Source organism: Platichthys flesus, chromosome 18, assembly GCF_949316205.1.
Source record: "Platichthys flesus chromosome 18, fPlaFle2.1, whole genome shotgun sequence".
Lineage (NCBI taxonomy): Eukaryota > Metazoa > Chordata > Actinopteri > Pleuronectiformes > Pleuronectidae > Platichthys > Platichthys flesus.
Window position 1 is genome coordinate 20164014 of NC_084962.1, and position 70610 is coordinate 20234623.

Genomic DNA, 70610 nt, shown 5'->3' on the forward strand with positions numbered 1-70610 from the left:
CCTGAAGAGAAACGAGTGGCTTTGGCTGTGTGGAGAGCAGGAGGGTGAAATTCATAGTTTTCCTCTTTTGCGCAGGTCATGATGTATCCAGTGCTTCATTAGTAAATCACAAGGTGCCGGAACGCTAAGTACATATGACAGCACAGGTCCCGGAAGGCACATAAAACGACTCTTAAGACAGCGCACACATGACACTTACAATGCAGTGGGACTTATTTAGGCTCTACTGCAGTGACGGTATCAGTCTTTGTGTCAGTGATTAATAAAGTGGCATCTTGAGCAAAGGGGACTTCTGTGTCCAGCGGAGAAAACGAACGGAACACACACACACACACACACACAATTTGTTAAATTGAAGGCAAATTCAAGGGACACCACGGCTCCTGTACGCACACGCTGCGCTGTGAGGTTTTGGGAGCTTCAGACGGATTATTCTAAACTGCAGCAGTTTATAACACGTCATTGAGCTAATATCTACATTTTACAGTCTGGGCTGTTTTACATTATTATTTACACCTGATATGTGTGGATGAATTCTAATGATTTAGATTCCCTCATCCTCTGGTGGTGACATTTACGCAGCGAGCCACATACTGTACATGACGATGTGCATAATTATTTTGGTTCATCTTAGAAGTCTGCATTTGTTATTATTTTATGAAATTGTGATGCTGTTGTTAAGAAAGCTTTATATATAACTTATTAGATTATCTTGTTATTGCGTGGCCACAAATTTGTAATTTATCCACCGATCCATTTTTTTTCTATACGAGAGGTACCGGATCTGGCAGCAAGAAGTAGACAAGGTAAAACATGTTCAGAAGAACCGTTCATGTTCTTCAATATTCTATTCTTGTTCAGAAGAACCCATTGAAGTTAAATAACTGTTAATAAGGACATTTGAGAACTTTGGATTTTTTTAGCAAAGTTTTTTTTGTGGAATACCTGATGTGGCCCAGCCTCACCCAGATACTGCCTCCAGTGGCCCCCAGGTCATTTGAGTTTGAGACCCCTGCTCTAGCAGCATTGATGAGGGTAAACATCCCGAAGGACAACCCCAACATGACATGCCAAGCAGTCCCGCTGCAATCACAGTCCATGCTCAGCAACCATCCAGACCACGATCCACCATCCAGACCAGACGCCACTCCAGTCCTCAGTCACCGTCCACCCACCAGGACCCATCAGGACCCGGTGCGCGATCCACAAACCTTAATCCATGGTGCGGCCACAGAGGCCCTGGATCTGCGGGTGATTAAGCAAAGGGATTCCGGGAAAGGGGGATAGGGATGGAGAAGAGGAAGGAGAAGCTGGAAAGAGAAGCTGGAAAGAGAAGCTCCGTGTGTCATGTGTCATAAATCTCCTTTGCGTCTTAGCGTCATCAGGGGGTTTTGTCTTGTAATCAATGAAACAATGATAACGGCCGGACTTGGGGCTACACTGAGGCTCAAGGTAAATCTGACTGGCTACTGGTTTGTATGGTAGTACGATGAAAACCATGTGGTCCACTCAGTAGATCAGAGACGTGATGTTCTCCGAGATCTGGAATGCTACAAGGGAATTATGCAGTGGAGATTACAGATTAAAACATCGAGGGTGCAGATGATGTTTGAGAGTCAATGTTCCTTCTTGTGGTTTCCAACATAGCATGAGTAGCATGGAGGATGGAGTGCTGCAGGCGTAGCTGTGCCACATCTTAGGGAGTGTGGGGAACAGCATTCAGGTGTTTGGCCTCAGCTCTGGCAGGGATGGTGAAGCTTTGAGGAGATCTGCTAGAACTTGATTCCTTTGGGAAAGGGAACGTTGTCAGGAGACAGGAGCCTCGAACCCATGGCTGGAGACGGGACCACAGCTCCCAATCCTGTTGGAGTGACGAGACTGAATTGTTTCATTCATAACGTTCAGTGCAGACTTCATTCAGCAGAGGAAACAGGATGGAAGCCCCAGTGGATCCAGTGCTTCCTCTGCCTCCGAGGGACAACATCCCGAGGTGAGGGAGACGTTGGTGGAGCAGACGCCTGACGTCCGATTCACACGTAGTGAATCTCGAAGGACCGAGCCTACATGTCGTAAATAAAGTGAACTTCTTCATGGAGGACTCACTCGGACTGAGAGAGACAAACGACCCACGGAGGAACAACGGTCACTGGGTCAACAGCTGAGACGCTGAAGCAACTGGTGGCCATACTGCAGCAGCAGTGAGAGCAAGAGGGGTTGATGGGAAATGTCTCTCTGGTTAAATAGACCACCTGATGAGGTGGCTGTGTATTATAGATGATTGTGGAGATTGAGGTCACATGACGTATGTCACATGATTGGCACAGCGCAGCTCGAGTTGCCTGCCAGAACTAGCTCGCCGGCGTCGCCACTTTCATATTAAATGTTTTTCTTTCACAAATGTTTTTCATTAATGTTGCATAAGTTTATTTTAGCAACCTCTACACTGTCAAGAACTCTATATCCTTCAACTTAGCTGAATATCTATATGGTCATTTTGTTATAGTTATTAAATTAATTGTTAATCAGAGTTCCAAATTCATAGTTCGTCTTGTATGAGACTTAATGAATAAATTGGATTTTGTTGTTTCTTTGTTTGTGTGTTAACAACAGATTTCATAATACAGACTGGAGACATTTCTTTCTCTTTCTCTTTCTCAGTAGATGAGTAGGAAGTGGGAGGCAGCTTCTGGTTTCTACTGAAGAAGCCGTGATGCTCGTCACACTGAATGATGTGTGGATTTATTTTCAGACACAGTGAAGTTAAAGATGTGACCATATATGACAACGACTCTGAGACATGACGGACGGTTACTTCTTCATTTACTTTATTGGTCCACAGGCAAACTGAGTTCAATCCACAGCTGGAAACCACAGAATCACATTTGATTCACGTGAACATTTTGAAGCCCAAGTCAATAATGTTATTAAATCTTATTACAGAAAAATCCTCCATGCACATGTGACCTGAACAAATGGTTAAATAGCTCTTGGCTCCATGTGTTTGAATATGAACCTGAATAAGTTTCATTCACTCAGTTACTTCAAGATAAGTTTGTAATTTGTTATTGTTTTTTTAACACAGGAATAAACCAATAAAAATGTGACAGAAATTCAAGACAGAGGAGACATGTCACTGAGGGGAAGTGATCAACAGGAAGTACACTCCACCTTGCACTTTTTACTAAGAACCGAGAAGCAGAGGAGAGAAAGAAGAAGAATGGATGAAATCAAACGGATTCAAATGTCTTTACTGCTACTGGTGCTGATTCCATTTACAGGTGAGAATAAATACACTTACACAACTTTACCAGTGTGAACAATAAGAATAACACCAGATTGTTTGTGTTTGATTTTAAAAGTGAAGAGTTTCACTGATGTGTTGTGGCACAAGTCTGGCTCATTCAGGGGACTGATACTTATGAGTACTCTGATATTGTACTTGTGTATATTTGTGTACTGGATCATTCCTCATATTTTGATCTGCCCATTAACTCACAGTTTAACTGGTTAGATTTGGAGGTTAAAGGTCAAGGTTTCAGGTTTTTGGCCTCTCACACATCTCAAGTCTGAATTTCTTCAGATTCTGACCAGTTGTCTCCTCGAATGAAAACTTAACAGATTAGATTTCAGTGATCAAGTGTCAGAGTGACCTCATGAGTCTGGAGACAAAAGTACGTAGACTGGAACTGGACTGGTTGGCTGAGGCATTCAAATGCAGGGAGAAAACTGGAGTTGATGTTTTTCAGGTTCATCTTGTCAGTCATGCTCCATTTGGTCTTAATTTACAAAGTTATGTCTAAAAGAATCCTCACATTCAGAAGTGAATGAAAATATGAGTCTTTTTCTTGGTTTAGTTTAATTGTTGCTGTCTCTCTCTCATTTCCTCCACAGTGCTCGCTGTCCAATATTCCTTCATCATCATCAGAGCTGGAGCTAAAGTCACTTTGTCTTGTGACAAGATGAGAGATGATCATGTGAACTGTGGAGCTACTGAGTGGCTCTTCATTGATTCAGAGGGGACTAGAGCAGTAGAACTGTTTGTAAACAGGCAGCTCCACACATCTGTGATTTCCAAATCTAAAGCAGACAGACTACGTCTTGCTGCAAACTGTTCTCTGGTTATTAGGGAGGTCACAGCTGAAGATGCTGGTCAATACGTCTGCAGACAGTTTAACCTGACAACACAAACACATGAAGATCATCAGGTTTATTTCTCTGTTGTCAACGGTGAGTAAAAGAGTCTCTTCATAAAAACATTATGATAATTCTGATCATTCTGATGGACATAGTTTCACTCATGTTATCTTTCTCTCTCAATATCTCCATCATCACCAGTGACTGAGCAGAAGAGAAGTGATGAGGTGACGTTGAGCTGCTCTGTGTCCACATGTAGAAGCTGTGACCTCACAGTGAAGTGGCTGTTTATGAATAAAGATGTGACTGAAGACGACAAAGACCTAAAGACATCACAGTCTAACTGCTCGGCCAATGTGAGCTTCTCAAAATCCCATTATGTTCACGAGATGAAGAACTATAGCTCATTAACATGTGAAGTGAAGCATCGTTACAAAGAGGAAAAGTTTTCCTTCATCCCTCCGTCATCAGGTGAGAAAACACAGAACACGTTGAACTGCTCCTGATCCAATAAATTCCATTTGTTAATACATTTCTTTTTCTGAAGAAGGAAAGAACGAACCAGCTCCAGGAAACAATGAGATGACAACAGGTACTGAATATTCACTGCACCTCTCATTCATCTCTGTGCTGCTGCGTGTTGATGGAGTTCATGTTAATAACATGTGTAAATACAGGAAGTTGGACTGAACAGGAAACTGAAGCTCTTGTCATTCTGTTCACAGACTGGTGGTGGTACATTCGTCTGTTTGTGGGTTTTGCCTCGATCATGATATTGGTTTTGATTCTCATCAGATGGAGAAGAAACAAGGTGAGAACATTCACAGATGAAACTAACATGTCACTTATAGAGTTTATACCTCCTCCAAGTTTTTATCTATCTTGTAATAACACCATGAAATAATGATGTCATCATAAGTTCTAAAGTTTTAATGTGAAAGTTAAAGTTCTGGATGTTTCTTTGTGTTTTGATACATGTTGTTATGCTGTGATGGTTTTGTTTGTTTTTAAATTCATATTTATCATATTCCTTAGCAACATGTGTATTTGTTGTGATCTGTGAAGCACATTGAACTACACTAGCCTGATGAAAGGTGCTGTACAGATGATTGACTGATAGACACAAAACAAAACAAACACAAAACATACATGACAGCTCTTACATGAGGGATGAACATATGGCATGATGCAAGAGGTGGTGAATCTCACAGAACACAAATGTCGTTCAAGTCCACAGCAGTCCTTTTAATAGGGTGGAGGAAAGGTCTGGACCGATATAGTCCAAAAATGGGTGCCACACTCTCTAGAACTGATCTACACTGTGATGTTTGACGTAAGATATTCTAAAGGGATCAGTTCAGAAATATAAAAGAATATTTTTCCTAGCTGCAAACATTAAAATATTATACAATCTTTTGTTGACTGCTGTTTTCAAACAGTCACTTGGGAGACCCAGAATCAGGGATGTGGGGTCCATTCCTATATTAAAATGAAAAATTCTCTCTATTTCACTCTTAACTTTAACCCAATATCTTTGAAGTTCATGACAAGACCAGAAACAATGAGTTAAAGTCCCACATCAGTTTACACTTGAGACACAGAGGGGAGAGAGAGCGGTTGAAGAGATACCTGCTGTGAGGGGAAATATGTAATCTGTGTAAAATCTTAAGTTGTATTTCTCTTGTCCGAGTGCAAACTGAAATATTTTTTGCAAGAGACCAAATGGTATCCCACTTGTCTTCATCTATGGTCACATACAACTCCCTCTCCCACACACCTCTGACCCCCTGCGCACCAGTAGTAGAAAAACCATTAAGTTCATGGTAAAATGAGCTCAGAGACACTTTCAATTGTTGATGAAACAGAATCCTCTCAACAGCAGATATTTCAAGGTGATCAATAAGGGTTGTGCTATGAGTGATATAATGACGTATTTAAAGAAATCTTGTTTGGACAATTTGTATTTGTTAGTAAGCTGTTCAAATGACATAAGCTTATCATCTGACAATAGTTCACTGAGGGAGACTGATTGATTGATTGATTGATTGACTGATTGATTGATTGATTGATTGATTGATTTATTGATTGATTGTATATCCTACAGATCCAGGGTGGTGATGTTGCAGTGGCCTTCAGCACTGTGGAAGCTCCCTCCTCTTCTACTGGACCCTCAGCTGATCCCAGCAGCCTCTATGCCAACGTCACATTCATACAATAGCAGAGTTTCATTTGACTTTGATATTTTTACATCAGGAATCATTTGTTACAACTTTCTGCTGTGAAAACAAAGTCACTCATAATAATGTGATTCTCATTAGATAGAAAAGAAACAAAGGTGGGAACATTCCCAGATGAAACTTTGATTTAGTTTAAACCACTGCCAAGGCCCGACAGTCTGTGAAGATTTATATAAAACTCACTTTTATCATGTGGACTGGATTTAACCAGTTTTCAGCCATTTTATTGATTCTTGAAGTTTGTCGTTTGGAATATTTTATTCTGTATCTTCATGTTCTTCTGATCCAGCTGTTATTCTTATACATTACAATGGTGACGTGTTATTTGATAGAACATTGTACTTTCTTGATTCTTCCTGTTCTGGGTTTGAACCCTCATGGTTGATGCACTTATTGTAATTCGCTTTGGATAAAAGCATCAGCTAAATGAAATGTAAGGAAATGTAATGTATGATGATATGATATGAATGATTGTATATGAACCAATGTGTAATAAAAAGCGTTTTGCCCAGAGTGCCAGAAGGGGGAGCTATAGGTTAAGTTACTGCTGCAGTGTTTAAGTAATAATAATAATCATAAGATGGTTTATCTTTGTTGGGCCACAGTCCAGAGGCTGAACACCAGACACTGGAGCCGACGGTGAGGACAAAGGGTTGTAAAACTTTTGGAGGGAAAACATTCTCCAGCAGGCCTGAGAATCTCCCCCTGGTGGTTGGAAAATGTCCTGAAGCGCCTTCAGGACCCCCGCTGAGTTCCAAGCCCCGCCCACTGAGGTCCAACTCTGACACTCAATTGGCTTAAAGCCAGCATCATCCTATGACCAGCACCTCAAGGAGGCAGAACCTCTCAGGTAGAATAAAACCACTGAGACATCAATAATCGCTGCCATTTTCCCTGCTCTGAAGACGTCAACAGACCCCTCCGGGTCTTTCCAGATGATTTAGTTGCTAAAGGGGGCAACCAGAGTTATTTTCTTTCATTTCTTTCATTTTCTTTTATTTTAAGTCTGATCTTACTTTGATAGAGACTATTTTTGTTTTTAACTTGAAAAGGCCGTGCACAGGAACTCACTCTCTCGCTGGCCGAGCTCGGAGACTTTCTTTCTAAATCCACAGCTGCGTCAACCGCTGCTCATCCCTGCAGAAGAGACGAAGCCGAATTTCGTTCCAAGAGCAAGAGACTTCGCTCTTTTCGGTCCAGCGCTGACCTCCGTTGCAACCACGAGACCCACCGGAGCACCGCTTAAGAGACCAGGACACTGATTTGTTTTCCAGGAATCCGCCCGTTCGCACGCATCCTGAGGTTTAACGACAGATTCACTGGACTTCCGGGAAATCCGCGCCCCACGCGCAAGCAACACCGCGGAGGTCACAGTAAGAGGCTTTATTGTCTGGGCAGAGACTAGTTTAAATACTTAGCGTGTCATTTGTTTGATTGTATGTTTGTTTGTAGATCGCTGATCTGTTTTTAGCCGTGCTACACGGCGGGCCGAGACGACACATCCGGTTCCTTTGTTTACTGTGTTTTTGAGAAGAGCGCGGTACAGAGCCGGCGCTTCCTTTTTGCGTGTTACCGTCAGAGATATTGTGCGGAGATTTACATCTGTTAAAAGATAAATCTCATGTAACTGGACTGCCTGCTTTGCTAGTAGTTGTCTCTGACGATGTTTCCTGATCTCTCTCTCTCTCTCTCTCTCTCTCTCTCTCTCTCTCTCTCTCTCTCTCTCTCTCTCTCCTCCTAAACCTGTTTTTACACACGTCCCGACCTACATTTATACCTTTCATGTTACATGGAGAAATCTAGATTTAACGAGCATTTATACATCTCGACGCCATTCGGCGCCAAAACCACGAGATAAGAAATCTCTTTGTCTTAAAGATCCCCTTTGTTAAGGTCAGTGACCGGCAGCCATTTTGCTTTTCGCAACGTGGCTTCACTAAGGTAACCTCCATCTTGAAAGTACGTGAATGTAACATCACCTTGAACTCGGCCAGAGGACGTCACCACGTCATTACGCCATAGCCACTCCCCTTTCTCTTTCTTACACACACACACACACAGACAGGCAGACACACACGACCACACACACACATAGATACTCCGTATTACATGTGTGACAATTGTGATAAGTGCTGCTGCTGTTGTTACCATCTTTGAAATATTGGAGTTTGTTAAATGAAGAATCATTGAAATAACATTAACTTTATTTCCCCTTTTTTAATAAATACTTTTGTAATTAAAGTATTTGTATTTCTGTGATTATTTGTGCATATGTATGTGTATACAGCTGGATTACTATAGCCTGTGTTCGAACTTAAAACCCTTCATTGTTTATTATATAATCATTAATACTAAATATTGAGATTATTAATATAACCTATATCATTGAGACTGATATTTAAAGATTGAATTGTTGGTCCCTGTAACCAGGGTGGTGCCCCGCGACAATAAGCAATGATTACAGATTTGTATTATTCTTAATTGATAATTTTATTGTTTTCATTAATTATTTTAACTATTATTAATGGATAACCGTATAATTTCTAATTAAATGTGTTACTATTCTTAATTAATAGCTTTATCATTTTTGATTATTTTTAAGAAATAATTGTATTTTAATAATCATATTTCATGATTATTAATAATTAGCCAACGTCAATTCTACTCCTACTATTGCACAACACTTCATATAGATATCGTACGTTTAGCTTGATGAGCCGGCTGTTATAGACATGTTAGTGTTTCATGCTGTGATGTAGATACTGCAGGTTGATTCTTCCAGGTTTGAGTTGAGAGACTTTTTAAATGATGTTGATTTACATGCAACAAGATGAACCTTCCCCCCCTCAGTCAATATCAGTATTCATAACAATTTTCAGTGCTTTTATTAAACGGGATGTCCTGCAGGTTCCACATCTCTGAGCCTGTGTGTGTTTTATTGAGACAGATGTTTGCAGCGTCCCCCCCCCCCCATCAATGTCCCTTTGTTCTGGAGAAAACTAGAGCCTCCAGAACTCAGTCTCCCAGGATGCCTCAACTTCTCACAGAGGATTGCAAACTGACCAGAGACACAAATGTCAACTCCTATTGGTCACTTAGGCCACATGACCTGTGAGGTCATGGCAAGAGCCACACAACCAGCAAGACATTACATCACATTACTTTTCATTTAGCTGACGCTTTTATCCAAAGCGACTTACAATTATTACATTCAACCCAGAGGGTACAAACCCAGGACGACAAGAATCAAGAAAGTACAATTTCAAAACTACAAAGTGCTATAAGTAAGTGCCATTTAAGTGCTATTAAAGTGTTAGTTTCAAAAAGTTGTAGACTGGACCTGATCCATTCACAGCATAGTACACAAGTACTAGTGTTTTGAACCGGATGCGAGCAGCCACTAGTAACCAGTGAAGGGAGAGGATTAGTGTGAGGGAATTGAGGTTAAAAACCAGTTGAGCTGCTGCATTCTGGATGAGCTGCAAAGGTCGGATGGCACTAGCAGGTAGACCTGCCAGGAGGGAGTTACAGTAATCTAGGCGTGAGATGACCAGAGCCTGCAGCGCCTTCTGAGTGAGAAGGGGGCGTGTCCTCCTGATGTTGTACAGCATGAATCTACAGGACCGTGTTGTTGCAGTGATGTTGGCAGTAAGGGAGAGTTGGCTGTCGAGTGTCACACCCAGGTTCCTAGCCGTCTGAGTGGGGGTTAACACAGAGTTGTCAAAGTTAATAGTCAGGTCGTGGATGGGAGAGTCTTTCCCTGGAAGGAACAGTAGTTCAGTCTTGACAAGGTTAATCTTCAGGTGTTGGGTGTCATCAGCATAGCTATGGTAGGAAAAGCCATGTGAATGAATGACGGAGCCGAGAGAGTTGGTGTACAAAGAGAAGAGGAGAGGACCCAGGACAGAACCTTGAGGGACCCCTGTAGTGAGAGGACAAGGTTCAGACACAGATCCTCTCCAAGTTACCTTAAAAATTGTGCGTTCATTGAGGTAGGAAGAGAGCAGGGAGAGAGCAGAGCCTGACACACCCAGGACCTGAAGGGAGGAAATCAGGATCTGGTGGTTCACTGTGTCAAATGCAGCAGAGAGGTCTAGAAGGATGAGGACAGAGGAGAGAGAGGCTGCTCTAGCAGTGTGAAGCTGCTCAGAGACAACAAGGAGGGCAGTCTCAGTTGAGTGACCTGCCTTGAAACCAGACTGGTGAGGGTCAAGAAGATTATTGTGGTTAAGATGGAGGAGAGTTGATTAAAGATTGCACGCTCAAGAATTTTGGAAACAAAGGGAAGGAGAGAGTTGGGTCTGTAGTTATTTACTTCAGACGGGTCGAGGGTGGGTTTCTTCAGGAGAGGATTTATTCTTGCCTCCTTCAGAGAATTAGGGAAACAGCCAGTTGACAGGGAAGTGTTGATTAGATGGGTAAGAAAAGGAAGAAGGTCAGGGGCCATAGACTGGAGAATGTGAGAAGGGATGGGGTCAACAAGGGGGCAGGTGGTCGGGCGGGCGGAGGTTATCAAGGTCAGAACTTGATTCGGAGACGGGGGGGTGAAAGAGGAGAGCGAAGGGGATGAAGATGAAGTTGATGGAAGTGTGGTTATAGAAGGAGGATCAGAAAATGAAGAGCGTATGTCATCTATCTTTTTTGTAAAGTAGTTGACAAAGTGGCTTGGTAGAAGAGAGGAAGGCGGAGGGGGACTGGGGGGGTTGAGGAGGTTGGAAAAGATGGAGAAGAGTTTTTTGGAGTTAGAAAATGAGGATTGAATTGCAGTTTGGTAAAAAGTGCTTTTGGCTGTGGAAATAGAGGCAGAAAAAGAGGAGAGAAGAGACTGATAAGCTAGCAGGTCGTCCAGGTGTTTAGATTTCTGCCGTTTCCTTTCTGCTGCTCGCATAGTGGCTCTGTCAGCACACACCGAGTCAGACAACCACGGAGCTGGGGAGGACTTGCGGACCTGTCGTGACGTAAGAGGACAGAGAGAGTCAAGAGAGGAGGACAGAGCAGAAAGGAGAATGTCAGTGGCAGAGTTAGGATGCATGAGTGAGTAAGAGTCAGTGGAAGGGAGGGCTGATAGAACAGAGGAGGCTAGAGAGGAAGGAGAGAGGGAACGAATGTTGAGACGGACAGGTGCCGACTCTGTGGATGTGGTAGGGTTGTTGGTTTGAGATAGTGGGAGAGAGTAAGAGATGAAGAAGTGGTATGAGACATGAAGTGGGGTTACAGTGAGGTTAGATGTTGAGCAGTTTCTGGACAAAATATCGTCCAGGAGGTTATCGGCTTTGTGAGCAGGAGGGGAAGGACTGAGTGAGAGAGCAAAAGAAGACAACTTCACAGAACTTCACAGAACTTCGGACAGCACCTTCTTTTTTCCTTTCCATGGACGGTAACACAACTGGATTTAATAATTATACCAGGTTAAGAAAAGACTGTTTATTCGATTCCTTGTGATTTGTGTTGATGTGATATTGTGGTTACAAGTTATTTGAAGTTAATGTTAGTTATGCTCTTCAGTCTTTCCTTGTAGCATCTAGAAACTTTCTCTAATGTGGCACCAACACACAGACACACACATATCACAGCACCCATCTCTCTCTGACCCCCGCCACATGTTGTAAACATTCCAAATGGGAGAGTCCGTTATCTTCGGTGTGGCCAACCGCCATTTTGAAAGCACGCTGACTCACACAGACACACACACACATACTCACATACACATCTTTATTTAGTATGTACACCGTGAGTTATTTGTGTTTTTATAGTTTATTTTATCAGACAACTCACGTTTGAACATTTATTGCAGCGTTAAAACAGATTTAGTGTTTTGCTTCTAGGCTCCAACTTAATCACCCCCCCCCCCCATATGATTACACAGGAATGATGGGAGTGATGAGCAAATACTTGTAACCCCCCAAAACTGCACAAATTCAGAACCCGACGCACAGATCGGTATCTGCTATGTGTGCACCATTTACCCCCGCAGGGTGGTCATTCACCATAGGCACATTGTCCTGCAGGAGAATATACTACCTAGTGAGGTTCCCCCCAAATGTGCCCTTGCTGTATGGGAATAAATAGTGACCTTGACACATGGCAACATATGCACCAGAATTTAACACTTTAAGTCCAGCAACCCACCTGAAATGCAACAATATAATCAGGCTGCAAAGCACATACACATTATTCACTCGCTCGCTTAACGAGTGCGACATCCTGTCCTTAACCCTCAACAATAGAAATGAAAAACTACCAAAAAAGGCCGTCATGAAGTATCAGGAGCAGGCGAGTGTGTGTGTGTGTGTGTGTGTCCAGAGGCTCCGCCCCCCGCCCCACTCACTCGCTCAGAGACACAAGATCAGAGCTCGTTCACGTGCAGCAGCCTCTCACTGACTGACTGCTTCTTAACTATGGTATCAGTGAAAACACAGAGTTTCTCTGGTCTCAGCTGATCAGAGATCAGCGCAGCAGCTTCTTGATCAGAGCAGAAGCTGCAGTTGGTTTCTACTGAGCTGCAGTTTAGATGATAGATACGCCTGCTGCCTGATTTGCTCTCACTTTTTGTTTTCACATTTAAAACTAAATATATATTTTTAAGCTATTAGGCTGCAGCTATATGTTTATATTTATTTCAAAATAGGGTACTTCTTATTTCATACATTTCCCACAAAAACGGGGAGGACTCAAATAGCCCTACAAAGTTCTGTGTTTAATTTATTTCAAAGTAGTTCACACTTGCCTCTGTATTTTCTTCTCTTCATAAATGTTCGGTGTTTTCCTTTGTTATATCAGGTACAAATAGCAATAAAATGTCAAGAGTTTTCTTAATTGTTGTTCTATAATTTCATAAATGCAACAAACTATAGTTTAGAATAGTATAACTTTAAATTAAACTTTATTAGCTTTGTTATCAATATGTTTAACGGCTCCAGACACATTTTATTTGGGTGAAGAGGAGGCAAAATAAGTAAGTAAAGGTTGCCGACCCCTGCTATAGACCTATGTTGGTAGGGATATTGTGTTAGAAGAATTGTATATAAAGTTATCATGTGCTGAATGTATTGCTGATGCAGAGGGTGACAGTCTGACATTTGTGTGCAGTTTAGCACCTCTGAGATCCACATCATGCCTTGCAGTAACCACAAATAGTCTCATGTCTAACTGCAGTATGTTTCTTGCCATATAAGGAAATGTACCCAAAGCAAGGAACATGCCTGAAGAGATGTGACGGTCAAGACGTTTTTTCTTATAGTATGCAAATGTAACCCCACCTATACATCGTAACTGAGCTTTTGAATAAATGCACTATGAAAGGGAAGTACCGTTGAAGTTGGCTGCGACCTACTCAAAGGTGCGGACTTCCCTTGCAAGTAAAAACCAAGTACTTGTGTATGTGTGGTGTTTGATTCTGAGTTCTCTCAGCATTGTTATATGTCTGGGTGAAATTCCCTCGACATATTGTAATGGAATATTTAATACATTTCACAGCATGACAATTATCAATTGTGGTTGTTTCATTCTTACTCAGCTGCGGCTGAGGCCAAACTTACTTGTACCACTGAAAGATTCGAGCAAGCGCGCTTAACAATGGAAAGTCACCTTCATTTATACAAGTTAGACCCCTCCTCACAAAGAGGCAGAAGGTTTACCCAATCAGCTCTCTGCTTTGTTGTAATCAGGCTTACATTTGGTCACCTTCAATCTGAATGAGGACCCCGTTTCTCAGACTCCTGTCTTCTGCTGGATTGACCCCTGCTGTGAAAACCTTTTGTTTCAACAGAGGGCACAGAGGTCTCCAAGCAAATACACATCTGAGTCTCCTTAGCTGACCCCCACATGTTCGCAGTCTTCAACACAGAAAATCGATCATAATTATATAATCAGTTCTTTCATTGAACATATCTAAGTATAAAATCTGCCATCACAGATATCTAATGGACAACCTAAGTACTGCAAGCTAGACTATTATGCAGTTTTAGACACAACACAGGGTCCCTGGGCCTGAGAAGAGAAGAAAAGGAGTTTAATGTGGCTATTAAATGTGACTAAAACTAGACTAAAACTAAGGATAAAAATGACTAAATGTGACTAAAACTAATATGAATTTTGGTCAAAAGACTAAGACTAAAACTAAATCAAAAATAGCTGCCAAAATTAACACTGGTTGTGTCTTTGTTTGTGTGTTAACAACAGATTTCATAATAAAGACTGGAGACATTTCTTTCTCTCTCTCTTTCTCAGTAGATGAGTAGGAAGTGGGAGGCAGCTTCTGGTTTCTACTGAAGAAGCCGTGATGCTCGTCACACTGAATGATGTGTTGATTTATTTTCAGACACAGTGAAGTTAAAGATGTGACCATATATGACAACGACTCTGAGACATGATGGACGGTCACTTCTTCATTTACTTTATTGGTCCACAGGCAAACTGAGTTCAATCCACAGCTGGAAACCACAGAATCACATTTGATTCACGTGAACATTTTGAAGCCCAAGTCAATAATGTTATTAAATCTTATTACAGAAAGATCCTCCATGCACATGTGACCTGAACAAATGGTTAAATAGCTCTTGGCTCCATGTGTTTGAATATGAACCTGAATAAGTTTCATTCATTCAGTAACTTCAAGATAAGTTTGTAATTTGTTATTGTTTTTTTATCACAGGAATAAACCAATAAAAATGTGACAGAAATTCAAGACAGAGGAGACATGTCACTGAGGGGAAGTGATCCACGGGAAGTAAACTCCACATTGCACTTTTTACTAAGAACCGAGAAGCAGAGGAGAGAAAGAAGAAGAATGGATGAAATCAAACGGATTCAAATGTCTTTACTGCTACTGGCTCTGATTCCATTTACAGGTGAGAATAAATACACTTACACAACTTTACCAGTGTGAACAATAAGAATAACACCAGATTGTTTGTGTTTGATTTTAAAAGTGAAGAGTTTCACTGATGTGTTGTGGCACAAGTCTGGCTCATTCAGGGGACTGATACTTATGAGTACTCTGATATTGTACTTGTGTGTATTTGTGTACTGGATCATTCCTCATATTTTGATCTGCCCATTAACTCACGGTTTCACTGGTTAGATTTGCAGGTTAAAGGTCAAGGTTTCAGGTTTTTGGCCTCTCGTACATCTCAAGTCTGAATTTCTTCAGATTCTGACCAGTTGTCTCCTCGAATGAAAACTTAACAGATTAGATTTCAGTGATCAAGTGTCAGAGTGACCTCATGAGTCTGGAGACAAAAGTACGTAGACTGGAACTGGACTGGTTGGCTGAGGCATTCAAATGCAGGGAGAAAACTGGAGTTGATGTTTTTCAGGTTCATCTTGTCAGTCATGCTCCATTTGGTCTTAATTTACAAAGTTATGTCTAAAATAATCCTCACATTCAGAAGTGAATGAAAATATGAGTCTTTTTCTTGGTTTAGTTTAATTGTTGCTGTCTCTCTCTCATTTCCTCCACAGTGCTCACTGTCCAATCTTCCTCCATCATCATCAGAGCTGGAGCTGAAGTCACTTTGTCTTGTGACAAGATGAGAGATGATCATGTGAACTCTGGAGCTACTACCTGGCTCTTCGTTGATTCAGAGGGGACTAGATCAGTAAACCTGTTTGTAAACAGGCAGCTCCACACATCTGTGATTTCCAAATCTAAAGCAGACAGACTACGTCTTGCTGCAAACTGTTCTCTGGTTATTAGGGAGGTCACAGCTGAAGATGCTGGTCAATACGTCTGCAGACAGTCTGACCTGACAACACAAACATATGAATATCATTATGTTTATCTCTCTGTTGTCAACGGTGAGTAAAAGAGTCTCTTCATAAAAACATTATGATAATTCTGATCATTCTGATGGACATAGTTTCACTCATGTTATCTTTCTCTCTCAATATCTCCATCATCACCAGTGACTGAGCAGAAGAGAAGTGATGAGGTGACGTTGAGCTGCTCTGTGTCACCATCATGTAGAAGCTGTGACCTCACAGTGAAGTGGCTGTTTATGAATAAAGATGTGACTGAAAACAACACAGACCTGAAGACATCACAGTCTTCCTGCTCGGCCAATGTGAGCTTCTCAAAATCCCATTTTGTTCACAAGATGAAGAACTATAGCTCATTAACATGTGAAGTGAATGATGGTTTCAAAGAGGAAAAGTTTTCCTTCATCCCTCCGTCATCAGGTGAGAAAACACAGAACACGATGAACTGCTCCTGATCCAATAAATTCCATTTGTTAATACATTTCTTTTTCTTAAGAAGGAAAGAACGAACCAGGAAACAATGAGATGACAACAGGTACTGAATATTCACTGCACCTCTCATTCATCTCTGTGCTGCTTCGTGTTGATGGAGTTCATGTTAACAACATGTGTAAATACAGGAAGTTGGACTGAACAGGAAACTAAAGCTCTTGTCAGAATCAGAATCAGAATCAGAAAGTATTTATTACCAAGTACGTTCACACCTACCTGGAATTTTCTTTGGTATATTGGTGCATACAGTGAACATAAAACATAAAAACACAATAAGTACTTCACATAAGAATAAAAAGTTAATAAAAAGTAAATTCTGTTCACAGACTGGTGGTGGTACATTCGTCTGGTTGTGGGTTTTGCCTCGATCGTGGTATTGGTTGTGATTCTCATCAGATGGAGAAGAAACAAGGTGAGAACATTCACAGATGAAACTAACATGTCACTTATAGAGTTTATACCTCCTCCAAGTTTTTATTTATCTTGTAATAACACCATGAAATAATGATGTCATCTTAAGTTCTAAAGTTTTAATGTGAAAGTTAAAGTTCTGGATGTTTCTTTGTGTTTTGATACATGTTGTTATGCTGTGATGGTTTTGTTTGTTTTTAAATCCATATTTATCATATTCCTTAGCAACATGTGTATTTGTTGTGATCTGTGAAGCACGTTGAACTACACTAGCCTGATGAAAGGTGCTGTACAGATGATTGACTGATAGACACAAAACAAAACAAACACAAAACATACATGACAGCTCTTACATGAGGGATGAACATATGGCATGAGGCAAGAGGTGATGAATCTCACAGAACACAAATGTCGTTCAAGTCCACAGCAGTCCTTTTAATAGGGTGGAGGAAAGGTCTGGACCGATATAGTCCAAAAATGGGCGCCACACTCTCTAGAACTGATCTACACTGTGATGTTTGACGTAAGATATTCTAAAGGGATCAGTTCAGAAATATAAAAGAATATTTTTCCTAGCTGCAAACATTAAAATATTATACAATCTTTTGTTGGCTGCTGTTTTCAAACAGTCACTTGGGAGACCTAGAATCAGGGATGTGGGGTCCATTCCTATATTAAAATGAAAAATTCTCTCTATTTCACTCATAACTTTAACCCAATATCTTTGAAGTTCATGACAAGACCAGAAACAATGAGTTAAAGTCCCACATCAGTTTACACTTGAGACACAGAGGGGAGAGAGAGCGGTTGAAGAGATGCCTGCTGTGAGGGGAAATATGTAATCTGTGTAAAATCTTAAGTTGTATTTCTCTTGTCCGAGTGCAAACTGAAATATTTTTTGCAAGAGACCAAATGGTATCCCACTTGTCTTCATCTATGGTCACATACAACTCCCTCTCCCACACACCTCTGACCCCCTGCGCACCAGTAGTAGAAAAACCATTAAGTTCATGGTAAAATGAGCTCAGAGACACTTTCAATTGTTGATGAAACAGAATCCTCTCAACAGCAGATATTTCAAGGTGATCAATAAGGGTTGTGCTATGAGTGATATAATGACGTATTTAAAGAAATCTTGTTTGGACAATTTGTATTTGTTAGTAAGCTGTTCAAATGACATAAGCTTATCATCTGACAATAGTTCACTGAGGGAGACTGATTGATTGATTGATTGATTGACTGATTGATTGATTGACTGACTGATTGATTGATTGACTGATTGTATATCCTCCAGATCCAGGGTGGTGATGTTGCAGTGGCCTTCAGCACTGTGGAAGCTCCCTCCTCTTCTACTGGACCCTCAGCTGATCCCAGCAGCCTCTATGCCAACGTCACATTCATACAATAGTAGAGTTTCATTTGACTTTGATATTTCTATATCAGGAATCATTTGTTACAACTTTCTGCTGTGAAAACAAAGTCACTCTAATAATGTGATTCTCATTAGATAGAAAAGAAACAAAGGTGGGAACATTCCCAGATGAAACTTTGATTTAGTTTAAACCACTGCCAAGGCCCGACAGTCTGTAAAGATTTATATAAAACTCACTTTTATCATGTGGACTGGATTTAACCAGTTTTCAGCCATTTTATTGATTCTTGAAGTTTGTCGTTTGGAATATTTTATTCTGTATCTTCATGTTCTTCTGATCCAGCTGTTATTCTTATACATTACAATGGTGACGTGTTATTTGATAGAACATTGTACTTTCTTGATTCTTCCTGTTCTGGGTTTGAACCCTCATGGTTGATGCTCTTATTGCAATTCACTTTGGATAAAAGCATCAGCTAAATGAAATGTAAGGAAATGTAATGTATGATGATATGATATGAATGATTGTTTATGATCCAATGTGTTGTAAAAAGCGTTTTGCCCAGTGTGCCAGAAGGGAGAGCTGTAGGTTAAGCTACTGCTGCAGTGTTTAAGTAATAATAATAATCATAAGATGGTTTATCTTCATATAGATATCGTACGTTTAGCTTGATGAGCCGGCTGTTATAGACATGTTAGTGTTTCATGCTGTGATGTAGATACTGCAGGTTGATTCTTCCAGGTTTGAGTTGAGAGACTTTTTAAATGATGTTGATTTACATGCAACAAGATGAACCTTCCCCCCCTCAGTCAATATCAGTATTCATAACAATATTCAGTGCTTTTATTAAACGGGATGTCCTGCAGGTTCCACATCTCTGAGCCTGTGTGTGTTTTATTGAGACAGATGTTTGCAGCATTCACCTCGGCCCCCCCACTAACTCTCAGGAGAGAGAGAGAGAGAGAGAGAGAGAAATATCCACACAACCTCAAGGTTGTAACAGAAGCAGAAAATAGGAAGAAATGAGGAAAGCAACTCCCCTGTAATCCTCAGAGAGACAAACTGACACCAGAGGAAGAATTAGACTGAACACGGTTCTGTGAAACTGACTCTTGATCTGTGGAGTGTTTCTATTATGAAGGTTGTCTGTTGTATTTTGGAATTCCTGGATCCGCCCCTTTGTCCGGCTCCGCCCCCAAACTGACTCAGTTCTTTCTGGACTCATGTTTCCTGATTCCACCAGTTTTTTATTACTCCTGCTGAAAAACAAAGAAACTGTCAGAGGCACAAACCAACTCTTTGGTGGAAGTCAGACATGTTAGTGGTTGTTCAGTTAATGAGCACTAGATGGCAGCAGAGGACAGAGCAGAATAACTTGAAGGTGTAATATTAACCCCCAATAATAATTAATAATTAACCTCTAAACAGCATCTCAAGGTAAATTACAGACACAACGAGTCATTTTGTTTACTTTGACAATTTAAATATCTGTTACAGACACTTTTATGGAAGGAAATAAATTGGCTTTTGATTTCATTGTCCCACAGACTCTGTCCTCTCACCCTGTCTTCACTGCTGCTCCGTGGAGGAATCACCGGGACGAGTCTCTTCATGGCTGCTGGGATCAGCTGAGGGTCCAGTAGAAGAGGAGGGAGCTTCCACAGTGCTGAAGGTCACTACATCATCACCACCCTGGATCTGTAGGATATACAATCAATCAATCAATCAATCAATCAATCAATCAGTTAATCAATGTCCCTCTGTTCTGGAGAAAACCAGAGCCTCCAGAACTCAGTCTCCCAGGATGCCTCAACTTCACGCAGAGGAGTGGAAACCGACCAGAGACACAAATGTCAACTCCTATTGGTCACTTAGGCCCCATGACCTGTGAAATCATGGCAAGAGCCACACAACCAGCAAGACATTACATCACATTACATTTCATTTAGCTGACGCTTTTATCCAAAGCGACTCACAATTAGTGCATTCAACCATGAGGGTACAAACCCAGGACGACAAGAATCAAGAAAGTACAATTTCAAAACTAAAAAAGTGCTATAAGTAAGTTCAATTTAAGTGCTTTTAAAGTGTTAGTATTTTATTTTTTTTATTTTTTTTATTCAAGGTATATTCGGAGGAGATGTGTTTTTAGTTTTCTGCAGAAGATGTGTAAACTTCCTGATGTCCAGATGTCAATGGGGAGCTGGTTATACCATCTAGGAGCCAGGACAGCAAACAGTTGTGATGTTGATGAGTGTTTAGCAGTGAGGGAGCAACGAGCTGATTGGCCGAAGCAGAGCGGAGTGAACGTGCTGGGGTGTAACGTTTGACCATGTCCTGGATGTAGACTGGACCAGATCCGTTCACAGCATGGTACACAAGTACTAGTGTTTTGAACAGGATGCGAGCAGCCACTGGTAACCAGTGAAGGGAGCGGAGGAGAGGAGCAGTGTGAGTGAATTTAGGTTAAAAACCAGTCGAGCTTCTGCATTCTGGATGAGCTGCAAAGGTCGGATGGCAGTAGCAGCCAGACCTGCCAGGAGGGAGTTACAGTAATCTAGACGTGAGATGACCAGAGCCTGGACCAGAACCTGCACCGCCTTCTGAGTGAGAAGGGGGCGTGTCCTCCTGATGTTGTACAGCATGAATCTACAGGACCGTGTTGTTGCAGTGATGTTGGCAGTGAGGGAGAGTTGGCTGTTGAGTGTCACACCCAGGTTCCTAGCCGTCTGAGTGGGGGTTAACACAGAGTTGTCAAAGTTAATAGTCAGGTCGTGGGTGGGAGAGTCTTTCCCTGGAAGGAACAGTAGTTCACTCTTGACAAGGTTAATCTTCAGGTGTTGGGTGTCATCAGCATAGCTATGGTAGGAAAAGCCATGTGAATGAATGACAGAGCCGAGAGAGTTGGTGTACAAAGAGAAGAGGAGAGGACCCAGGACAGAACCTTGAGGGACCCCAGTAGTGAGAGGACAAGGTTCAGACACAGATCCTCTCCAAGTTACCCTATAAGTGCGTTCATTGAGGTAGGAAGAGAGCAGGGAGAGAGCAGAGCCTGAGACACCGAGGTCCTGAAAGGAGGAAATGAGGATCTGGTGGTTCACTGTGTCGAATGCAGCAGAGAGGTCTAGAAGGATGAGGACAGAGGAGAGAGACGCTGCTCTAGCAGTGTGAAGCTGCTCAGAGACAGCAATGAGGGCAGTCTCAGTTGAGTGACCTGCCTTGAAACCAGACTGGTGAGGGTCAAGAAGATTATTGTGGTTAAGATAGGAGGAGAGTTGATTAAAGATAGCACGCTCAAGAATTTTGGAAACAAAGGGAAGGAGAGAGACAGGTCTGTAGTTAGTTACTTCAGACAGGTCGGGGGGGGGGGGGGTTCTTCAGGAGAGGATTTACTCTTGCCTCCTTCAGAGAATTAGGGAAACAGCCAGTCAACAGGGAAGTGTTGATTAGATGGGTAAGAAAAGGAAGAAGGTCAGGGGCAATAGACTGGAGACTGTGAGAAGGGATGGGGTCAAGGGGGCAGGTGGTCGGGCGGGCGGAGGTTACCAAGGTCAGAACTTGATTGGGAGACGGGGGGGGGTGAAAGAGGAAAGCGAAGGAGATGAAGATGAAGTTGATGGAAGTGTGGTTATAGAAGGAGGATCAGAAAATGAAGAGCGTATGTCATCTATCTTTTTTTTAAAGTAGTTGACAAAGTGGCTTGGTAGAAGAGAGGAAGGAGGAGGGGGACTGGGGGGGTTGAGGAGGTTGGAAAAGATGGAGAAGAGTTTTTTGGAGTTAGAAAATGAGGATTGAATTGCAGTTTGGTAAAAAGTGCTTTTGGCTGTGGAAATAGAGGCAGAAAAAGAGGAGAGAAGAGACTGATAAGCAAGCAGGTCGTCCAGGTGTTTAGATTTCCGCCGTTTCCTTTCTGATGATCGCATAGTGGCTCTGTCAGCACACACCGAGTCAGACAACCACGGAGCTGGGGAGGACTTGCAGACCTGGCGTGACGTAAGAGGACAGAGAGAGTCAAGAGAGGAGGACAGAGCAGAAAGGAGAATGTCAGTGGCAGAGTTAGGATGCCTGAGTGAGAAAGAGTCAGTGGAAGGGAGGGCAGATAAAACAGAGGAGGCTAGAGAGGAAGGAGAGAGGGAACGAATGTTGAGACGGACAGGTGCCGACTCTGTGGATGTGGTAGGGTTGTTGGTTTGAGATAGTGGGAGAGAGTAAGAGATGAAGAAGTGGTATGAGACATGAAGTGGAGTTACACTGAGGTTAGATGTTGAGCAGTTTCTGGTGAAAATATCGTCCAGGAGGTTACCGGCTTTGTGAGTAGGAGGGGAAGGACTGAGTGAGAGAGCAAAAGAAGACGACTTCACAGAACTTCACAGAACTTCGGACAGCACCTTCTTTTTTCCTTTCCATGGACGGTAACACAACTGGGCTTATCTTTATTTAGTATGTACACCGTTAGTAATTTGTGTTTTTATACTTTATTATATTTCAGTCAGACAACTCACGTTTGAACTTTTATTACAGCGTTACAACAGATTTAGTGTTTGGCTTCTAGGCTCCAACTTAATCACGCCCCCATATGATTACACAGGAATGATGGGAGTGACGAGCAAATACCTGTAACCCCCCAAAACTGCACAAATTCAGAACCTGACGCACGGATCAGTATCTGCTATGTGTGCACCATTCACCCCCGCAGGGTGGTCATTCTCCCGAGGCACATTCACCTGCAGGAGAATATACTACCTAGTGAGGTTCCCCCCAAATGTGCCCTTGCTGTATGGGAATAAATAGTGAACTTGACACATGGCAACATATGCACCAGAATTTAACACTTTAAGTCCAGCAAACCACCTGAAATGCAACAATATAATCAGGCTGCAACGCAAATACACATTATTCACTCGCTCGCTTAACGAGTGCGACATCCTGTCCTTAACCCTCAACAAGAGAAATGAAAAACTACCAAAAAAGGCCGTCATGAAGTATCAGGAGCAGGCGAGTGTGTGTGTGTGTGTGTGTGTCCAGAGGCTCCGCCCCCCGCCCCACTCACTCGCTCAGAGACACAAGATCAGAGCTCGTTCACGTGCAGCAGCCTCTCACTGACTGACTGCTTCTTAACTATGGAATCAGTGAAAACACAGAGTTTCTCTGGTCTCAGCTGATCAGAGATCAGCGCAGCAGCTTCTTGATCAGAGCAGAAGCTGCAGTTGGTTTCTACTGAGCTGCAGTTTAGATGATAGATACGCCTGCTGCATGACCTGCTCTCACTTTTTGTTTTCACATTTAAAACTAAATATATATTTTTAAGCTATTAGGCTGCAGCTATATGTTTATATTTATTTCAAAATAGGGTACTTCTTATTTCATACATTTCCCACAAAAACGGGGAGGACTCAAATAGCCCGACAAAGTTCTGTGTTTAATTTATTTCAAAGTAGTTCACGCTTGCCTCTGTATTTTCTTCTCTTCATAAATGTTCGGTGTTTTCCTTTGTTATATCAGGTACAAATAGCAATAAAATGTCAAGAGTTTTCTTTATTGTTGTTCTATAATTTCATAAATGCAACAAACTATAGTTTAGAATAGTATAACTTTAAATTAAACTTTATTAGCTTTGTTATCAATATGTTTAACGGCTCCAGACACATTTTATTTGGGTGAAGAGGAGGCAAAATAAGTAAGTAAAGGTTGCCGACCCCTGCTATAGACCTATGTTGGTAGGGATATTGTGTTAGAAGAATTGTATATAAAGTTATCATGTGCTGAATGTATTGCTGATGCAGAGGGTGACAGTCTGACATTTGTGTGCAGTTTAGCACCTCTGAGATCCACATCATGCCTTGCAGTAACCACAAATAGTCTCATGTCTAACTGCAGTATGTTTCTTGCCATATAAGGAAATGTACCCAAAGCAAGGAACATGCCTGAAGAGATGTGACGGTCAAGACGTTTTTTCTTATAGTATGCAAATGTAACCCCACCTATACATCGTAACTGAGCTTTTGAATAAATGCACTATGAAAGGGAAGTACCGTTGAAGTTGGCTGCGACCTACTCAAAGGTGCGGACTTCCCTTGCAAGTAAAAACCAAGTACTTGTGTATGTGTGGTGTTTGATTCTGAGTTCTCTCAGCATTGTTATATGTCTGGGTGAAATTCCCTCGACATATTGTAATGGAATATTTAATACATTTCACAATATGACAATTATCAGTTCTGGTTGTTTCATTCTTACTCAGCTGCGGCTGAGGGCAAACTTGCTTGTACCACTGAAAGATTCGAGCAAGCGCGCTTAACAATGGAAAGTCACGTTCATTTATACAAGTTAGACCCCTCCTCACAAAGAGGCAGAAGGTTTACCCAATCAGCTCTCTGCTTTGTTGTAATCAGGCTTACATTTGGTCACCTTCAATCTGAATGAGGACCCCGTTCCTCAGACCCCTGTCTTCTGCTGGATTGACCCCTGCTGTGAAAACCTTTTGTTTCAACAGAGGGCACAGAGGTCTCCAAGCAAATACACATCTGAGTCTCCTTAGCTGACCCCCACATGTTCGCAGTCTTCAACACAGAAAATCGATCATAATTATATAATCATTTCTTTCATTGAACATATCTAAGTATAAAATCTGCCATCACAGATATCTAATGGACAACCTAAGTACTGCAAGCTAGACTATTATGCAGTTTTAGACACAACACAGGGTCCCTGGGCCTGAGAAGAGAAGAAAAGGAGTTTAATGTGGCTACTAAATGTGACTAAAACTAGACTAAAACTAAGGATAAAAATGACTAAATGTGACTAAAACTAATATGAATTTTGGTCAAAAGACTAAGACTAAAACTAAATCAAAAATAGCTGCCAAAATTAACACTGGTTGTGTCTTTGTTTGTGTGTTAACAACAGATTTCATAATAAAGACTGGAGACATTTCTTTCTTCATCTCTTTCTCAGTAGATGAGTAGGAAGTGGGAGGCAGCTTCTGGTTTCTACTGAAGAAGCCGTGATGCTCGTCACACTGAATGATGTGTTGATTTATTTTCAGACACAGTGAAGTTAAAGATGTGATCATATATGACAACGACTCTGAGACATGATGGACGGTCACTTCTTCATTTACTTTATTGGTCCACAGGCAAACTAAGTTCAATCCACAGCTGGAAACCACAGAATCACATTTGATTCACGTGAACATTTTGAAGCCCAAGTCAATAATGTTATTAAATCTTATTACTGAAAAATCCTCCATGCACATGTGACCTGAACAAATGGTTAAATAGCTCTTGGCTCCATGTGTTTGAATATGAACCTGAATAAGTTACAATCATTCAGTAACTTCAAGATAAGTTTGTAATTTGTTATTATTTTTTTATCACAGGAATAAACCAATAAACATGAGACAGAAATTCAAGCTGGACCACCTTTAGAATATCAAAGTCCAGATGTGAAGCTGCTCCAGAGGTGACGTGTGTCGTCCTTTGTTTGGACTGAATCTCCTGATGTTTGCATCTCTCATGTGAACGAGTGACAAGTGTCTGAATCTAAAAGTCGCTGCTGCTCATTAGTTCATCGTCAGATATTCACACAGTCTCTGGTCGACGGGGGAAAGTCGGTGCTGATGGATATTTTCTCTACATGCAACTAGCACATGACCACAGAGGAGACATGTCACTGAGGGGAAGTGATCCACAGGAAGTAAACACCACATTGCACTTTTTACTAAGAGCTGAGAAGCAGAGGAGAGAAAGAAGAAGAATGGATGAAATCAAACGGATTCAAATGTCTTTACATCTGCTACTGGTGCTGATTCCATTTACAGGTGAGAATAAATACACTTACACAACTTTACCAGTGTGAACAATAAGAATAACACCAGACTGTTAGTGTTTGCTTTTAAAAGTGAAGAGTTTCACTGATGTGTTGTGGCACAAGTCTGGCTTATTCAGGGGACTGATACTTATGAGTACTCTGATATTGTAGATGTGTATTTTTGTGTACTGGACAGTGATGCCAGTAACGCGTAACTTAGTAGCGCGTTACTCTAATCTGACCACTTTTTTCAGTAACAACTAATCTAACGCGTTACTATTTCCAAACCAGTAATCAGATTAAAGTGACTTGTCCAAGTCACTTTACGTTACTATTTTGGTATTTGTGGTTAAACCGCTGGGCACGGGCCGCGGCTGGGGGAGCAGTCGACCTGTCGCCCTCCTCTCCACGCTGCCAGAGGCTCGGTGTGCGGCACGCCTTGAAGTTTTTTTTAGGGGGGGGGGGGGCCTCGTACGCGGTGTCTCACGGCGTCGCTGGTGCGGGGGCTTTCCTTCTCTGGGGCCGCGGGGCGGTATCCGTCGGCGGTGCGGAAGGCGGGGAACGGTTGGAGGGGACCGGGTGCGGCGGTCAGCGGCGGCGACTCTGGACGCGTGTCGGTCCCGAAAACCGGTTGTCATGTTTATGTTGAGGCGGCGGGGATGTTGTCGGCAGCTGCTGAATGTGACTAATAAAGTAACTTGTAATCTAACTTAGTTACTTTTAAAATCAAGTCATCTGTAAAGTAACTAAGTTACTTTTTCAGAGTAACTGTGGCAACACTGGTACTGGATCATTCCTCATATTTCAATCTGCTGTGTGTTGCTCTTTGTCTAATTGTGGTTATTTGCTCCAGTTTGATTCACCTGCTCCGTCTCCTGTGATAATGAGCTGATGATGTCACTTCTTCAGTCTCGTTCTTCCTTTGCTTTACTTCTTCTTTGTCCCCTGATGAAGACCAGTGTGCTGCAACATGTAGTTGCATCTTTATGCCTCTGGGCCAACGACCTTCAGGAACACTTTGAGGGGAGTTCCTTCAAATGTGGGACAAACATTCAGTTTAACACAAAGATGAACTGATGAGACTTTGGAGGTCAAAGGTCAAAGTTGTTGTGACTTTACAAATCACATGTTTTGCCTTGTGAACGCAATATCACCTCCAGGCAATCTAGGTGAAGTTGGTTCAAAGGTTCTCTTGGACACAAAGATTAACTGAGCTGATTTTGGAGGTCAAAGGTCAAGTTCACTGTGACCTGTTCCCATTAACTCACGGTTTAACTGGTTATATTTGGAGGTTAAAGGTCAAGGTTTCAGGTTTTTGGCCTCTCACACATCTCAAGTCTGAATTTCTTCAGATTCTGACCAGTTGTCTCCTCGAATGAAAACTTAACAGATTAGATTTCAGTGATCAAGTGTCAGAGTGACCTCATGAGTCTGGAGACAAAAGTACGTAGACTGGAACTGGACTGGTTGGCTGAGGCATTCAAATGCAGGGAGAAAACTGGAGTTGATGTTTTTCAGGTTCATCTTGTCAGTCATGCTCCATTTGGTCTTAATTTACAAAGTTATGTCTAAAAGAATCCTCACATTCAGAAGTGTATGAAAATATGAGTCTTTTTCTTGGTTTAGTTTAATTGTTGCTGTCTCTCTCTCATTTCCTCCACAGTGCTCGCTGTCCAATATTCCACCATCATCATCAGAGCTGGAGCTGAAGTCACTTTGTCTTGTGACAAGATGAGAGATGATCATGTGAACTGTGGAGCTACTACCTGGATCTTCAGTGATTCAGAGGGGACTAGATCAGTAAACCTGTTTGTAAACAGGCAGCTCCACACATCTGTGATTTCCAAATCTAAAGCAGACAGACTACGTCTTGCTGCAAACTGTTCTCTGGTTATTAGGGAGGTCACAGCTGAAGATGCTGGTCAATACGTCTGCAGACAGTCTGACCTGACAACACAACCATATGAAGATCATCTGGTTTATTTCTCTGTTGTCAACAGTGAGTAAAAGAGTCTCTTCATAAAAACATTATGATAATTCTGATCATTCTGATGGACATAGTTTCACTCATGTTATCTTTCTCTCTCAATATCTCCATCATCACCAGTGACTGAGCAGAAGAGAAGTGATGAGGTGACGTTGAGCTGCTCTGTGTCACCATCATGTAGAAGCTGTGTCCTCAAAGTGAAGTGGCTGTTTATGAATAAAGATGTGACTGAAAACAACAAAGACCTGAAGACATCACAGTCTCACCGCTCGGCCAATGTGAGCTTCTCAAAATCCCATTTTGTTCACAAGATGAAGAACTATAGCTCATTAACATGTAAAGTGAATGATGGTGACAAAGAGGAAAAGTTTTCCTTCATCCCTCCGTCATCAGGTGAGAAAACACAGAACACGATGAACTGCTCCTGATCCAATAAATTCCATTTGTTAACACATTTCTTTTTCTTAAGAAGGAAAGAACGAACCAGCTCCAGGAAACAATGAGATGACAACAGGTACTGAATATTCACTGCACCTCTCTTTCATCTCTGTGCTGCTGCGTGTTGATGGAGTTCATGTTAACAACATGTGTAAATACAGGAAGTTGGACTGAACAGGAAACTGAAGCTCTTGTCATTCTGTTCACAGACTGGTGGAGGTACATCGCTCTGGTTGTGGGTTTTGCCACAACCGTGATATTGGTTGTGATTCTCATCAGATGGAGAAGAAACAAAGGTGAGAACATTCACAGATGAAACTAACATGTCACTTATAGAGTTTATACCTCCGACAAGGCCTGTTTTTATCAAGGTCCATGAAATCAATGAAAATATCTCACAAAAGTAAACCAAGTGAAAATATAGCATCCTGTAACCACCACTCATCTTTGTTGTGTGTGATCCTTCCAGCTACAGACACACAGATGAAGGCAGATGAAAACAGAACCTTCTCTGTGGAGGAGACGAGAGGTTTTGATGAACCTGACTCTTCTCTCTGCGAGGCCAACTCTTCTGTTCCTGTCGTCTCAGGGAACAAAACACAGACGCACAAACACACGGTCAGTTACAAAGATGAAAAGAACTGTTACAACTTCACAGAAGCAGCGTTTCTGGACGATGGTTTTCATATTCTACAGCTAAACAAAACAATAAAGCATCAGAGGAGCTAAACCTGTCTTATGTTCATATAAACCTGACAATGCTAAGTTTGTATTTATCTTGTGATAATGCCATGTCATCATGATGTCATCACAAGTTATAGATTTTTGATGTAGAAGTTATAGAACATAAAAAGGTAAAGTCAGTATGAATCCATATAAGTGAAGAGTCCATGTGGTGTCTTCATGGTGTAGGTCGACCCTGCAGAGGATGTGGCCTACGCCTCCATCAGCCACTCCCCTCACAGCACGGCCCAGGTAAACTCCTCTGTTCAACAAGACTTCCTTATCAACATTAGTGTTTGTTGTGTTCTGTGAAGCACATTGAAATACACTAACCTGATGAAAGGTGCTAAACAGATGATTGATTGATTTATTGATTGATTGATTGATTGATTGATTGATTGATTGTATATCCTACAGATCCAGGGTGGTGATGATGCAGTGACCTACAGCACTGTGAAAGCTCCCTCCTCTTCTACTGGACCCTCAGCTGATCCCAGCAGCCTCTATGCCACCGTCAAGTTCAACCAATAGAGACATGGAGAGACTCGTCCTGGTGATTCCTCCACACAGCATCAGTATCAATGTTTCTCACCAGAGCAATAAGCTGTGTCTTTCCACTGACGTCTGTCCATTCATCCAGCTGCAGTGAAAATGCTTCAGCAAGTTTCTACACAACTTCATCAACAATGTCTGTTCCATCGTTTCTATTCTGCAGCAACATATTCTTCATGATACTGGTGACGTTGTGTTGGCTCTGTTTTGTTGTCACAATGTATTTGTGAACCACAGTTTGACCTACATGTGTAGTCAAAAGCCTAAAGCCACATGTCCCTTTGTTCTGGAGAAAACCAGAGGCTCCAGAACTCAGTCTCCCAGGATGCCTCATCAAATATGTAGAAACCTCAGAGAGAGCCACATGTGAGGGATCCCTCTCCCAGGACGGACAGAAGTACAATAGATGCCACGTGTAGGAGAACATCATCAATAATCAAAGTCTCTAGCAGCATTGATGAGGGTAGACATCCCGAAGGACAACCCCAACATGACATGCCAAGCAGTCCCGCTGCAATCACAGTCCATGGTCAGCAACCAGCAGGACCACGATCCACCATCCAGACCAGACGCCACTCCAGTCCTCAGTCCCCGTCCACCGCCGCCCACCAGGACCCATCAGGACCCACCATGAACCACCGCCGCGGTCCTGGTCCACCGCCCGTACCCAATGCCAACTCGACACAGGGTCCGCCACCAGCACCACGATCAGCCCACATGACTCAGAAACCTCCACACTGGATCCACCACCGCGACCCCCGGTGCGTGATCCACAAACCTTAATCCATGGTGCGGCCACAGAGGCCCTGGATCTGCGGGTGATAAAGCAAAGGGATTCCTGGGAAGGGGGATAGGGATGGAGAAGAGGAAGGAGAAGCTGGAAAGAGAAGCTCTGTGGGTCATGTGTCATAAATTCCTTTTGCGTCTGATGAGATATCTATGTTTCTCTGTATCTTGTGACTATATTTTTCCTGTGACCTATGAATAATTTCAGCTGCATAGTCCATATAATCAATAATGCACAATACAAAGTATAAACTGTCACTGTAACCTGTGTAACTAAAAAACATGTTTATGACAGTTGGTTCCTCAAACAGACTGCGAGCCAGACAGATGAAAACAGGAACTTGATACCCAGACAATACTTTGAAATAAGCTTATTCAACTGTTTCTGTTCTTGGAATGATGTCTATCTTTTTGACTCAGACACAGGATCAGCCCAGAGCACGACCACAGAAAGAGACAAAACAAGAATCCGGCCGTTTGCAACTGACTGGTAACCAGGCACATGAGCATGTGTCCACATGAGTGTCAATCTGACTGCAAAATACAATTCGGAGAAAAGTGTGTGATTGAAATTCATCTTGAGATTTGAAATAATGAAGTTCTCAGACTGGAGTTGCCATTGAGTCTTTGTAATGGTAGGCTCTGCAGAGTTTGCACAACAAGCACAGGTTCTCAGGAAAGAGAGAGGAGGACATGCCAGAACTAAAACAAAGAGATGCTTCATAAAACGTGGTGAGAAAAAGATATGAAATCCTCCTCTCTGTCTAATCTGCTGTGTCCCACCGCTGTAACGGACTCCCTGTTTGCCAAGGCCACAGTAGTGATGTGTTTGCAAAAAACTGCACTTTGAGAAAACAGTATACATCTGATCAATAACTGAATTCCCTCAAAGAAAAAGAACCGCCTCTGTGCTGCCCCCTGTGTCTTTTTAAATACTGTGGACTTGGGATGTGTGTGCGCTTCTTCTCGACATGATCCAGTAAAGCTGGTGCGTGCAGCAGAACCCCTGAGACTCTCTGTAAGTATTGTTCTTATGTAATAAACTTGTTACTGTGAAACTTTTGAACATTGAATTTGTCTAATCATTGCCTTTCCCACCTGAACCTCGAATCAACACGACGCTGTCCGGTCCCGTCGACAGGTCTTAGCGTCATCAGGGCTTTTTGTCTTGTAATCAATGAAACAATGATACAGGCCGGACTTGGGGCGACACTGAGGCTCAAGGTAAATCTGACTGGCTACTGGTTTGTATGGTAGTACGACGAAAACCATGTGGCCCACTCAGTAGATCAGACGTCAATACCTCTATGCCTTGTTAGACTAAACGCTTCCTATTTAAGAAAATAGAACAACTTACGTTCAGCCGCACTAATTAGCTCTAACTATAAGCTTTATCAAAAAGGAAGGTTTTGAGTCTACTCTTAAACGAACAGATGTTGTCTGCCTCCCGAACTGAAAGTGGTAGATGATTCCACAGCTGAGGGGCTAGATGGCTGAAAGCTCTGGCTCCTCCTCTACTTTTAGAGACTTTAAGGACGACGATGTTATGATGTTCTGGTTTCCTACTGTGTGCCTGTCCAGTGAATGCAGCATGTATGTGAGTGACATGGGGGGCGGGTTCGTGTGTGTGAGAGTGAGTGAGAGAGAGAGAGAGAGAGAGAGCCTGAAGAGAAAAGAGTGGCTTTGGCTGTGCGGAGAGCAGGAGGGTGAAATTCATAGTTTTCCTCCTTCTCGCAGGTCATGATGTATCCAGTGCTTCATTAGTAAATCACAAGGTGCCGGAACCCTTAGTACATATGACAGCGCAGGTACGACGAGCACAGGTCCCGGAAGGAACATAAAACGACTCTTAAGACATCACACACATGACACTTACAATGCAGTGGGACTTATTTAGGCTCTACTGCAGTGACGGTATCAGTCTTTGTGTCAGTGATTAATAAAGTGGCATCTTGAGCAAAGGTGACTTCTGTGTCCAGCGGAGAAAACGAACGGAACACACACACACACACACACACACACACACACACACACACAATTTGTTAAATTGAAGTCTATTCAAGGGACACCACGGCTCCTCTACGCTGCTGTGAGGTTTTGGGAGCTTCTTTACTGATTATTCTAAATTGCAGCAGTTTATAACACGTCATTGAGCTAATATCTACATTTTACAGTCTGGGCTGTTTTACATTATTATTTACACCTGATATGTGTGGATGAATTTTAATGATTTAGATTCCCTCATCCTCTGGTGGTGACATTTACGCAGCGAGCCACATACTGTACATGACAATGTGCATAATTATTTTGGTTCATCTTAGAAGTCTGCATTTGTTATTATTTTATGAAATTGTGATGCTGTTGTTAAGAAAGCTTTATATATAACTTATTAGATTATCTTGTTATTGCGTGGCCACAAATTAGTAATTTATCCACCGATCCACCGATTTTTTTTTCCGATACGAGAGGTACCGGATCTGGCAGCAAGAAGTAGACAAGGTAAAACATGTTCAGAAGAACCGTTCATGTTCTTCAATATTCTTTTCATGTTCAGAAGAACCCATTGAAGTTAAATAACTGTTAATAAGGACATTTGAGAAGATTGGATTTTTTTAGCAAAGTTTTTTTTTGTGGAATACCTGATGCGGCCCAGCCTCACCCAGATACTGCCTCCAGTGGCCCCCAGGTCATTTGAGTTTGAGACCCCTGGTATAGACAGAGATCAAAGTTAAGACATATACCAAATATATACAACTAAGCTCTAAATATGGTGCATACAAATAATTTGATGGTGTGGAAGTTGTTTGTTACTCATGAAAATGAAAGACACAATGTAAAAGCATTCCAAGTGTTTATTAAGGAGTATTTTTTAAGTGCATGGTTCGCTATTTGTTTAAACAGTTAATTGGTATCGACAAATACGATTATCATTAATCCTTCAAATCTTTTTTGGCTAAAACACCATCGATATTAATGTTGATTATAAATAAACGTGTGAACTTGAAGTGTCACTGAGTTGTGCTTTTATTTTATAGGAATTATTCTCTCACTTCCTGTTTTCATCTAATATCGAGGATCGACTGCTCATGTCTGAAGACGGAAGTGGTGCATCCAATATTATCTTCCCCCTCCTGCGTGGTCACTGTGCTGCTCGTGAGCTACAACGTGTTTTCATTTTACTCAAGTTAAGAAGAATTAGTTGTAGTAACAGTTGCATTATTAGTTGTAGTATTAGTAGTATAAGTACATGTCGTAGTATCTTTTGCCATGGGAACGCAGACAGGAAGTGAAGCTGAGGCTTTTTATCCGAGTGATGAAGAAATCGAGAAGTGGATGATCAACGCGTTCAAGATGGTGCGTAAAAATAATGATTAATTGATCAATAATCAATTAATATTCAGACATGTTCAAAATCAGACATCAACGAAAAGTACATTTTAAATCACAGTTATTATTCTCGAAGGTCTTTTCTTTAAGCTGAGTGAGAATAAGAGTTTTAAAACAACATGTTTATGAACAAAGTGTTGATCAGTGGGAATGTGTTCGACTCGAGGAGCCTCAACGACAGCCAATCAGAAACCTGGACTCTGCTTGTAGAAGAAGTTATAAATACGTATAGATATATCATAACAATAGTAATAATGATAACTTTGGTCAGAGAGCTTTTCACAATCTAAATTACAAAGTGCTTTTCGAGGGCAGCAGATAAAACAGCCACAGGTCCGGAGCTGAGTTCTGTTCAGAGTCATCACTTGATCTCTGAGTCGGGGAAGTGAAGCAGCTGTATCAATATTCATGATGAAATAAAAATATCCCAGAGAAGATGAAGACCTGATGGCTCCATGTTTGTGTTGCTTCAGGCCAGAGACGCTCTGGAGAACGGAGAGGTTCCTGTGGGATGTCTCCTGGTGCACGAGGACCAGGTGGTCGGGAGAGGACGCAACGAGGTCAACCAGAGCAAGAACGTAGGGACAATGTAGAGCGGGTTCTTTTACTGAACGAGAGTTTGTGTTTCTGTTGTAGCTAACATGTGATTCTGTGTGTGTGTCTGTCTGTGTGTGTGTGTGGGGGGGTTCCCAGGCGACGCGTCACGCGGAGATGGTCGCTCTGGACCAGCTCCTGGACTGGTGTCGCCAGAGCAAACTGGATGTGAAGAGCGTGTGCGAGCGGACGGCGTTGTACGTCACCGTGGAGCCGTGCATCATGTGTGCGTCGGCCCTGCGCCTAATCAGTATCCTCCCAGTGTGTGTCTGTGTGTGAGAGAGTGAGAGTGTGTGTGTGTGTGTGTTGTTCCTTCACTGTGTGTTAGATATCCCTGTGGTGGTGTACGGCTGCAGGAACGAGAGGTTCGGAGGCTGCGGCTCGGTTCTGGACGTCTCCTCCGCAAACTTACCTCAAACTGGGACCACGTTCAAGGTGTGTGTCTGTGTGTGTGTGTCTGTGTGTAGAGTGTTGTGTAAGTAACTGTGTATCTTGTGTGTTCAGTGTGTCTCAGGTCACAGAGCAGAAGAAGCTGTTGAGATGTTGAAGACTTTCTACAAACAGGAAAATCCAAACGGTGATTAGAACTTCTTCTTCTTCTTCTTCTGCTTCTTCTTCTTTTTCTCTCTTTTTTATCATCTGTTCAGAAACGCTTCTTTTGTATTGTCTCCTTTATTTAACTGTTCTTTCTTTCCCACTTTCTGTCGTTCTTTTTTACTTTTCCTACATCAGCTTTACTTTATTTTCCTTTTCTATAATTGCTCTGTTTGAATTTTCCTCTATATCTTTAACAGTCTTTTACTCTCTGTCTGTTTCAGCACCAAAACCTAAACCCAGGAAGGACTGAGGCGGTTTCCAGACACAGGACTTGTAGATTTTCTTGTATTTACCTTTTTTATATCTTTGTAATTTAATTAAATTGTTTTATTAATAATGTTGTTTGTTTTGCTGCCTGTCAGTCAATCTGCCTGCAGAGGGCGCTGTAGGTCAACTAACCACATAATACAAAATATAAAAATGATCAAATTAAAAATCTGTGTGTTTGTATTTTTCACACATATTCTAATGGTTGACGTTTCAATTTGCTTTATTACATTTTCCTTTGTGAATCCTATCCTCCTTCATCCCTTCCTCCCTTTTCTTTTCCTCTCTCCCTTCCTTCCTATTTAGCCTCCTCATGATTGTGTCCCTCCCTCTTTTCTTCACCTCCTTGTCTCTCCCCCATCGTTTCTTCATGCTTTGTTCTTTCAGTTTCACACCATGTCTTTTTTCCTTCCCTCCTTTCTTCTCCCTTCTTGTGAAATTCGCTCTCCTCCCTCACAAAGATGAATTCATCAAATTCCCCTTCAGTCGCTTCTTCTTCAGAACGTTTCACACATTAAATTGTTTAGAGACGTTTTATTCTTTTTTTTATTTGATGTGATTTTTAATCTGGAACACGTGTCGGGTCCGGCTCCTCGTTAGCATGTAGATCTATGTTAATAGATTCAGAGCCGAAGATTCCTGAACGTTTGAATGTGTCACCTCAGAGCTGACGTGTTAATGAAGAGACGACACACACACACACATTCAAACACAGAGACCACACACACACAGACACACACGCTCTCTCTCACAGACACACACAGGGGTGCAGAGTTAGTTGCTGAGCGCTAATGAACAGGGTGTGTTGTGTCAGACTCTTGTTTCCAAAGAGAGTTTGCACAGACATGGATCCAAAAAAAAAGAGAGATCTGGTGAAAACGTTCAGCTTCACGTCTCAGATCATTACTGAAGGAGAAATGTAGTAAAACCAGTACATTCTGGTTTCACTGGTATTTTCTGTGTCAAAACTCGCCACATGAAGATGATCTGGATTAATTTCTGGATATTTGTTATTGTTTGTCGGTAGATAAAGATCTTTAGTGTTTACATCGCTGTCTGTGGGGACGAACTCCCAGTCACTGATTGGTCAACAGACCCACAACTTCAATTATCTCTGATGACCAGCAGGGGGCGACTCCCCTGGTTGTTTCTCTAGAAGTCTGAGAAATGATTCTTCTTTGTCGCTTCTGGCTACATTAAAACCAAGATGGCGACGGACTAGAAAGTCAAACAGCAGCTTACGTCCGTTCTCTAGAGACATGATGAGCTTTAATTGAACACCGCGAGACCAATTAGACCCAATTAGTCTGGAAGTGGACTCGTTACAAGGGGATGTCGAACATCCAGGAGAAGTTTTCTGTGATTACCTTTGATGACGCTTCAAGATTAACATCCAGAGCAGCTTCCACCTGATGCTAGTGTGTGTGTCTGTGTGAGTGTGTGTGTTCAGTATAACCTCTGCTGATTGGTCAAAGTCCAACAAGCTGAATAATTTCCTCAGAATCAGGAGATTTTGAACCAAACTTTATTAACTCACTTGAAATGACTGAGGATGAATAATGAAGCTCGACGCATTCTGGATGTTCAGTGACTTCATTGTAGCTTATGATGGGATTTAGTCACATTGTTTAATAGTTCGTACCAGAAGATGACGTGTGTGTGTCTGTGTGTGTGTGTAGTACATGAGTCATGGAGATGTTCAGTCCTTCACAAAACAAAAGTCAGATACAAACCCAAACCAGAAAAGATGGCGCTTCATCGCTTTTTTCCTCTTTTTACATTTAACAAATTTGTTTCTGTCTTTTCTTTATGGTTGTTGTGATGATACAGTTCAAAGGTGTAATGGTCACTTCCACCTCCAGAGAGGTCGCTTGTTTTCTTTCTTGGTCTGTCCTGGACGGGCGGAGCACGACTCGTCCTCTCTGGTCCACGAGAGGATCACTCACCTTTGACCTTTACTGAGAGGAAGACGGAGGAGAGAGAGGAGAGTGAACACGTGGAGCAGCTTTCTGAACCAGGAATCTTATTCCTACAGCAGAGTGAAGGTCTGTGTGTAGTGTAGTACTTGTGTGTGTTTCTGTTGCAGTGTGTGTTGTGTACCTGTGTGTGACTGGTCCCAGATGTAGCTGTTGAGGATTTCCCCGAGGACGTAGAAGATACAAATCACCGAGGTCATGACGCTGAAGAAGACGACTCGGGCGAGCGGAGCGATGCGTTCCAGCACCGGGTAAACCCACACCCCCGTCACCTGGTGCACCCAGCAGGTCCTGGACGGGTGGAGAGTGTATTAACTATCAGAACCTGGTATTTAATCACTGAGGGTTCAACAGGTTTTTAAAGGGGAAGCGTTTGGTACCAGAGGATGTATCCGACGCCGAAGCAGCAAACTGCGGCCAAGCCCCAAAGCCTCCTGGGATACCGATGCTTGGTGGTCCGCATCTCGATGATGATGAAGGGAAGAACGGTGGTGTGCTGAGAGGGAGACGGAGGGAGAGAGAGGAGAAAGAAAATAAAGAAACTCAGACAAAATCTAAATAAATACGTCCACATCTCAGCATCCCGTCTTTGTCCACTGGGGGGCACTCTCACTCAAAACAAAGACAGACAGCAGGCGTGATTGTCTCTGCAGAGTCGAGACCTCTTACCTCATTTGCACTGCGGAGGAGCACAGCTGTGTGTGTGTGTGTGTGTGTGTGTGTTAAAGTGAGAAAAGGACTGGGATGTTGCAGGTGTGAAGTGGTTCAGTTTGACTCAGAGCTGCTTGTTAAACACGAGTTTCAACCTTTAAAAGATGATTTTAATCCATTTCTTCAAGTGGCAGTTTTGTCATTTCAACTTTATGAAGTTTATTTCGTGAATCCTGCTCATTGAGAGTCAACCAAAGCACCTTAGGGGAGGATACCACAGTGTGACTGACAGCTAGATACGTCCAATGGGTGCAGGCGGCAGGTGTAGGTGGGCGTGCACTGCCCTCTATCTCTCAGGCAGGCTCCGCCCCTCCACTCCTCCAAATATGGCTTCTTCTGGTTTCAGAAAACTCAGATGGCGCTGGAGCAAACGTCAAACCAACGGCAGCTCCCAGAGCAGTGGTCCCGGTGGGTTGATTCCTGGTTCAAAGGTGAACATTGAAGGTTTTCACACGTCTTGGTTTTTCTCAAATCTTTGGTCTAAACTTTGTGTCAGAAGAATCACATTTTGAAAATGGATTCCGCATGAAATCCAGTGAATGTTAAAGCAGAAAGCTTCAAACCGTGTTCACCACAGGAGGCGAGCAGAGCGTCACGACTTTACTTTGACCCGTCAAGTTCCAAGAGGCCGAGTGCCGAGGGAGCAGACTAACATCAGGACGAAATCGCTGTCTCTCCCCCCCGGGGTCTTAAATTATAGGTTAACCTCCCATCTCACACACACACACACACACAGAGACACACACTCACTCACACACACAGTTGTACCCAGGGTGCCTCAGTGGAATTCCAGTCTTGTGTTTAAGTTTAGTCTCTTTTGAGAGGAGTCGCCTCTGTGTCCCTCTCTCTCTATTTTTATATATAGCTCTCTCTCTCTCTCTCTCTCTCTCTCAGTGGTTTCTGTGGTCTCACTCGAGAAGCCATCGTTCTGCCTCTGTGGAAACCCCCCCCCCCCCTTCCACAAACAGCGGTGGTTGGATCCTCTGGTCTGGGGCTAAAAACAGGACAAACCATTTCACACAGAGAGGCACAGCAGGGGGCCGGCGGGTCACATGGCCAAGGGCAGGGTCAAGGGGTCAAACAACCTCCACTGTCACGACCAATGGGATGTAGATGCACTGGGACTGACCTGAGAGCAGTGGGTTCTGATCCAAAAGTCAAATAAAGACAATGAGCTGGAGGAAGTGAGTTCAAACTTATCGGCTGCGTCGGTGCGTGATGTTGAGGGGCTCTTAAGCAAGGCAGCACTTGTCTCACAGCCGGTTTCAAACCCAGAACTCAAGACTTATCGGTGAAAGCTAAATATATAAAACCTGGAGAATGTGCAGCAGCTATCATCCAATCAAATCAAAGGATCACCTCCATCCCTCAGAGGGACAGCACGAGAGGTCAAACTGTCTGGACCCTGGTTTCTGGAACCTTCTCTGGATTTCCACCGTAGACTTCGAGATCAGATCACATTTATCAGGAGTGTGAATCGATCTAAGATTTTAAACTTCAGCCTGAAACTCAAGAAACTGAAGCTGCAGCCGTTTGGTGGAAACAAGAATCAGTCGAGCAACAACAAGTCTGCAGTTAATCTTCCTCTTGTTCTCCGATGATGACTCCGCTGGCGAAGCTGCTCAACTCGTTATTAAAATCATCGTCTTTTTCTCGACATCACTCGACCCCTCCCTCCTCCGAGGGGAATGGCTTCATGGTTGCCGTGGAGGCCGGGGTAAATAAACAACAGTGATACCATGGAACAACGCACAATATTTACAAGTGTTGGACGCACACACAGAAAAAAAATATGTAACACATGCACAAGCTTCCTCACGTTTCTGTCTCTCTCTCCCTCTCTCTCCCGCACACACACACGCAAATTATGTTGAACTTGCACAAACTTCCTCAGAATTTCAGTCTCACACACACACTCACACACAAACACACACAGACACACACAGATTAAAAACACGGCCGTTGGTGATGTTCTGGTTGTTTTGGTCCTTGGCGACGGTGCCTTAGCAACCACTCAGCTATTACATCAGCTCCTGGAGAAGAGACACCGAACAGACACACACACACACACCGCCTTTGTGTCTTTTTGTGTTATGGGAACACACAACCGTCGTCACCTCGTGCTGCTCCCGCTCTGCAGACAGCGCTCTGGCAGAGGGAAGCTTCAGGTCTTGATTTTGCATATTGCAGACGCAGCTCTGGAACGATGTCAGATTGTCGTTCAGCTTGATTTGAAAACACAACACACACGCACACAAACGCACACACACACACACACGCACGCGGCTATTATCAGCTAAATGTGAGATTAAACCTGCTTCCTCCAGACGGCCAATCAAAGCCAACGCTCCATTAGAGTTCAGACGTTTCCCGGCTCCAGCGTTGATCCGGATCGTTCCAGTTCTCCACAGAGTTTATGATTCACTGATATGAGAAATGATCCGAGGACGTCACCTGCAGATTCTACAATATGGATCAATTCAGTGGATCAGATTCAGCAGCCGGCTGCGACCTGAGTCTCTTAAAGCATGATCCCAGATTACCTCCTAATGATTGGCACTATTTCCTGCTGCATTCTCACATGTGCTCATTCAGACGTTATCCAGAGGTTTTACTCAGGGCTGCAGGATTAGCTACAGAGCTTTTACAGAGCAGCTGACCCGGACAGTGTCGCTCTGAGCTGCAGCTCCTCTGGATCATTTTAGGAGAATATCCAGAGGTCAGAACTGGTCTGAGAGCAGCTCTATGGCGCGGTGCAGAGTGATCCACTCACCATGCCGTGGTTGAGCCACTGAGGGATGAAGTTGTCCAGTAGTTTGGGGTAGACCAGCTCCCGGTCGTACAGGTAGAGGCTCCAGAAGGTAAACACCACGAACTAAAGAGAGAGAGAGAGAGAAACAATTCACATCTGGTGGAAAAACACAGAGAGGAAGTAACAGCATCGTTCAGTCAGTGATAAGAACCCGTCCCTCACAGTATTACCTCAGAAGATTACTCACAAACTACAGAACTTCACTAAACTGTTTTTTTCTATAACGCGTAATACAATCGGCCGTGGTGATGCAACAAAGCCGAGTGAAATTGGAGGAACTGGAAATTCTCCAGAGGAAGTTTTGCGTACGATGTTTTATTAACGAGACTAAATGAAACTGTGTTCCCTCTGTGCTGTGGCGGTGGTTCAGTGGTTGGACAACAGGAACTGGGCGGCTGCCACATCAGGTGAGACTGTGGCGTTAGAAAGAGCTCACAGGACTGAATGTGTGTTCAATGGTTGACTTCCACGTGAAGCTGGGACTTTAAAGAAAGAGACAAACCACCGGAAGAAGAACAGAGAAGTCTACAAGGCCAGAAATGGTGATTGGATGATAAACATTCCTCCAGTTCCCCACATAGACAATCAAATTGTGTTTTCAGCCCCCGGGTCTGGATCCAGAGCCTCTTCATGGTGAAGCATCATCTGTCCCACGTGTCCTGAACGCACCATAAGGAAAACGGACCTGTGGTCTAATGTATCTGCAGCTTGGACCCGGGCCAGACCATGTTCTGCAGGACGGGGGTGGAATTACCTGACCGTCATCTGGGCTCCAGCTCGAATCATCTGAACCAACCTCACCCCCCCCCCCCCCCCCCCCACCCATCATTGTACCCTGACCGGCAAGTTCTCTGCTTTCAAGACACACACACACTCCATTTTCCATAGTGCGGTGAAAAGTACACGTACATGCACACACACAACACATGAGATGGACCTACATTCCATCCATGTGTACAGCGCACACACACACACACCAGTCGGACTGGGTTTCCAGACATTAGCTGTGATGATAATCATGTCTTTTGTTCTGTGTGTAAACTGAACTCTGTGCCCAACTCACGGCTCCATGCCAGCTGACTGCCTCTATAGGTGTGTGTGTGTCTGTGTGTGTTGTTGCGATCTGACTGGCACTAAGGTTGCTTGGGGCTGTTATCTACCAACTGTGTGTGTTACGTGTCTGTGGGTGTGAAGAATGCATATTCATGAGTGAGTGTGTGTGTTATGTGTGCAAACTGAAGATGTGTGTGTGTTTGTGTGTGTGTGCAAACTAAAGATGTGTGTGTGTGTGTGTGTGCGTCAGCTCGGGAACTTTGCCAACTGAACTCCTCACAGGACTGAAATGAACTCGACAGTCGTTTCAGACACAACAACTCGTCTTCTAGCAGTTGTTGCACGTTTAAGTGTTTTGGGGGCGGAGCTTTGACCAGAGGCTGGATGGGGGGGTACCAGAGATGGACACAGCAAAGGTTGTCTCTTTACACCTGGTAATAAGATATGTCCTGAATGTGTCTCCTGTGTTTAGAGACGTTCTGACCAGATGAGGCTTTCCCCCAGTTTGAGTTAAAGATGTGTCCAATCAAAAAGGGTTGTGTGTCTGTGTGAGTCTGCACGAGCGAGAGACCTGAGCTGTCCAATTGTGATCGGATCCCTCGAGACGGACGCTAATATCAGTGGACTCCACGAGACGCCCGGTTCTATCTGTTGGCCCGTCTCCCAGTAAGACCAGTGTGTTGTGTGCTGAAGAAGTCGTGCTCTTGTCCCAGAGGCGTCCTGATTGGCTGTTAATCATTAAACAGGTTTGTCTCGCCCACGTCCACATGAGGGGACATTTAACACAGACAGAGGACAAGGATTCTAAAACCTCAAACTAACATTAAAGCCATTTGACACTAAACATCATCACGGTTAAGAGACTCTAGCTGCTGTCACTTCCCTTCAGAGAGAACGGGGGGGGATAGAGAGAGAGAAAGAGAGAGAGAGAGGGGGCAGAGAGAGAGAGAGAGAGAGAGAGAGAGAGAGAGATTATTATACTGCAAACACATTTCCCGAGCCTTTGATTCCTGCAAGCCAGGCTTTTCCTTCCCCAGGCTGTTCTGTGTGTGTCTGTGTGTGTGTGTTTTGTGTGTGTGTGGTTGGCTACATCCATCCGCTCACCGCTCCGACAGGGAAGGCCAGCACGGCCATCATCCAGTCCCTCAGGCCAATCAGCTTCCTCAGCTGGCGCTCCTGCTCCCTGCTGTCGCCTCCCTTAGTCAGCAGACTGGACACATCGATCAGGACGCACAGGCCGAAGAACACGGCCTGGATCACCTGCGGGGGGGCAGAGGGAGGCAGCTCAGCGGGAGCCTCTAACAGCTGCTCACAGCACTTTCACATGACACACACTTTAAAGAGATGGACAGGAGGAGGAGGAGGAAAGAGCTTAGAAGGGAAAAATGTTCAGAGGAAGAGGAGGAGGACGAAGAGTTCGGAGAGGACGAGAGACATTAAAGCACAAACTGCACCGTCATCAAGAAGCCGGTGTCACATGGAGCAGCTTCTTTTCTTTTTAAATCAACTTTCTGTTGGAAAATGTGTTTTTTGCAGAGTCATCAGATCCCGGACGTCCACGCTAATGACTTTCTATGAGAATTTGGCTAACGACGAGTGTTTCATCTCCCAAAACCACACACACTGAACGCACAACTATTTGTTCAATGGATCTAAAGCATGTCTGTGTTTCAATATGCAGGTTTCATGTTGCACAGATGCGAACACACACACACACACACACACACACTCACACACAGTGATTAAGAGCCAGATGTTGAAGTGGTGTGTGTTTCCTGGCTGCTGGAGTGTACAGGTCATTAAAAGCACAGTTAACCAGGGGGAGAGGTCTAATGTGGAAAATATGACACGGCTATTTCTCACACACACACACACACACACAGACTCACACACACTCACACAGACCGGACCTCAAAAACCGCTAAAAAAAAATCTATAATAACATGTATTTTCCTTTGGGACTATTATCAATCAGTATTTTATAGTCAGTTGACTTGTTGTAAATAATCTGCTGGAATCATTGGGCAAAAATACATTTCCATCAAGTTTGGTGGAAATCAGTTTAGTGGTTTTTGTGTAATCCTGCCAACAGACGGCTGAACACATTTTGTTGAGGTAACTGACCAAAGACAACTGACAACGATGCCCTGGTTTTTTTTACTTTAAATCAAACTGTCCTCTAACATCTGTCCTCCAACATCTGTCCAGCTCGTCCCAGCTGGTGGTGTGCGACACTGAGGCTGATGTGTGGACGGTCTGTGCCTGAACGGCCTCTTTGTGAGCGCTCGTACACAAACATTGTTCAGTATGAATGGAGGCTGTGTGCGTTTGTGTCTTCTTCTAATTCGAGCCGGTCATCACAGCGTCCTGAAGTCCGTAACTCAATCTGGTTCCTGAGTTCACTGTCCTGTGAGAGAAGGTCCCACTGAAGGCAGGTCCATAAATACGTGAGGTTCAGTAAATAGTGTGATCGAGGACGGAAAGTTATTATTTATAAAACGCAGATTGTCTAATTTCCAATCACAAAGGGGAGGAGTTCATTTCAGCCATAATGTTTTAACCATCCAAGGTAGACTCTCGCCCCCCCCCCCCACCCCCCCGTGAGCGACGAGACACTGAAACAACGTCCGAATGATCACAACTGTGTGTTAAGAGAAACACAATTTATCTGTGAGGTCACAAAGAAGCACCAGACTACCCACAACCCTCAGGAGTACTGTCTCTAATTGGTGGAGCTCCTTGTTACAATGGAGATCAGGAAGCACTGGGATCTGCTGGTTTATGGGATGTGTAGTTTCCTCAGTCACGTGATAACAGTCAGGTGCTTTTGTCATTTTTCCAAATAGATTTTTTAAATGTTTTATGGTTATGATTCATCCAGCTGTTCTAATTGTGGGTGTACGCGCGGCGCGCTCCCGCTAAGGGGGGAACCATGTTCCTGCAGACACACGTTTCTCTTTCTCCACCAGTTCCGGGTTATGACACCGCGCTGAGCTCACCGGTGAACCCCGGTGGAGGCTCCGTTACCGACCCCACTCACGGTGTACCGTTAATCTAGCCCCCCCTCAAACACCGGAGCGGTGAGGGCAGGGGACCGGAAGTGAAGAGCACTCGTTTAAACCTGACGCTCCCCCCCACACACCCCCACGGCCCCGGGCTTCACGGAGCTAGCTGGCCGGCGGAGGCTAACCTCACGAGGCTTCTCTCACCAGGTCGATGAAGGTCAGGAACTTCCAGCTGCCTCCGTAGGTCTGGTGCGCGGGCATGTCCAGCGCCTTGTAGTGGCACAGGATGGAGAAGTAGGACAGGAGGATGGCGACCCGGAGGACCTGCGAGGGGATCAGCGCCATGACGCCGGCGGACAGTGGCTGGTTCCCGGTGTAGCTTCGCCTCTTCTCCCGCCACCTGTGTGACGGTTCTACCGGATTCCAGCCGCGGTGTCTCCGCTGCTCCGTCCGACCCCCGCTTCCTGTTGTGGTGATGAAGAGGAGGATGATGATGATGTCGGGGGGAGGGGCAGGGGGGGCGTGTCTCCAGGTTTAATCAGATTAAAACCAGATTAATTAAACCAAATTATGTTTATACTCAGAACGCAGTGTTCCATCAATTAGTCACACACGTTATTTGTATTGTCCTTATTCACAAATCACTATTTGTCTCATTGGATTTAAAGGGATGGTTCCCTGAACATTTAAATTCATGATCTCCTCACCAATAGGATGGATAGGGGGTGTTTGGGGGGGGTGGGGGTGGGGGTCTAATCCAATCGGTTAAAGTAAATCTTGACATATTCTTAAAACATAGAACATTAACAACAGAAGAAAACATAAGAGAGTAGTCATATTTTATATCCAAGCTATCAGGTTGTCATCTCAATCCACGATCAGCTGCCGCCACCATTAGAATGTCGGGGTCAAAGTACCCTGGGATGAAGATGAGGGCAGCTGTAATGATCAATGTCACGATGAAGGTATTTCCAATAATAGAAGTATAAGAGAGTAGTCATATTGTATATCCAAGCAGTCAGGTTGTCATCTCAATCATGCTCACGATTCACGATGTGGCTGCAGCACTGATCCCGGATCTGAAACGATGAAGGACACCGACTCTGGTGAGGAGGTCACATCGGTTTGATGACACCTTAATGAAATCTGACCTTATATTATTATACCACATTATTTAGAAATGTAGGCGTCTTAACCGCATTTTAACCTCCTGTGGGTTTTTGAAAGTGTTTTTGTGACATCGCTGTACGAGGTAGAAGTTGTAGGTTTTGCAAAATGTATAAGAAAAAATATATATATGTTTTTTTACCTCATAAAATAACTGATCTGCTAACTAAGCTGCTGTTTTAGATGAAGTGAATTGAGTCGAGGGAACTGAGACACGAGAGCTGATGATTTTTATCACATCGAGAAAAAATCAGCGAGCGGATAAAGGTGATGCTGTTGCCATGGGGACGCAAGTGTCTCGCACTGTTCCTGCAATTAACAGGTTTATGGAAATATGAAAAGATATGAAAAGATGGACGCAGACACACACACGTCTATCAACATGACGGAGTGTGTCCTCACATGTTTACACTCGGGGTGGCTGCAGGGATCAAACCTGTGACACTGTAAGTCTCTTTATTTATGAATATGTTTTTAAAGCAGTTAACAATAATCATTTATTAAATTAACCTAAAGATGGTGAATCCTGTCCATTGCTGCAGCTCCTCTCTTCAGCCTCGGTCCCGTCTGCTTCACTTCAGAATCTCAATAATATCACATTTATTTCTCGTATGATTTTTAATAACTGGGATCTGCCTTCATCAATACTTTCAGACTTTCAGACTACATTCTGAAATCATCCCAGTGAAGCTCCAGGACACAGGAAGCTCAGCCTCGTCAGCACCAGCCCACAGCGGCGTGGTGTTTAGAACCAGTGAAACCAACAGGGCCTGTTTTGTTTGGTTCCTGCACGAGTTCTAACCAGTACAAATTAATTAAATCACATGAGTGATCTCTCTGCGAAGACCCTGGACCACAGCCTGGAGCTCCTCTTCCTCTTCCTCTTCCTCTTCCCAGCATGGAAGTGGTGCAGCAGCTCTACCATCTGCTGAGGAGCAGTGGTCAGACTGGTCCGATGGAGATGGCTGAACAATCTATTTTGGTAAATCTCCAGCGTGACCGGCTCCTTTTCTTCTCCAGACAAATCAAACACCAAACAAGTTCTCGTCCTGTTTGGTTTGTGGTTTGGTTCCAGAAACAGAATCTTCATTTGTTGATGGAAACAATAATTTCACTTCCAGCATTTAATCAAACCAGCCATCGTCCATGTTTATAAAGATGGACGCCATTACAGCTCCCAAAAGCCCCCTGGTGGCTGATTGCAGCATATCATTCACCCTGTCTACTCCTTGTTAGCAGATGGGATATGGACCAAACAAAAAATGTAAAGTACACGTTAAATGAATGTTTGTCAAAGATGGTTTATGTCATTGGATAAGTGAGAATAGTCTGTTGGCCATATGAGCGGGGGTTTCAAACCCTTAACCCCCGTAGATCCAAGAGAATGTGTGAGTGTGTGTGTGTGTGTGTGTCCCTGTGTGAGAAAAGTTTCCAATTGTGGAAATAAGCCTCTACCAGGATGTCAGTTTCCCACTTCATAAAGACACACACACATACACACAACACACACACACACACTGCCAGCTCTGTGGGGTCTCTGTGGCAGCAACACATTTCCTCCTCCTCCTCCTCCTCCTCCTCTTCGTCTCCCTTCTTTCTTCTCCACAATTTTCCATGATGGAAACTGTGCAGACACAGACACAAAGTAGCTGGAGACCTGTAATTATTCAGGTTACACAGCATCATGATTACAATTATACTTTATATAAAACATGAATATTGTGATTTTAACATTTAAATATCGAATGAGGAAATTATCAATCAAAAGATGTACGTTCGTTATATCCTTTTTAACATCTGCTTTCACCAGAACACAAAGGTAAGTCAGATCAGGACTATTTCTGTGGAGAACACATCTCACAGGTTCCTTTAAAAGCTCAAACTGCTGAGAAATGTTTTGGTGTGAAAGTGGATGAACCAACATTTTCACTCTTAACGCAACACACCTTGTTGTTGATTTGTCAGTGGGATTACACAAAAACTACTGAACACATTTCCATGGAATTTAGTGGAAGGAGGAGACAAGAACAAAGTCATTGAATCTCCACAAAGCTGGTCATGATATGAAGTGTCAGTACTGATGATGACCAGTAGGGGGCAGAGTTTAGCCCCTAAACAACCTGAGCGTTAACAAGAATGATGGTGTGTGTGTGTGTGTGTGAGTGTAGGCGTGCGTGTGTGCGTGTGTGTACACGTTTTCTTTCACGCCTTCGAACTGTCTCCTCTCTCTCTCTCACTTTCTCAATCAACCCCCCCCCCCCCCCCCCCCCAACACACACACACACACACACAGACACACACACCCCTGAAGATGGAACTGTTATCTCTCAGGTAGTTTGACCTTTATCCTGGAACCTTTATGTAACAGTTGGGCCACACCTCGACACACTGATAACAGCGTGTGTGTGTGTGTGTGTGTGTGTGTGTGTGTGAGAATGACACAGTGTCAGTGATTAATGCTGCAGAAAGTGAATCAAAGACCAGGAGATGGAAAGATACACAATCGTGTGTGTGTATAACGAAAAAAATTGTGTGTCAGAAGAACACAACTTGCTCACTTGTCAATCTGTGGTAACTGGGAGTGGTAGCAATGAGGAGCGGTGTGTGTAGTTGTGTGTGTGTGTGTTGGTGTGTGTGTGTGTGTCTGTGTGTGTGTGGGTGTGTGTGTGTGTGTATGACTAAGCATTAGTAATCAGTCAGCTGTCACAGAAGTGCTTTGTCTTGCAGAGCGTTACAGTTCGACTCTGGGACAAGAGCCCGAGGCCACCGCTCGGCTGTTTGTGTGTACATATGCATGTGTGTGTGTGTGTGTGTGTGTGGGGGTGTGTGTGTGTGTGTGTCCCTCTCTGATGTAATGGATTATTCATAACTTCCCGTAGCCACTCAGCAGGTTCCTTGTTCATGGTTGTTTTTCTTTAACACCAGTGAGTGCAGAGCGTGAACAGAGGGTTTGGGCTCCGACCGGGGACACGTGACTCACATCGTGGGATCGCGACCCAGCTCGTTTCTTCACCCTGAGAGGATTGGCTCCAAACTCACCTCTGTGTCACTGAGGGGTCGCTGCATGCTAATGATAAGCAGCATAATTATCTATGAGTCATCCATGTGATGACCTCAGTCTCCTCAAGGCTTCACAAGTCAGTAATATGTATGTAGCAGGATAATGGGTGTGTGTGTATCTCAGTCCTCGTGTGTAGTTATTGTGTAGAAGTATCTGCAAATGTGTTCTGAGAATTCTGAATGCATACAGGATTCTGCAGATGTGTATAAACGTGTTGAGATTTGAAGACGTTTGGACAAACCTTCCAATGTGGACATTAATGGTTGAAAAGTGAAAAGGGTCGACTCCGAGAGCAAAACTGATTTTAACAGACGCACACACAGGTTCTGAATACACCTTTATGAATCTGATCCTGCACATATGGATTCAGAAACAGTTACATAACTCCCCCCACCTACACACACACACACACACACACACACACACACACACACACACACACATACACACAATGAGTTTGGACCCAAAAACTAAATGCATGTCAGGTCGGAGCTGAACTCTAGTCAAGAGCCTGAAAGTAATAATAAATTGACTGTCAATGAAAAGCCTCAAACCACTGTAATATTATTGATAGATTTTTAGCTTCGCATATTTTTTTTCCTTCTGTTGTTATTTTTCAATCCATAAAGATGCTTCGAAGCTGAAATCGAGCAGAAATGACATTTACGTATAAAGAAGAAATTTAAGGAACTCCACAAAGTGAAACTGACACCAGAGCAGCTCTCACATCTACTTCATCAAGACGACAACTGGCCTGAAAGCACATTATTTAAGTTGTGAGTCATCTGAAGACATTTCTGATAAAATCTCTTTGTGCGGAAATCTCTTTTCAGAGTTTGACGACTCAGCAGCTCCGTGCACGTTTGACCTCCGTGCACAGCTCCTGTCAGAAGAGAGTGTGTCTGTGCAGAGCTGCGACCTGCAACCCCCCCCCCCCCCCCCCCCGCGGCCGGGAACCGTATGGAAATCAGATTCAGATTCAGATTCAGATTCGTTGAATTAGAATCTGCAGCTCCCTGTCGCCATGGTACTGTGTTGCCACGGTGTCGCCATGGGGACACCGAGGTCACCGGTGATGAGATCACATCCCGATGGCAGACACACACACACACAAACACACACACACACGCACGCACACACATACACACACACAACACACACCAAGGATCAGCAGGTCTTTCATTGAGAAGTGTTGATGCTGGAGGTCACTGATCTGAACACTAAACTATCTATTTCTATCTATCTCTATTTCTATCTATCTCTATCTCTATCTCTATCTCTATCTCTATCTCTATCTCTATCTCTATCTCTATCTCTATCTCTATCTCTATTTCTATCTATCTCTATCTCTATCTCTATCTCTATCTTTATCTCTATCTCTATCTCTATCTCTATCTTTATCTCTATCTCTATCTCTATCTTTATCTCTATCTCTCTGTCTATCTCTATCTCTATCTCTATCTCTATCTCTATCTCTATCTCTATCTCTATCTCTATCTATATCTCTATCTCTACCTATCTATCTCTATCTCTATCGCTATCTCTATCTCTCTGTCTATCTCTATCTCTATCTCTATCTCCATCTCTCTCTCTCTCTCTCTCTCTCTCTATCTCTATCTCTCTATATCTCTATATCTCTCTCTCTATCTATCTATCTATCTATCTACCTATCTATCTATCTATCTATCTATCTATCTCTATCTCTATCTCTATCTCTATCTCTATCTATCTCTATCTCTATCTCTATCTCTATCTATCTCTATCTCTATCTCTATCTCTATCTCTATCTCCATCTCTCTCTCTCTCTCTCTCTCTATCTATCTCTATCTCTCTCTATCTCTATATCTCTCTCTCTATCTATCTATCTATCTATCTATCTATCTATCTATCTATCTATCTATCTATCTATCTATCTATCTATCTATCTATCTATCTATCTATCTATCTCTATCTCTATCTATCTCTATCTATCTCTATCTATCTCTATCTCTATCTCTATCTCTATCTATCTCTATCTCTATTTCTATCTCTATCTATCTATCTCTCTATATATCTCTATCTCTATCTATCTCTATCTATCTCTATCTCTATCTCTATCTCTATCTCTATCTCTATCTATCTATCTCTCTATATATCTCTATCTCTATCTATCTCTATCTATCCCTCTCTGTCCATCCTCTCATCCCACGTTAACCTGTTCCCATCACTACCTGACCTGAGCCGAGGTTTTCTGACTTACACTTTGCCGCTGCTCCTCAAAGTTAAATGAACTTTGTTGCTTGCTTTCCTTGTTCGCTGTTTCCACGGGTCAGAGAAACACTTGTCTGGAGGACGATGGTGTCGTATGAGAACTGGGAACGATGGTGTCGTCACATCTGCAGAGAAAACAACAACATTTTCACCACAGACCATTTAAATTAAATGTTCTATATCAGCTCCAGTTCCCCGTGCAGAGCCTGGAGGAGCCGTTTGATGCACATGTCATCATCTGGATGCAGAGTGCAGTCAGGGGCCAGGGAGAGAAACACTAACGCACTCCGCTGCACAACTTGGAAACAAACCAAGTAGCAGGAAAAACTTTCTCTGGCTCGAGGCCTGGACCAGCGATTTTCATTCCACTGAATCGGAGCCATCTCGGAGTTCAGCTCTTCTAACACATCCACACACGATCTTATCTCAGAGAAGACTCCAGCAGAAGAATGTCAACATGTGTGGAACCAGAGAGGTGGAAAGGTTCCTCGCTCCGACTGGACTCAGGGAACACGACAGAATCAACAGCACAAGCTCCTGAAACACACTTAATGTTTAAATGTATTTATTTACCTCAATCATCTCAGCTCTTGTGTCTGAGCTGGTGTGAAGGAGCAGACTGAGCTGAGCTTGTATTCACTGCTTTATTCCAGATGATCAAACTACTGTTCTTTCCTTATTTGTTCAGACTTTCCTGAAGAAGTTTGGCGTCGACCCTTCTCGCCAAAAGCTCTCAGATCAGCTCGTCTTTCCAAGTTGACGTCTTCTGCTCGTTCTGCTCGTTGTTTTCATCCTGTGATATCTGTGTTCCTCCAGTTCATCGTCCATCTGCAGCTCACTCTGACATTTCATTTCTTCTTTAGGACAAAAACCTTCTAGTTTGAGTTCAGTTGGTGTTTTAGATGAAGCCTGAGGGTGAAAGTGAAGATTCAGTCACAGAAGGTCAACGTGTCTCTAACTGTGCACCCCCCCCCCCCACCCTCTCTGTCCCTTTCACCTCAAATAACTTCTCTGCCGTCCAGACAATTACTGGACCATTAAGTGTGATTATCTGTTCCCAGGTACAATGGGAGCTGTCTGAGTTTCGGCTGTGCAAACGTCCGACCGGTTTCTTGTCAAACTGGAGGCTTCAATCAGAATCTGCTGGCTGCACTTCACATATCAGACCGCCTGCCAGAGGGAATCAAACCTGCGACGCCTCAGGTGCAAGTGGCTTTGTGTCTAGTCACTTTTTAAACCTGTCAAACCGGCTCCGAGGAAGAGAAACGACTTCATCAAGTCTGATTTCATTTATTAGCAGCGTGAACGAGGTCCGTGCTCTGGACTGGACGTGTTTTACAGATGAGGTGAATCAGCTGGAGTGGGCGTGTCCCACGAATACCGAGGATCCACCTCAAAATGTGTCAGGATAAAGGAAACAGAAATAAACAAATGGTCTGGAAACATATTTCACATATTTGTGTTTTACCACACACTTGTCCTCCAGAGGGAAGCTGGCCCGTGGAGAACTTCAGCTTCTCCTCTGAAGAAGCATCAGGAGCTTTCTTACTCGTTCACATTCTTGCAAATACAGTAGCCCAGAATGAACAAACCCAGCTCCAGCTCTCGCGAGGCCTTTCTGCATTTTTCATGTTACTTGGAGGCCACATACAGGAAGTGGAGGGGGAGACGAGGGGTCTTTAGCTGGTTGCAATCTGCAACTTCACCACTAGGAGCCACTAAATCACCCACACAGAACATATAAGCCGAAATAAAGCGATTAGGCGTTTAATGGGTTAATAATGTTGTGTGCACGTTATCCTGGAGATATTATTATTTAGCTTACACAAAAAGGTAACGATAATAATGATGATGAATATTAATTACAGTACGGAGAGTTGGATTTGTATTAATAATATTTATTCATGTATGATTTCCAGCTCGTTTCATGCTGCAAACTGCACGTGCATGTGTTCAGTTCCGGTCTTAAAGCCTGGAGCTGAGAGGAGAGACAGACAGGCAGCAGCCAGGCAGCGAGACGTGCAGGCCTCCAGACAGTCAGACAGACAGTCAGACAGACAGGTCGCTCCAGAGGTGACCGGGGAATCCTGCTCTCTGTGAGCTGCCGACAGATCCTCCTCCTCGGCCACTGCTCCTCCTCCCCTCCCCTCCCTCTGCCCTGGTTGCGCGCTGGGGGATCCGACGACGTCACAAACGCGCGCGCACACACAAACACACACAAACACACACACACACGCCCTCTCTCGCTCTCTCTCGCTCTCCCTCTCTCTCTCGCTCTCTCTCACCCTCTCTCTGTCTCTCTCGCTCTCTCTCCTCGCTCTGCCACTCCGTCTCTCTCCCTCTCCTCTCTGCTGCTATTCTGGGAAGTGGCGCTTGGAATAACCCCCGTGTGCGCATGAGTGTGTGTGTGCGTGTGTGTGTGTCTCCTGATTTCACCCTCTCACACACGCACACATGCACACTCACAACACAGCGAGACGCACACACTGACTGTCTGTCTGCAGCGGCGGAGCTCCGGCGGCACCGATCCGGTCGGAAAGGATTCCTTCCATTTTTACGCGCAACTTTTCCTCCGCCTGAGCCGCGACGCTTCCTCCCGCCGCCCCGCGACTCTTGTGGATTTCTAACCGCCGTGTCCTCGCCTCTGGGCGGACGACCCGCGAGGTGTCAAGCCCGGACTCGGATCTCCTGTCACCGGGTTGGCTTGTTGTCATTTTGGCCCGGAGACGGAGGCGCGCAGGCGGAGCGCAGCAGCCTGAAGGTAAGCACTGGAGCCGGACACATTCTCTCACATTTCCCTGTGACAGCGAGCTGCTCCGCGCCGTGACGCACATTCCGGGCTGTTTTCACGGCTCTGGATCTGTTCGTTTAGCTTATAAGGGCACGGCCGTGCACGGGGAATACCCCGGGCACGCATCGCATTGCATGCAGATTACCCGGGTTGCGTAATATCCTGAGGAATTTGCAGTAGCCTGCGCGGCCAGGGTGGCTGCAAGGCCGGGGGGGAGAGAGGGAGGGAGCCGGGCGGCTGGAGGCTCTGGAGCCGGGAGAGGTGTGAGGAGGATGAGGGTGTCTGGAAGGTCGTGCGCGCGGGGCAGACGTGCGCGCGCCTCAGCGGTTCTTAGAAGTTCACCTGTGAATCTGTGTTGTGTTGCCATGACTCCCTGTGATCTGTGCGCGGCGCGCGAGCGTGTGAGTGGTGACCTTAGCGCACGCGCTCCGGTGTTTCCTGGTTCCGTGTCAGATGGTGGCACAGACGCGTTTTGTGTTGTTGTCACATTGTGTCACAACACGACAACTGCGTTCATGTTCGTGAAGCCAGCGACTCTATCTCATGTGCGCATCGTTTGATTCCTGTGTGCGTGTGTCCGTGTGTGTGTGTGTGTGTGTGTGAGAGAGAGAGAGAGAGAGAGAGAGAGAGAGAGAGAGAGAGAGATGGTGGGTGGTGCGCTGGCTGGTTCCGGGAATGTTCCATGACGTGTTGCCGTCTAGAGAGGGGCCCGGCGGGGGAGACTCCGACACACGACCCGGCCCTGCTCTCTCTCTCTCTCTCTCTCTCTCTCTCTCTCTCTCTCTCTCTCTCTCTCTCTCTCTCCCTCTTTCTGTGTTTCTCTTCCTCCCTCTTTCTCTCTCACTGTTGGTTTTCCTCTCTCTCTCTCCCTCCCCCCCTCTCTCTATATCTCTCTCTCTCGCTCTCTCTCGCTGTCTTCCTTCTGCTCTCAGAATCTTCCTCCGCTGCACGTCTCTCTCTCTCTCCAGCAGAGATCTGCAGCCTCATCACACCATCACGTCCTGTGTTATTAAGCGTCATAATCCTCGGGTCTCTGTGTGGAGGAAAAGCTCCACTTCTTCCTCCCTGCACCTCTCAGGCCTCCGGTCAGGGGTCAAAGGTCAAAGGCCAGGGTCGAAACACTGCTGCTGTCTGAAACAGGCTCTAAAGAGATGCTGCTCAAGGACACTAGGGCAGGGTGGAGGCTATGAGGCTAATTTCAAATATGTATTAGCACTGTAAAGTTTATATCTAATAACTCCAGGCTGTGGCTCAAATATCTCAAGAACTCATCGGCTTCACACTCGTCATGTGAGTCCCGTGAAGTACAGTGTGGAATGTTGTGCGACCAGCGCTCTGTGACGTGATGACTGAGACTCGACAACGTAAAAATAACGTTGTCGAGTTTCTGAAAGAAAAGCTGCAACCATCATCACCACAGGTCAAACCAACATCTAATTCCCAACATGCAGGTTCAAAACAGACACTACACCAGTATTTAGAACCAGTCAAAACCAGTGTCTCTGCAGAACGGCTAAGAAACCAGTGAAGTGTGAAAACAACGGCAGATGAATGAATCTGTGTGGAGGTGACCAGGTTATAATCCTGCAGCCGAGGAGACGGAATCTATTCTGCTGTCGGGACACACGCTGGTTAATGTGCACGTGTGTGTGTGTGTGTGTGTGTGTGTGTGTGTGTGCATGGAGAGAGGCCGACCTACATACCATCTGTCTCACTGTCACCTCAGATGGCCATCGTTATGTACTGCGTAGGAGCAGGCATCCATGCACACACACACACACACACACACACACAAACACACACACACACACACACACACACACACACACACACACACTGGGTGGACAGGTGTACAGAGGATGTGCATGAAGTGTGAGTTGATTTTCTGCACTGAACATTTAATTAATTTATTAAGGCCTTGTGAGATCTTTATGTGTGTGTGTGTATGTGTGTGTGTCTGTGTGCATTTATGTGTGTGTTGTATCATTTGAAACCCTCCGTCTCTCTGTGTTTGTTCGTTCGCTGCAGATGTAATAACTTTGTATTTTGCTGTCAAATAGCAAACACGTCATCGCTGGAGAATTTGAAATGAATACAGATGTACGGTGCTAAGGGATGAAGCGACACACAAACACACACAAACACACACAAAATCTCAAACATCCAGTCTGCAGATAGTTTCAGCTGCAAGAACTCCTGCATCCGCCCATCTATTCAGATCTGCACCAAACTTGAATTGGACTCTGCCCTGATCCATCCTGCATCCTTCCATCAGTTGTGTTATCATGTCATCCTGCTAATGAATAACAGACACACACACAAAACAGAAACCGTTCCTGTTTGGCCGAGGTAATGAGACGGGAAGAGAAACTGAAAGCTTTGAAAAAAATTCAGTTGTAATTGTCAAGCAGGCTTCAGGTGCCTAAACATCTTTGTGGGACTTTCTCGTTCTATATTAGGAGTTTCACCTTTAACCTTTGATTGGACGCAGGAGGCGTGGCTCCACTCTGTGTTGTAGCATCAGTTTGTTATTGAAGCCTAGCTGACGCGTCCGTGTGGATTATTTCTAACAAAGAAAAAGCTGAATGGTATCAGGACACGGAGCTCAGTGAGTTTCAGGGTCGAGAAGGAAGCGACGAATTCAGAGCTTTAAAGGAGGAATTCAAACTTCACACTGAGCTCATCCACTGTGTGTGTGTGTGTGTGTGTCTGTGTGTGTGTGTATGTGTGTTCTATTACCTGAGAGCTGTAGAAGAACCTGAGAGCGCTCTGGTGACCGAGGTCCTGACAGCGACGGCTAAATTATTAAGACACACAAACACACACACACACACACACACACACACACAAACACACACGTGCAGCCTAATGAGTTGGTTGAGCTTCTCCAGCAAATTGCTCCTCTGTGGTTTGTTTTACTTTCGGTCTGAACGTAGTCACCCGGAGGAGAAACCGACAATAGAACAATGGAGAAATGTTGAGGAGGAGGAGGTGAAGGAATGAAGTGGGGAGAGAGAGGAGGAAGGAAAAGGGAGACGAGAGGAGATGGACAGAAATGGAAAAAGGGAAAGTGATGGGAGCCGAGGAGAGAGAAAGATTTAGAGATCACAAGAAGCTAAAAAGAACAAAATGCAAAGGGAGAAGAAGGAAGGAAACAGGAGGAGAGGAAAGGAAAAGAAGCAAGGCCGAGGAAACGAGCGGATAAGAAAGGAGACGAGACGAGAAAAGGAATCAAGACTGATTAAAGGAGATGAGAAGAGAGAAAATAGAGACTATAGAAAAGAAAAAAGGAAGGAAGGAAGAGGAAAGGGTAGGAACAAGATAACGAGAGAGGAGGAAAGGAAACAAGCAGACAAAAGACGAGAGGAAGCTGATTGTGAATCAGTTTGTTGTCGTCATAAAACTCTGTCTCCACAACAGAGGACTTCTTTTAATCATGGAGCCAATCAACGATTACCTCACTGCTGTTTCACAACCGGCCAATCACGGGGCAGCTTTTTAACGAGAAGGGAAACGGGATCTTTCGTGTTTTTGCTCACTGGAAAGAGCGAGTGTGTGTCTTTGTGTGTGTGTGATTGTGTGTTTGTGAATGTGTGACAGAGGCTGATGTTGTAACCCAACCTGTCATTACTCAAAGGGACAGGCTGTCAGTTGTGTGTGTGTGGATGTATGGATGTGTGTGTGTTTGTGTGTGTGTGTTTGTGTGGATATTTAAACAAACAAGGAGATGATGGAGAGATGGAGGCAGCGAGAGAAAAAGAGAGAGAGAGAGAGAGAGAGAGAGAGAGAGAGACCTTTACCCAAACTGGCCCTCTTTGTCATGGGCTTGTAATTTGTCCCACTTCATTAATGCATCAGAGAGTTGAGTTAAATCAATGTTTTGTGAACGTACAGCAGTCCCCCCCCCCACCCCCCACCCCTGTTTCCTTCCCCTGTGAGCGGATTGTAAATCACACGTAACTCTACAGTCAACACGCTGAGCGCAGAGGGACTCTCCACGTACAGTGATTTACCATACGGGGGGGGGGGGGGGGGGGGGGTACGTTTGAATCCCGCTGCACATCGTGTTGTTGATGATTTATCGAAGTTGTAAAAACTCTCCGGCCGGCAGCTCTTCATCAAACTCCTCACACTGTTTATGAAATATTCAAAATTACTCCAGGAACGTTTGTAAGATAGAGACCAGAGGAATCCACCCCCCATCCCCCCCCCCCACACACACCCCACCCCCCTCAACAGGCCAATCGTAGACTGAACAAGGAGAAATCCAACGAGCCAATCACGCTGCTCTGACGTGAGTGGAGCCATTAGCACGTCACTAACAGCATTCACAGTAACAATTGATTGATGCAGTTAAAACTCATTTTACATCCAGCTGTGAACCCGTGACCTTCTGTGGCAGTTCATCATCCTGCACTCAGAGTAAGAGCTCGTCTTTAACACCAGATTCAACTTCCTGTGAAGGTCACGAGAGGCTGTTGATTCACGATGTGTTGATTCTGATTCAACTTATTTGATTTGTGTTCAAATGTCCACGTTAGTGACATTAAGCTGCTTTGAGGTTTCCACCTTCTCTGTTTGACCTCAACCGAAGAGCTTCTGTTGCCCGAACCCCAGATGGGAATCAAACTCTCGGCCTGTGGCGTGACAGTCATGTGCTTTCTACGCCCGTTATCCACCACGTCCACCTCCTGGCAAACGCAGCTGCTCTTAATAAATGTCCAGCTCCATTCACTCAGGAGGTGAACGGCCTCTGAGCACGAGCCAGTATCGATATGTAGTGTTCCTCAGTTCCTGTTGCTGATCATGGATAAAACTCCAGCAGCTCCAGGTTTAATATGAATTAAATGAAATGAAATGAAAAAGGTTTGTTTAAACTCATCCATCAGTAACCGTCACAGTTTGATGTGACTCATTTTAAAATCTACAGCCGCTATTTTGTGCCGCGCTCATCAGTCATACGGGGAATTCTGTTCTGCCGCCGCGGAAATGAAACCAGAAACAGAGAACGTATAAAATACAAGTTGTAGAGTTTTGATTTAAATGTGGAACTTTCACTTTCATGATTCGCCTTCTTAACCCGGCTCAGTAAGAATCATAATAAAACTCTCGACCTCGATCTCATGAGAAAAGGAGAAGTTTGTAATGTGTTTGTTGTAAATCTATAAAAAAAAATTATAATTGAAAAATAAAGGATAAAGTAAATAAAGTTGATTTAATTATAAAAAGGAGATTTTTACAAGAAAAAGGCAATTTAGCCTTTTTTTTTTAAATACACTATTTTTATTTTATGCCTTATTTTTTCTTCACTGTCTCTTGGTGGTAATATTTTTATAGCTGTCCTTGAACCAAGAAGTTGTTTAAAAGAGTAAATACTCATTCAAAATGAAAGTAAAAACACTTTCTGCCCTGGGTTGGTTTTCTCTTCTCTGATTGTGACTGCTATAGATTTAAATTGAGTTATTTGCATATCAGAAAAAAAGATAAATAACACTTCAAAAATATCAGGGCTTGAAAGGGAAACCGGATCTCAGCGGGTGAAGCAGAACAGAAACCCCAACGGGCTTTTAAAGCGACGCACCCAGAAGAGAGAGAAGTGACAAAAGCAGAGTGAGGATCCAGACGACAAACGGCTGACAGGGCGGATCTGAAACTCCTCCACGCGTCTTCGGGGTTTCATGTTCATCGCTGGATTCATCGAAAAAGAAACAACAGAGACTTCAGGGAATGAAGGAGAGTTTTCATGATTTCCTCACATCACTGCTGTCGTCGGGGAGATTTCACTTGTGACCTTTTGACCTTTAAAACTATGGGAAATCCTATGTGGACACTTGAATAATGCACCTTCACCCCCAGATTCTGGAAACTGCCGGGATGAGCTCCTTAGGGCACGAGATCCAACACTGATGTGCCAAGTTCCTTCTGAGGACACATCCGTACTTCAACAACATGTTTTCAAACTGAAACGATCTCTGTCCTCACCGGCCTCTAGGCTCAGTATCAGTTTTAATCCCCGCCCGCACTAACACGCCTGAAAACACATATCAAACGACCTCTCTCATGCACGTGCTGATTTAAACAGGAAGGAATACTTGTGTCGCAAATGTCTTAAATATTATCTCATCTCCTCCTCATGTAAACAGCTGTCAGCAAAGAGCACGAGGTCGTGAGTGGCAGCGTTTTCACACTTCTCAGTTTCCGTGGTGTGGACGTCAGAGTTGATGAGTTCTCTTTAGATCTGGAACCAGGTTGACTTGATATCAGAGTTGATGAGTTCTCTTTAGATCTGGAACCAGGTTGACATCATATTAGAGTTGATGAGTTCTCTTTAGATTCGGCTCCAGGTTGAAATGATATTTCTGCACATGACAATAAAGCCTTTGAGTCGTGGTCATGAAGCGCTGAACGTCATCTTTAACGTGTTTTCTGTCTCTGTGTCCTGCAGCGGCTGTGACCAGTGTCGGACTTAATAAACCGGACCAGGTGGCAAAAGTTCACCAGGTAGGATCTGTGTGTGTGTGTGTGTGTGTGTGTGTGTGTGTCTTTGTGTGTCTTTGTGTTTGTGTGTGTTTGCAGAAAGCAAAAAACTGTGAAGTGAGAAGAAAAAAGTAGATTACGGGAAAATTGACACTTTGACACGGAACAGAAAAAAATCTAAATATAAGAGTGAAAGTGAAACAAGATTAATAAAGTGAAATATGAAGTCACTTCACATTAATAAGATGAATTCCAACCAATGAGATGAGAGTAGACGAGTGATCGAGGAAGTGAGAGAGCCTGGAAAAATAGGAGAAAATGGAGGGAAAGGACCTTTTGTAATAATAAGCATCATTAGGATTTAAAATGGCCGCAGCTTTTGTCATGAGAGCGATCGACAGACAAGGAGACGTTCGTTCATTTACACAGAATTCCTCTCACCGCCTTTTTCTCCTGGCTGGTTGTCGGGGCAACCGGCCAGCGTCGTTACCGGAGGTGTCGCCGGGAGTGAAAATGAAACGCTTCTTTACCCACAATGCACTCTGGTGTCAGACAGACGGGAGGTTTGTAGGTTGAAAACACCGGGTGATAGGTTCTAATAATAAAAGTCTCTTGTTAACCCTGAATCGTTTGGTTTTCAGAGCAAAGTGAAAAATATAATTTGTAGAGAAAATGTCCCTGTGATTTTTTTATTGGACAAAAACAAAGTGTTTCTTTATTTCAACGTGGAACATGGCTCCCCCCCATTAGTTAAAAACAAATTATGTCAAATTACAAAGGAAAGCTTCTGTGGAGCGGAGACAGAGCAGAGACACGAGTGGAGATGGTTTCATGGATTCAAGCCGCGGTCTCTTCACACGAGCTGATGACGATAATAACTTCCACCATCCTCGTCTCTGGTCTCGTGTTTTATGAGACATAGACGTCACAAAGATTCAACTTTTTCAAGATTTATGATTCAAAACTAGTTTTTTACACTAATGGCATTGATGGGAATGTATCTGCTGCTGTTGTATCACACACAGAAGAATACACAATAGAAGAAGGAGACACAATACAAGAAGGACATTTCTAATAATACAAAATACTAGGAAGTAAAGTGTGAAATTACACATTTATCTGTACTGACTTGGATAACACACGTGATAAAAATTGACACTGGCAAACGATCATGGTCGTAAATTCATATCTCCAGGCTGGAAATTAGTTTTGTTAAAGCTCAGCAATGTCAAAGGTCACGAGGCCTCGGCATCTTCAGACTTTGAGCAAAGGCGAGATAATATCAGAGAGGTGGGAGATTAATGCTACACAGAAGATTAGAAATGAAGTGGAGAGTAGAAGTGTGTGTGTGTGTGTGTGTGTGTGTGTGTGTGTGCGTGAGAGCGGTGTCACTTCCTCTTCCTGTGCAACCGACGGCTTCGTATCGAGAGGATGAGATGAACTATGTCATCCAAACACCCTCTGTCTTCCTCTGTCTCCCCCTCACTCTCACATCAGTCCCACGACTTTTTGTGAGAGTGTGTGTGTGTGTGTGTGAGTGTGTGTGTGTGTGTGTGTGTGTGGTGGAGTCAGACAGTGCACAGAAATAGATCATGCAAAGCAGAGATTACTATCTGCACCTCAGAGCAGAGACGTGTGGGTCCATCATCGCCGTTTAAACACACACAGCACGACACATGCACAGGATGTGCGTCGGTGCCTGCAGACTGTGCACATGCTCTAAGATGCACAGGTTGTGTGTGTTTGTGTGTTTTATTGGGTTATGAGGACGTAGAATGTGACAAATTTCAACGGCTGCTTCAGAGATAAAACATTCACGTCCATTTTTTTCTGAGCAGCTTGAAATTACAAGTCGATAAAAACTGAATGAAAGAACCAGGAAGTAAAAACTATGAAACATTAGTTGGTTGATTAATGTGGGAAAGATGAGAACATGTGATGACAGTTTTATTTTGCAAATCAAGTTTCACCATTGAAGTGAAATTATCGTCCTTTTATTCTGATGAACATCGTTGTTGTCGTCTTTGTTGTCGTCATCATCGACTTCTTCTGTTGTCATCTTCCTCTTCCTAATCTTCCTCTTCGTTTTCTTCTTCTTGATTTTCTTTGTCTTTTTCTGTTCATGATATTGATTCATATTCCTGAGTTTGATATTTCATAATAACTGGGCTGAGATCAGGTGAACGTTGAAGCCTCTGCATGAGATTCAAAATGATCAATAATTAAAACAACAGTCATGAAACGGATCAGTGAGACGTCAAACCCTCGGTTCTCTGCTCGTTTATTCAGATTGTTCCTTTAATTCATCATTAATCTGAATAAAAAAACCTTGTTATAATGTAACAAGGAAAAGAAACAAGAGGATAATTAATAACATTCATTTAAAAATAATCAACAGATTCCAAACAACAAACAAGAGAGAGATAAATGTTCAAACAGCTGAATTTAAAAAAGGAAGGCAGTAAATGAAGTGGAAGAGGATGGAGAGCGATATAGAGAGAGAGAGAGAGAGCGATATAGAGAGAGGGAGAGAGAGAGAGAGAGAGAGAGAGAGAGAGAGAGAGAGAGAGAGGGATGGGAGCCCAAATGGATCCGGACGCCATGGTAACAGAGAGTTGGAACATTAACAAGTGGCCGACACGAAAAAAGAGAACATTAGTGGACAGTTAGCCAATCAGAAAGGCACATGGGTCCCTGTGCTCTGATTGGTCCAAACGTGACCAGGAAGTGACTTAAGCGCACGCACACACAACGAACACACACAGACACACGCACAAAGACACGCACGAACACAGACACACACACACACGCATATGTTCACCTCCTGCACCCCCCCCCCCCCCACACACACACATAATTTAATTTACAAATAAAAAGAAATAAAAGAAAAACTGGTTGGAGGTGAAGTGTATGTTCTGTTGCCATGGTGACCACGGCTTGGTACGATGGATGCAAGCTGTGCCCTTGACAACATCACACACGCACACACGCACACACACACAGACACACACACACACAGACACACACAGGGCGAATGATGACCATGTGCATTGTTGAGCAGCTGTGTCCAGATGAATGGCCTTTGGGTGAACATCTTCTCCCTCCTCCCTTTAAATGTGTGTGTCTGTGTGTGTGTGTTTGTGTGTATAAGTGTGTGTATATGTGAGCGATAACAGAGCTGCAGGATTTGAATAGCGTTATGGGATATGACTGTTGCCGCGACAACCACTGTTAGTTTGTTTCCCATTTCCTGCAGGTACCCAGAAGTCCAGTGGCCTCTTTGTTTGTGAATTCAAATGACAGGGAAAGCAGTGTGTTTTTGTGTGTGTGTGTGTCTGTCCATGTGTGTGGTTGTGCTGTGTATGTGTGTGTCTGTGTGTGTGAGAGAGAGAGAGAGAGAGAGAGAGAGAGAGAGAGAGAGAGAGAGTGTTCTAAGATTCAGATTAGAATAAAGTTTAAGTTTAGGAGTTTTAAAGAGTCAGGGGACTACAGGGAATGTGTTGTCAAGACAGATGAACGTGTGTGTGTGTCTGTATGTGTTTGTGTGTGAGTGAGTGTGTGCGTGTCAGAGTGAGAGAGTGTGCACAGTGGTGTGTCTAAGGACTGTGCAGCTCAATAAGGAGCTTTGGTTTCACTTCCGCATCGTTCCTCATGCAAATCACGGCTCTGTTGCTTCTGCAGCCTGCAGACTTCCTGTACATGCTCTATGTGTGTATGTGTGTGTGTGTGTGTGTGTGTGTGTGCATGCGTGTGTATTTGCATTGGTCCATGCTTGTTTAATCCCTGTCAGTGATAAGAAAGCGGCTTCGTGTGTGACTGTGCTTGTTCATCTGAGTGGATGTGTTTGCGTTTCTGACATCGTTGTGTGTTCTCCGGTAGTGTGAGTGTTTCAGCTGCTTCTCTCATTTGCCACAGTTCTAAACACAGTCGCACAAACAGCGATAAACCTCAGGAATACACGTGAGTAACACAACTAAGCATCTACAGCCGTGCTAGCGTTTCTCTGAGGCCTGCGCTCGTACTATGAGCTAAAGCTAACGTCAGCGTAATTGATTAATTATAATTTAAAACGTGAACAAACATCATTGTGACGCCTGAAATGACAGAAACCATCTTCAGGAAACATTTCTCTGATATGTGCTTTGATCTTGTAAGCTGGGAGGAGGCGGGGTTTATACGCAGGAAGCCACCAGGGGGCGACCAAGACAATGTAAAGGGTGGAGGGAGAAGAAACCACACGTGTTTGAATTGAGCCGTCGTCTTCATTCATAAATGTGATCGTGTGTCGGTGAGAGAGCGAGCGTCACGTGCGGCTGCAGGTGGACACTCGTTCAGAGAAAGACAGGATGTCCGTGGGAGGAGAGGAGGAGTGATGAATGGAGGGAGGACAAGGTCAAGAGAGGGGAGGAGGGATTGTGATTGGCCGCTGTCGCTCTCTTTGCTCACCTCTTTGTTCCTCCATCCCTTCGCTCTGTCGTCTTTCCTTTTCATCACTCCTTTCCTCACCCCCACCCATCTGTTTTCAGTCCGTCTCTCTCCTTCCCTGTCATCCCCATCATTCATTCCCTCCTCTCTCTCTCTTTCTGTTCTCATCCCTCCATTTTCGTTACATCCTGTTATTCTTTGCTTGATTAACGTCTTCTTTTCCTCCATCATCCACTCTCTTATTTCATCCATCTCTCAGTCTTTTAAATTCTTCCTTTCTTTCTTTACAGCCCTCATGTCTCGCTTCCATCTTTTCTTTTTTATTCCCTTGTTCCTCCTTCCTCCGATTTCCACATGATCTCTCTCTCCCCTCCCTCCTCCTGCACTCATCCACTCCCTCGTGCCCTTCCTCTTCACCTCACTCGCCCCCTCCTGTCATTTCGTGCCCTCGTCTTTTCATCCCTCCCTCCGTCCCTCCGTAATCTCCTCTGCCATGAGGAACAGGTGGCTCGCCTCTGCTGTGCCACTTGGTGGCTTCCTGCCCGAAACAGAGAGAGAGAGAGAGAGAGAGAGAATGAGAGGGAGAGAAAGAGAGAGAGAGAGAGAGAGAGAGAGAGAGAGGGAGGGAGGAAGAGAGAGAGAGAGAGAGAGAGGGAGTGTGGCCTGTGTCAGTGCCCTGGCTCTCAGGCTGGTAACATGTGACGGGCTGAAGGAGGAGGAGGAGGAGTGGGAGGAAGAGGAGGAAGAGGAGGAGGAGTGGTCCGAGTGAAGGGTATGATTTTCCACCCTGACAGAGCGACACAGAGCAGCAGGCGCTTCAGATTCAAGCACTTGTGCCGACGCTCACTTGCACTTAAAGATAAGAGCGACCAAGATATTTCTGAGCCCACAGTGACATCACATCCTGTCCTCACACAGGAAATCAACCCACTCAAGAGCCTGTGGTGTGTGTGTTTGTATGTGTGTGTGTGTGTGTGTGTTTTTAGTCTGACAATCAGGCAAATGACACCAATGTCTAAACTAATCAAAGAGGATTCGGCCAAAAATGTCATCAAGATTAAAAAAAAATCATATCATATAATATCAATAATTATCATGATAAATGTCACATTATGTTCTGATGTGTTTATAGAGATCAACTGAATTAAATGTTAAATATGAGCAAATGATATCAGAGTTCTGAGGAAAGTGGCTCCGACCAGGATCTTGATCTCGTTTGTTCTCTGACTTGTTTATGAGGCTGATATTTATGAATGTGCGCAGATCCAAATAAAAATCAGATGAATTTAATGTGGGCTCATGAGGAGCCTGTTACATGATACACATGCTTTCTAAAAGATTTACAGTAAATGATGCCATCAAAAAAACTAAAGTGCATCCCTCCCAAATAACACGTTACAAGTGCTGAGAGCTTCTCCTCTTTTTCAATCACTCTCTTCACCTCCGCTCTATTTTTATTCTCCTCCTCTAATCTTAATCCCGTGCTGCTGTTTCTAAAATGGACATATTTTGGGGGAAGTGGGGGATTGGGCTCCTGTAGCCGCTCGGATTAGCCACTGCTACAGCAGCTAGCCATCTCCGCGGCTAACCCCGTATGCATGGCATTAAGACTGATTAGCTCCACGCTAGCTCACTCACTCTAAGGGTATTAGGGCTTAAGAGCTAGCACAGCTGGCTAGCACCTGGCGCCTGTCATACGACAGGGATTAGCACATGCTAACGACGGCCTGCGCCGAGCGCGGCCTCACGGGCGAAGACTTAGAGGGGAAGTAAATCTGACGTGACCTGAAAACACCCCCCCACTGAAATGTGTCTTTTTCAGTCTGACTCCTGTGCATTCATCAGTGTTGAAGTGTGAAGACACGATTATTATTCAGATAAAACCTGGATGAAGGAGGGAAAGGTTCTCGTCTAACACCTGCCGTTCAGAAAAGACATTAATCAACATCATGTGACGTTAACATCGACCACGAAGCTGAAGAAGAACTCCCAGTCTTCAGTTTCCTACTTTTACTCCAGTCAAAGGATTAAATGTTCATCTGTACGTTGAAACCGTCTCAGCTCTCACTGGATAAACTCTCAAATCAAAGTTTCTGCTATTTTGTTTTTAAAGATAAACTTGTTTAAAAGTTTATAAACAACTTTTAGTTTTCACCAGAGGTATTTCAAGTTAAATCCCCAAACCACTGGATTTAAAGCCCTAATTCAAAATGTTTCGCAGGGCAGACGCTTTAATCTGGATTTAGTTGCAATAGATTCCAACGGCGACTTAGAGACGTGAAATAAATGTCCGAAGAAACTTCTTAAGAAAGTTTTCATAGCTTGTTAACGTGTCGTGAAGTCTCCACGTTTGTTTTTATTGTAAAGTCAGGTTTGATCACGTGACCTGTGGAGAGTGTGGTGCTGCGTCTCGACCCGTTCGGCTCACGTACGTTTCATCTGTCAAATCAGTAAAGATTTGAAGATCCTCTAACGTGCAGCAGACTTCATCTTCAGCTTAGTTTGATTTGTGTTTATCTCCTTTTTCAAATCAAACTAAAATGATTTAATAAGTGCAGGATTATTAACACAATGTGTATTAATAAATGTTCCCGATGTTCCGTAAGTTAAGAGCTGAGCCTTTTAAATTCTTCCTCTTTTTACAAAAAGATGATAAACTGATGTTTTTCCACCATTCTCTTTCTTTTGTTCATTTCATTTGAGGCATCCCTCTCTTTTCTCCTTCTTCTGATCCTCACATGTCAGAGTTAAACTTTTCCCCTCTTTCTTTCATCTCAGTGTTGCTCTCCTTTATCCCATCCCTCCATCCATGCCTCCCTCTTCCTCCTCTTCTTCAAAGATCTGTCTCTGGATTCAATCCTCTCCTCTCTTTCATCCCTCTCTCCTCCCTGTTTGTCTCCTCTCTGATGTGCTCCTCTCCCTTCTTCTCCTCCTCCTCCTCTCCACTCTTTTTTTTTCTTCTTCTTCTTCTCCTTTTCATCTCTCTTCCCTCTCTTCTCTCCTCTCAATCTGCCATCCACCCTCTCCTTCTCTTCTCATCCTCCCTCTCCTCTCATCATTTCTGCCTCTCGTTTCTCTCCTCTATTTTTGTCTCGTCTTACATCTCTCCTCCTCCCCTTTATACCTCCTTTTTGTTACCTCCCATACACCAATTCCTTTCTTCCCTCTCTCCTCCCATCTCCCACCCTTCTCTATATATCCCTCTATCATCTTGTCGTTCCTCCTCCCAACTCTTCCTCCGCCGTCCTCACATTTGTCAACTTCCTCCCCCTGTCTCCCTCTTCCCAATCTCCTCATCCACTCCCCCGTTTCATCCTTCCTTCTTCTCCTCCTTCCCTCTCCTGTCTCACCCCCCCCCCTCTCCTCATCTCCTCTTTCATCCCCGTGCACCAAAATAAAATCAAAAAATTCAAAACAGATCCTCCTTTTCCCCTCGGCTGTCAGCTGTGGTCTCTCTTCTCTTTTCAGTCGTTTAACTGATGAGGAACGAGCAGAAATTAAATATATTCCCTGTTTGTGTTGAACATACCTGTCTGTGATGTGTGTTTTCGTGCTGTGACACACACACACACACACACACACAGTATACTGGTGTCAGTGACAGGATTTGTCTGACGACTGGCTGATATCAGACCTGTGTGTTAACTGAAGGAGGATCAGAAGCAGCTGTCAGCCGTCTGCCTGTGTGTGTTCTCTCGTTAGTCTTAATGTCATCAGTGAAATTTTGCTCCGTGGATCTAATTCCCACTGGATGTTAAGAACCGGCTGCGTTCAGCTGAGGGCCAGAAATATCTATGCAAATATATTCAGATAAGTCTAAAAATGTAAATAAGGAGATGTCCCTTCCAAACTCGTGATCGCTGTGAAGCACATTATGAGTCCACTTATGGTTTTGTGGACAGAATTGCAAACCAATTTGTAAAATGCCAACAGACGCCAGGTAGAAATGCAAATTATCTTCCATCAGCAGCTTAAAAGGCTTTAAAATGAGTCTGAAAAGGCTTCAAGATGATTCTTTTCTTTGCATGTTGACAAATGTTTTCGTGAATTGGAAGTTTAGATGAGTTTCAACTGAGCCGTGGAAAATACTTTGACTTGTCAAAGCAGGAAAAGCAGTTTATGCGTCACGCTGTAAACTTCGAGCTCCTATAACCAAAATCTCTTGAGTTCTTCATGTTTCATGGAAATCTGTCCTGTGGTTTTTGCAGAATTCTGAAATCAAACAATTTAATATCTACTTTTACAATTTAGAAATTGCAACTATGTGATTTCATATTTGTATTTGCTCCCAAAAATCCATATTAGTCCGGCTCCACCTCCTGCTCCTCCAAATATGGTTACTGCTTTAAGAAAACACAAGATGGCGCTGGACAAACTGACGAAATGTTCAAAACCGCAGCTCACAAACCAAAAAGAGCCCGTTTCTTACCTTTCGTGTTTTAATCATGTCAGCAGTGATTTCCTGTTATGATGAGTCAGAACGTTGAAGGTAAAAAGGTTCAACACGGTGCTTCGGAAAAACAAGACCTCTGCACACACACACACTCACAGGTGAAGCACACGCTTTGTTCATGCACATGTTCACACACAAAGACGCACATTCACGCAGAGGCAGACACGCTGTACATGAACCCACTCACACTCCCAGTTGGTTTTCTCCCTGCTCACCAAACCCAACACTGTAATTCATCTCCATCTCTCTCTCAGGCCGACCTCAGGCCATTAAAGGTTTCCAGTTCGGTTTGTGGGCAGAAAAGTCGGAGCTGTGGATCCGAGTGTCGGGCTGAGAGGCGGCTGTGTGGTGGCGGATCGCTACGCTATGTGTGTTGTGTTTATGTTGGGGTGTGGGTTTGTTTGGGCAGGGTGTGTGTGTGTGTGTGTGTGTGTGTGTGTGTGCAAGAGAGAGAGAGAGAGAGTTGAACTTTTGAATGTGACTGAATCTCCTCTCCTCATATCATCTCTTGTTTCCTCTTCTCTCCTTATCTCATCTTCTCATTTCTCCTCCTCTCGTCTCCTCTTGTCTCTTCTCCTCGTCTCCTCTACCCTTGTTTCCTCTCCTCGTCTCCTCTCCTCTCAGATGCCTCTCATGACCAGAGGAGTTATATTTGGCTCTTCTACTCTTCCTCCTCCTCCTCCTCTCCCTCTGTTTCTGTGTTTTACCCCTGCAAAGATGGCTTCATTAGCCACAGACCTCAGCGTGAAACACACTCACACACACACACACAAACACACACTGACACTCACACGCACATGCACACACACACGCACATGCAAACACACAATGGGCTAGAGGAGAGGATCGAGTCTGTTACATAAGAGTCTCTCTTATATAATTTGAT

The 70610-nt window shown here is 43.9% G+C and overlaps 5 protein-coding genes across 9 annotated transcripts in view; 4 read left to right on the forward strand and 1 right to left on the reverse strand.

Moving 5' to 3' along the window:
• The first annotated feature begins 3113 nt into the window (after positions 1 to 3113).
• LOC133973635 (uncharacterized) lies at positions 3114 to 19280 on the forward strand. Of its 3 annotated transcripts, none has more exons than XM_062411610.1 (6): positions 3114 to 3278; positions 3892 to 4227; positions 4336 to 4605; positions 4682 to 4726; positions 16949 to 17034; positions 18328 to 19280. In XM_062411610.1, exons 1-6 carry the CDS (start codon positions 3128 to 3130, stop codon positions 18439 to 18441), a joined length of 1002 nt encoding a protein of 333 aa, XP_062267594.1. In that variant the 5' UTR covers positions 3114 to 3127; the 3' UTR covers positions 18442 to 19280. The 3 variants fall into 3 exon arrangements, with proteins under 3 accessions (XP_062267594.1, XP_062267595.1, XP_062267596.1); XM_062411611.1 differs by lacking the exons at positions 16949 to 17034; positions 18328 to 19280 and adding exons at positions 4860 to 4945; positions 6239 to 6919; XM_062411612.1 differs by lacking the exons at positions 16949 to 17034; positions 18328 to 19280 and adding exons at positions 4860 to 4945; positions 6239 to 6919 and having other exon boundaries at positions 4685 to 4726.
• Positions 19281 to 28346: 9066 nt separating this feature from the next.
• LOC133973636 (uncharacterized) lies at positions 28347 to 31760 on the forward strand. Of its 2 annotated transcripts, none has more exons than XM_062411613.1 (6): positions 28347 to 28592; positions 28669 to 28713; positions 28847 to 28933; positions 29107 to 29255; positions 29550 to 29612; positions 29778 to 31760. In XM_062411613.1, exons 1-6 carry the CDS (start codon positions 28412 to 28414, stop codon positions 29889 to 29891), a joined length of 639 nt encoding a protein of 212 aa, XP_062267597.1. In that variant the 5' UTR covers positions 28347 to 28411; the 3' UTR covers positions 29892 to 31760. The 2 variants fall into 2 exon arrangements, with proteins under 2 accessions (XP_062267597.1, XP_062267598.1); XM_062411614.1 differs by having other exon boundaries at positions 28672 to 28713.
• Positions 31761 to 33794: 2034 nt separating this feature from the next.
• On the forward strand, positions 33795 to 35712 carry adat2 (adenosine deaminase tRNA specific 2). Its single transcript, XM_062411439.1, has 6 exons — positions 33795 to 34052; positions 34559 to 34663; positions 34779 to 34929; positions 35008 to 35114; positions 35184 to 35256; positions 35498 to 35712. The coding sequence occupies exons 1-6, from the start codon at positions 33966 to 33968 to the stop codon at positions 35524 to 35526; spliced, it is 552 nt and encodes a 183-aa protein (XP_062267423.1). The 5' UTR covers positions 33795 to 33965; the 3' UTR covers positions 35527 to 35712.
• Positions 35713 to 37052: 1340 nt separating this feature from the next.
• aig1 (androgen-induced 1 (H. sapiens)) lies at positions 37053 to 45583 on the reverse strand. The gene is made up of 6 exons (XM_062411438.1): positions 45305 to 45583; positions 43200 to 43355; positions 41004 to 41105; positions 37900 to 38015; positions 37644 to 37810; positions 37053 to 37501 (listed from the first exon to the last, which is right to left on the reverse strand). Exons 1-6 carry the CDS (start codon positions 45443 to 45445, stop codon positions 37482 to 37484), a joined length of 702 nt encoding a protein of 233 aa, XP_062267422.1. The 5' UTR covers positions 45446 to 45583; the 3' UTR covers positions 37053 to 37481.
• Positions 45584 to 53858: 8275 nt separating this feature from the next.
• Positions 53859 to 70610, forward strand: part of hivep2a (HIVEP zinc finger 2a) — a 69905-nt gene continuing 53153 nt past the window's right edge. For both annotated transcript variants that reach the window (XM_062411193.1, XM_062411194.1), the window contains exons 1-2: positions 53859 to 54339; positions 60815 to 60870. The gene's annotated coding sequence lies outside the window, so the exon portion shown is untranslated. The remainder of the gene's footprint in view (positions 54340 to 60814; positions 60871 to 70610) is intronic.

Bases quoted from the DNA above. Each gene is read 5' to 3' on its own strand.
- LOC133973635 (XM_062411610.1), top strand. From the start codon at position 3,128: ATGTCACTGAGGGGAAGTGATCAACAGGAAGTACACTCCACCTTGCAC. The intron at 4,606-4,681 runs GTGAGAAAACAC...CTTTTTCTGAAG, and splicing joins CTTCATCCCTCCGTCATCAG to AAGGAAAGAACGAACCAGCT. The intron at 17,035-18,327 runs GTGAGAACATTC...TATATCCTCCAG, and splicing joins TCAGATGGAGAAGAAACAAG to ATCCAGGGTGGTGATGTTGC.
- LOC133973636 (XM_062411613.1), top strand. From the start codon at position 28,412: ATGAATAAAGATGTGACTGAAAACAACAAAGACCTGAAGACATCACAG. The intron at 28,593-28,668 runs GTGAGAAAACAC...CTTTTTCTTAAG, and splicing joins CTTCATCCCTCCGTCATCAG to AAGGAAAGAACGAACCAGCT. The intron at 29,256-29,549 runs GTCAGTTACAAA...TTCATGGTGTAG, and splicing joins CACAGACGCACAAACACACG to GTCGACCCTGCAGAGGATGT.
- adat2 (XM_062411439.1), top strand. From the start codon at position 33,966: ATGGGAACGCAGACAGGAAGTGAAGCTGAGGCTTTTTATCCGAGTGAT. The intron at 35,115-35,183 runs GTGTGTGTCTGT...TTGTGTGTTCAG, and splicing joins AAACTGGGACCACGTTCAAG to TGTGTCTCAGGTCACAGAGC. The intron at 35,257-35,497 runs GTGATTAGAACT...TGTCTGTTTCAG, and splicing joins CAAACAGGAAAATCCAAACG to CACCAAAACCTAAACCCAGG.
- aig1 (XM_062411438.1), bottom strand. From the start codon at position 45,445: ATGGCGCTGATCCCCTCGCAGGTCCTCCGGGTCGCCATCCTCCTGTCC. The intron at 41,106-43,199 runs GTGAGCGGATGG...CTCTCTCTTTAG, and splicing joins TGGCCTTCCCTGTCGGAGCG to TTCGTGGTGTTTACCTTCTG. The intron at 38,016-41,003 runs GTGAGTGGATCA...TCTCCCTCTCAG, and splicing joins AGTGGCTCAACCACGGCATG to CACACCACCGTTCTTCCCTT.